Raw genomic sequence first — 64,066 nt, 5'->3', positions numbered from 1 at the left:
GTGCAAGCTCCGAATCCACGGACTCCTTCTTTCTTTGGATTCCACCAGCTACAAGCACCCCCGCTTGTGTATTCTTTAAGCTTTCATAGCAGCAACTGTTTTGATCATCAAGGTTTAGAGAATATCTCATCCTTGAAAACCCTAAGTTTGTGTAAAGGAAAGCTCCTCTAGATCTCACAAGAGATTTACACAAACTGCAATATGAGCAACACTAAAACGTGGCTAGGGTTTGCCTTTTATACTTAGAATAAATAAGAAACCCTAAAAACGTTTTAAACACATAGGGCTGAGTTGGACGAATCTGCAGAAAAGCAATCTGCCCGACATTCGATCGGTTGAGCCTAAGCTTCGATCGATCGAGCCAGGCCGAAAGCCACACTGCTTTCTGCTTTACACTGGATTCCAACTTTACATTGACATACAACTTTGAGCTAGCTTTAAACACTTCTAAACACATTGTTTTGATCATGGTTTGCCAACATTACACATTAGAGTTCTAAAATACATAAAGTCCTAAACTTTAGAACCTAACAAACTCCCCCTTTGGCAATCCGTGACAAAACACAACATATAAGCTCAAAGTTTACAACATGAAAAAGCCCTTTACAAAATAATGCTCATAAACAAAAATTCAATCCTAACTACTATCCATCAGTTGCAAGTGTAGACAGCAGCTCAATTGAATCAACCTATATATTTCCTGAAACACTAAACAAAATGCATAACCGCATGTGTGGAAATAATACAAGTAAACAAAATAACTTCTTGAATTCAAACAACACACAAATAAAGACATATATCAATGAATAACTCATGAATATAAATCAATAAGCAGTTTGAAATAAGAAACAAATAAAGTACCAACAAAAACATAAAACTCCCCCTAACATGAATATCCATCAAAAAAATAAGGAAAGAGCTAAAAATGTTAAGTACACAGTGAAGCACCTAGATACAATCTAAAAACTCCACAAGCTCCAACCAAAAACAAAAATCTCCCCCTGAAAGCACAAACCCTACAAGTACTCCCCCTTTTTGTGACGGAATGCCAAAGGGCACACAAGAAATCCATCATCAAAAGGGAGGTGGTCTAAACTGCGCCAACTCCGCACACAAGGCACATATCTCATCAAGCACGTCCACCAAAATCTGTCCTTGAGCCGCCTGAACGGTCAAGAGATGATCCAACGTGCGACGAATGTCTGAATCATCCGTAGCAGTCGGTGGAGGAACAGCAGCATCAATATCAGCAGCAGCACCTGAAGGCTCAGCAGCATCTGTACCTGTAGAAGAGGGTGGAAGGGGAACACTACTAGATGACGCACCTCTAGGACGAGAAGGAGGACCCTTCAACTGAGCAGCCCTCTGACGAAGAAAGGTGGCACTTATAGGAGCTATCACATGAACAGGCTCACCTGACAGAAAACCATCTAAACCCAAATAGAGCAGAATCCTATGAATGAAAATAGGATGAATCAGCGCATGCCCTACGGCAGAACTCCTATGAACCTCGTTCAAAGAACGAAGGAATAAGTGAGGAAAATTAATAGACGCTCCAGAAGCTAAGGCGAACAAAAACACACATTGCTCTAAAGGGATGGTGTGGAAGTGAGAGATAGGCCACACAGAATGACACGCAATCTTAAAAAGGAGATAGGCAGTCTCGGTAAGCTCAGCGGACGTGATCTGAGGATCAGAACCCCACTGGATAGATGACCCAGTGATGTAAGACATGACTACATCTAAAGAAGGTGACTCATCATAGGGATAGACAGCATCCCTAACTACCGGCACCCCTAGAGCATCAGCCACCACCCAAGGGGTAATGGTGAACTCTACACCTCGTATCCAACTCCTAACAAGGGTGTTGGAATCATAGATGTGGCAAGAGAGATTCGCATAGAACTCTTTAATCAGGGCGGTCGGAGGTGGATGATCTATTTGTACAAGAGGCAACCAACCCCTAGACTCAAAATTAGCCCTAATGGCCGGATCAAGCGCATCTAACACAACAGCTCGCTCAGACCAGATCTTACGCCTACAGATCAAGGTGTCATAGGCTTCTCTACACTTATCATTCTTAAACAGCTCTACTCTAGGTGGAGACTCAGAGGAAGTGGAAGTGGTCCTATTAGCTCTAGTTTTCCTAGGCATGGTGCTAAGATAAGGATCAAAACATAGAGCGAAAGAACAAAACCACAAAACAAAAACCAAGGGCAGACTGTAAGTTAGCACAAAAACAACAAAAAAATCAAAATCTATATGATGCATGAACAAGTTAAAATGTCATGATGCATGTGCTAATGCAATGAATTGAGTCAAAAAGATTCAAATTACAAAAATGGCTTGCACATAAAGGTTTTTAACACAAAAACCCCAAATTAAAGAAACCACTTGATCAATTTTTAAAAATATTGACGAATTGATCATTGCACATGATAGAATAACAATAATAATGACCAATTACATCAATTGGAGAAGCCAATTTCATCAATATAAACCTAATTTGACAAAATCCCCAATTTGGATCAAATTCAAAACCCTAGAATTTTCAATTTTTCAAAAACCACCAAATTGATCAAATTAAATCATAGGGAACATCAATATAACATCATGGCATAAAAACCCATTGATCAATTACACAAGAATTGGCTTGAATCATCAAAAACCCCAATAATTTTGAAAGTGCCGAAAATAGACATGAGAATGCATGAAATCAAGAAATAAACTTGAAAAAGATGGGCAAAAGGGTCTTACCGGCTTCTAAAGACAAAAACCTAGCAAGAATCTTGAAGGAAAACGACAAAAATTGATGGTGGAGCCAAGTGCCAACGCGGAGAGAGAGAGGAACTTTGAAAAAGTTTGAATAGTGACTTTGAAAAAGTCCTATTCTGCCTTTTTTAAAAACCAAAAACACGAGTTTCGATCGGTCGAAAATCAGCCTCGACCGGTCGAAACAGACAGAGGCTCCCTTTCTTAAAAAAATTAAAATTTTTAAAATTTCAATCGGTCGAAAAACAGGATGGACCAATCGAATCAGGCAGAGGCTCACCAAATTTTCTGGAAAAACACAATTTTTGAAAAACAAAAAGATTTGACTTAAAACATTAAAATTTAAGACAAAAAAATGCATGAGTATGAGATGATATGTTTTTCCAAACAAGAATTTTAAACCCAATATCCCCAAAAACAAAATTTTGCATTCTCCACAAATTTTTAAGCAACAAATTTAGTTTGCAAATAATTCAAAGTGATTGCAAAAACTTGGTTGGTCAGACCATAAACACACACAATAACATGTACAATGTTTAGCAACGAGTAACTCGTGTAGTGTGTGCGACTAGCAAAGACATGAGATACATGTGAGGTGATATGTGAATGGCAATCAATCACAAAGTCTACAAAATTCATCACAAAGAATTTAAAAGAGACTATCACCTAAAGAGTTACATCATATAACTCCCACATCTCCTAGATCATAAGCTTGCAATCATGTAATTTTCTTGTATTTATGCCTCATAATATACATTCCAATTTTAAGTTTATGTGAGTTTGACATCAAGCCTAATAGTACACACCAATTAGATTTCAAGTATTAAGCACTTTTACCGGGGCTTCACCTTATGTTCTTTTTGTGCATGTGCTACACTTTCTCGAGCACAAAATCTTATGATATGCACTAAGGTGTTCAAGATTGGCTAGTGAGCAGTGGTGAGATGGTTATTTATGCCTTTCTCTAAAAGTTCAAGTCCAACATTTAAAAACATGTGACTTCAAGATTAAGACATAGTAATCAAAAACCATACACATCTTTCCCACATAACATGCACTACAAATCTTCAACTAGTAGAGTGCAATAAATAAGCTCATCAAAGCTAAACAAGGTACAAACAACATGTTATGTGAAAATATTTTGACCAACCTTGTTCTCAAAAACCAAGAAAAATAGTGCAAAAACAAAATGTGCTTCCTTTTCCCTTTTTATTTTTTTAAAATTTTTTTTTTTATTTTTATTACAAATAAAAACACCTAGAATGAAATGCATGAATGTTATGCAGTGCAAATCCTAAAGACAACAAAAAAAACCAAATAACAATGGTCACAAAGGGTATAGCAATGAAGCACAAGGACCATGTCAGAAAGACTCAGTTAGATCGAGTCTTTTGCATCCAAAACTTTTTAGATGCACCACGAGCATTGGAGTTCTTATTCACTTGAGAATGATTTCCAACTCCAGGATTAGAATAAAGGTTTAAAGCCTTTACCAAATCACCAATAAGTACCATAGGATCAAGTGCTTGAGGCACAGGTACTTTTGGTTTGTTTGCTCTCTTTGCAGCTTGCAGCTTGTAGCAATTTGGACGTATGTGTCCAGTCTTTCCACAAAAATGACATACCCGTGCAGGTTTATCATGTGTCTTGTCCTTAGATAGGGTAGGCTTCTTAGGCTTAGATTCTTTCAGATCAACCCTAATCTTCCTAGATAATGAACCTTCTAAGGGTTTAGCAACCTCACTCATAGGGGGTTTGACAGTTTCACTCACTATCTCACTCGTAGAAGGTTCAGAGGAAGAAGATGAAGGAACAAACTTAGTGGAATGGGGAGCGGACACACAGATGCTATCAACATAACCTAAACCAGTTTTGTCAGAAGAAGACTTTTGAACACTTAGCATTTGATCAAGTTTAGAACTAGCAAATCTTGCAACAGATAAATTAAGTTCTAAAGATTTAACTTTATTAAGCAAAAGCATGTTTTTAGTTTTCACATTGTTCAAAAGGTCATTAGCATCAAATAATTTAACAAGCAAATTTTTCTTTTCAAGCTCAAGAGATTCAATTTTCTTTAAGCCAAGTTCAACATTCATAGCATCCTTTGCAGCAACTTTGCAAAGTTTGTTATAGGCCTCTTGAAGATCTGCATCTTCAAAGAGTTCCCCATCAGAAGGGTTCTCTTCAACAGATATGCTCTCATCAACTACAGCAGTAGCAGTGAAAGCAATAAAGTTTCCATCCTCATCACAATCAGAATCATGATCAGAAACTTCACCATCACTAAGGGTTACAGCCATAGCCTTACCCATAGACTTCAAATAGGTTGGACATTTAGATTTCAAGTGTCCATACCCTTGACATCCAAAACATTGAGAGCCCAAAGAATTATTGGAAGTTTGACCTACTCTTTCTCTAGGTTTATCATTGTTGTTAACCTTAGTGGGATCATACTTCCTAAAATTTCTAGGTTCAGCAGTGTTTGTGCCTCTTGCCTTTCTATTGTTATTCCTGAGGAAATTTCTAAAATTCTTGGCAAGATAGGCAATCTCTGTAGTAGAGAGCTCATCATCAAATCCACCACCTTCAACATCATCAACTGACTTAAGAGTCATTGATTTGGATTTGGAAGTTTTAGGTAGATCCAACTCATAGGATTGAAGAGATCCTACAAACTCATCAACAGGGATGGAGTCCACATCCTTGCTTTCAGTAATGGCAGTCACTTTGGGTCTAAAGTCTTCAGTCAAAGATCTAAGAATCTTCCTAACAATTTTAGGTTGATCATAGATTTCACTCAAGTTAAAAGCATAATTAACAATATCATTCAGTTTAGCATAGAATTCATCAAAAGATTTATCATCAGACATCCTAATGCATTCAAATTTAGAAGTCAATTGCTGCAGTTTATTTATTTTGACAGCCTTTGTACCTTCATGCACAGTCTGGAGGATATTCCAAACAGTATGAGTGATCTCAACATTCGAGATTCTCTTAAATTCCTCCATAGAAACAGCATTAAAAATCGCATTCATAGCCTTGCTATTAAACGAAGCTGCTTCTTTCTGAGAAGTTTGCCACTCACTAACAGGAGTAGTGAGCTTCTCCCATCTGTATTCAACGGAATTTCACACCCTCTCATCAATGGATTTCAGGAAGGCTTTCATCCTTACTTTCCAGTAAGTATAATTATTCCCATCAAAGTGAGGAGGAATAACTAGCGAGTGTCCATGTTCCATGACAATAGGGGTCAAGGATCAGCTCAAAGATCAAAAGATCAACAACCAAAGAGCTACCCGCTCTGATACCACTTAACAGTTTTTAGACCCCTTAAACAATTGATTAAACCTAGTTAATTAGCCAAGTTGTTACTTAGTTAGATTAACAAGTCTAGGTTATCACAATAATAAAGATCAAATCATGCAAAGCAGTGGAAAATAAATAACACATGATATGATCACCCAGGAAACCAAACCGGTAAAAACCTGGGGAGGATTTGACCTAGCTATCCTCAAGGTAAACTTGAATCCACTATCAGAAAGAATCGAAGTTCATACAAAAGGACTTACAAGCACCCGCGCTCGACTTCCTAATGCTACCAACCAGTAGAACTTACTGACACGACCACGCGCAAACTCCGAATCCACGGACTCCTTCTTTATTTGGATTTCACTAGCTACAAGCACCCCCGTTTGTGTATTCTTTAAGCTTTCATGGCAGCAACTGTTTTGATCATCAAGGTTTAGAGAATATCTCCTCCTTGAAAACCCTAAGTTTGTGTAAAGGAAAGCTCCTCTAGATCTCACAAGAGATTTACACAAACCGCAATATGAGCAACACTAAAACGTGGCTAGGGTTTGCCTTTTATACTTAGGACAAATAAGAAACCCTAAAAACGTTTTAAACACATAAGGCTGAGTTGGACGAATCTGCAGAAAAGCAATTTGTCCGACGTTCGAACGGTCGAGCCTAAGCTTCGATCGATCGAGCCAGGCCGAAAGCCACACTGCTTTTTGCTTTACACTCGATTCCAACTTTACATTGACATACAACTTTGAGCTAGTTTTAAACACTTCTAAACACATTGTTTTGATCATGGTTTGCCAACATTACACATTAGAGTTCTAAAATACATAAAGTCCTAAACTTTAGAACCTAACAAAGAAAATCAAGTAGCCCAATGATATCTAACTATCTAATATATAATATTATCTAATCTACCAAATCCCTACTCTCATGTTGTAACTGTCAAAAAATTATCGAAAAAAAGAAGATATAATTACATAAGCTCAGCCAATCCCACATTTGTTAATTTTGGTGCTCCCAATACGTGACACTTAGCATTTATTTGGACAAACAAGTGAATCAACACCACATGGCAAACAATCATTTTTACATTCATATCATTTTTATTGCATATCTATTTTTCATGTGTATATAAATGTTTGAGGAGTAGTTGTATGGGTACTTTAAATTTTACTACATTATGCTTACAAAATAATTGTCATAAATCACAGATAGACAATTCAAATATTCATTTTATCACATGTACAAAATTGTCTAACGAATAGTGCTATGGGTACTACATATATTGTACTACACTATACTTACAAACGTTTTGATTGTCACAAATCACAAACAAAAAAAATTCAAATATTGTAGTGATGATGGTTTATATATTCATTTATGACGAGTAGTGATGGTTTATTATTTACAATTGTCCACTTCAGCAATTTGTGACATCTTTAGAGCTTGTAGCCTGTAAGAATTAGTGTTTGAGGGAAAAAAATTTAAAAAAAAAAAAAAAAAACTTGAAAGTAGTGGGAAACTTTAAAATTAATGGAGGCTTCAACGTGATAATTTGGCACAAACCTAACCTGATTTTAAATTCTAATAATAATAATATAAATAAATAAAGGACGAGAGCATGATCTACTAATGGTAGTATCTGCAATAAGAAAGGCAGAGTATCTCCTGTGTTATTTATGATAAAAATTGCATTATTAGGGTTTACTATATATCTATCCAAATTATTTTAGTTGTGCGTAGAATGATATCTCAGTATGGTACATCTAGCCCAATTTTATCTTAGAAAAACAAATTTAGGAAAAGAACAAAACACAGAAGAAGACCAGAAAGTTGTTGGGCTAATATAATTGATCCTACGTACCCTCGTGACATTGACATCGTCCTTATCTGAGATAATTTACTTTATTTTGAAGTGTAATACTAAGAACACATAAAATGACACTATTTTTATCAGAACGTGGTAAAAGTGTGATAATGAGTTCATATAAAAACATATTTTTGCCATTTACAACTCAATGATATGAGCAAATTGTAACATCATATAAGGTATTGTGATACAAATTATGTCATTTTATGTGTTTATGTTACTCAAAAGTTTGAAGTTTGAACCGAAGGTGAACTCCTAAAAATAACTAATATCTACTGTGGCTTGCATGTGGAGGTCACACTTCGAGAGAGTTTGGATTCGGATTATCTCAAGTCTGTGTTTCTAATGTTGCGTTTTTTTTTTTTTTTTTTTTTTGGTTCAGCCTACAATGGTTGACCGGTCTTTTGTGAACAGTGTTCTTGTGCACTGTTTACGGGTTCCACAAACTCCACTTTTTATCAACTTTTTCATTAAAAATAGGTCCCATAGCATTATTCACACATTTAAAAATTATTTTGCTACAGTGTTTTCAGTTTTCAGTTTTCAGTTTCAGCAAAATAAATTCATGTATGTTCACTAATATATTTTATGTTTTGTTTGTACAATTATATTGTAAGCTGCCGCCCAAACTGGGTCAATTCCGAATAGGTAACAATCAGCCTGACGGGTCTATCAAAACAAAACAAAGCGTTTACTTGTTTAAAATATATAAAAAAATAATAATAAATAAAAAAATAAAAAAATTAATGTTAACAGTGGATTCAATAAAAATTAATAATTTAATTATTATGAAAAAAATATTTTGAAAATATTGTACCTATAACATTATTCATTCCAACGCAAAGATAAATTTAAAAATGAGATACATTATTATTGAATTGGAAATTAATGATTAAGCATAAGACTGGTTTTATTTTACATAGGTCATAAATATTAAGTTATACTTAAAAAAATAACTTATTTTTAGTGTTTGTAACCCTGGATAACATTTTATTGGATTAATATCTTAAAATTTATATGGTTGGATTACACTTTTTTTTGAACTATCATAACAGCTAGATATCAATTAACAAATGGTTCTAATAAATCAAAATTAGATCCGACTCAATATAGTTTGAGGACTATGTCAAAAACTTTAAGTGGATTTTTTTCTTAATATTTAAATATTAATTAAATAATATTTACTTAACTATCTATATTTCTAATTTTTTATTTGAAAACCGTTCTTATTTTTTGAGCTGCAAAATTACTAAGTTTTTGTATGTAAGTTTCTCATACGTTTTTCTATTGATAATAGCTAGTTTGCTTAATCTTTCTGTAACAAAATTGATCTTAAGTAGAATTTTATTTTTATTTTGGAATTTACTTTTTAGAAAAACTATAACTAAGTATTGTGAATAAATTTTGTAAGTGATGCATGCAATTTTATCTTAGGTCCACACAACAAAAAATTTTGGGTGAAAATATAACAACTGAACAAAAAATCTATTAAAAATATTTAGAAGATAATAATGAAAATAGTCTTAATCAAATAAATATTAATTAATTAATTAATTTTAAAATTTAATAAATAAAATAACACTTAAAGTTTTCACCTTAGGTCTCAAATTCATTGAGATGAACCTTACATAAACTTTTATGTACACTTTCTCTTTTATGCTTCCACTCATTATATTCAATCACCACACACACAATCAGATGCAACTTTATCAGTTAAGAGTCCTACTCCACTATGTCCATTTGAGTTAACTTGAAGCATCCTGAATCTTAGCATATTTCTATATATTCTTTGATTCAAGCGTGGACATAAAACTAAAAAATTTGGTTCCATTCCATGATATACAAGTAGCTAGTAATAAAATGGTATTGAATATGGAGGAGTGTGAAAGACACACGCCTCAGGGTTTTCTATTAATTATAGGAAGGAATGATGTATTATATAGGGATGTGGTGAAGGTCACTTGGACAGGTAGAAAGATTGGTGTCGTTGGAAACTTGGAATCTAATGCAATTCACACCTACAGTTCAAACTCAAGATGCTTTTTTTTTTTTTTTTTTTTTTTAATTTCCAAGTTAAATTTCGTACTTATTTTATAAATACATTTATCGATTTTTCTACAAGCTATTACCCATCGAAAGTCATTGATATTGAGGTTAGGTCATAGGTGTAAATAGTACAGTCATCGAAAGTATGTAGATAAAGTTAAAAGTTAGCTGAAATAATACAATGAGACGCATGTATAGTACCAAAAACTGCAATAAGACATATGAATAGTAGCAAAAATAAGCTAAATAGTAAAAGAAGCTGCCCAATATAAGCTATCTCAAATGCAACTAACATATAATAAGAAGAAACTTAAAAAAAAAAAAAAAAAATAGAAGAAACTTAACAAAAAGGAAAAAAGAACAATGCAAGCACAGAGATGATCACATTTTAACTTTTTGATTCTTCATAAAGACTATGTTTATTTTATGAAACAAATATATTTGTTAGAGTTGAAAAAAAGGGTAAGATATTCTAGATAATAGGGCCAAAATGGGCTTTTACCCATTTCTCATAAAGTTTCTAGCAAAATGTTTCATATCTGAAACTAATTAGGGAAATGTCCCTGTTTTGAAACTTGATTTTCTAAAAATTGAGTTTCAAATGTAAAACTTGATTTTTGCAACATCGAGTTATAGCGAACGTGAACTTAGAATTTTTTTTTTAATTTTAATTTTCAATTCCCTATAACTCGATTGTCCAAAAATCGAGTTTTAAATTGAAATTTGATTTTTAGAAAACCGAGTTTCAAAACAAGGACATTTCCCTAAATAGTTTCAGATATGGGGCATTTTTCTGAAAAGTTTTGGTGAAAGAGTCAAAAGCCCATTTTCTCCTAAGTATTACCCATGTTTTGATAGACAGCAATATATAGTAATATGTACGATGCAAACAAGAACAACTTTATATCCGACATGTAGATCAAATATCTCATTGGAAACCTTTGATCTTTTAAAAAAAAAAAAAAAAAAAAATTTTAATCCTATAGTTATATAGATTTATTGTTGTGAGCTTTGACAATTCTTTTTAACTAGTCGGAAACCCGTGCAACGCACGGGAACTTACCTATTTATAATAGACTAAAATAATTTTATAAAATTTTAAATTGATTATGAAACTATACTATTGCATGAATTGCTCCTATTTTTTTGAGTTACAATTTGATGAATAAGCCAAATTTAGATATTGAAAAAAAAAATAACTAAAAAGTTCTGATGTTAAAACGTTCGAAAGGGGAAAAAAAAATCAGAAAATTTACTGGCACTGCCTAGAAATTATTAAAACAAAACAAAATATATATGACTACCAAATAGAGAAATATAAGAGAAATATATGTTACCTTCAAGAGAATAATCCATAGTTATAACAGTTAAAATTTGCTAAACTGTTTCAAATATTGCAAAAAATTGAACCCAAAAATTTAGATGGTCAAACTTTCAAAAGACAATAAAATTAAAAATCAAAACATTCAGAACCTACAAATTATAAAAAAAAAAAAAAAAAAAAAAAAAAAGTCATTGCGAGACAATTTCAGTAAGGATGGAAAGCTTTTCTAAGTTTTTTTTATCCAATTCTTCCTAATTGATGAAAAATTTGGTTCAAACATTGTCGAACACTTTGAAGGTGCAAATAATATAGGCTTCCAACATAATCTTTAATTAATAAACAAAGAAGCATGACACCATAAGAGAAAACATAAGATAACATATAGTGCATATACCTTACTCCACAGCTGTGAGAAAATATCCACACAAAAGGAATTGAAAACTTGTACATACGTCTCCATAAGGTAAAGCTTAAGGTTATATAATCTAAAATAATATAGAATATAGCATCTTTGAACCAAACAAAAAGTTAGCAAACTTACTACAATACTTGTAGTTATACTATATATTGTAAAATACTACTCCATACAAAACAAAAGCAAAAAAAACTAATTCACAAAAAAGAGAAAAAGCAATAGCAAGCGTACCAAAGAAATTGAAGTTTAGGGTTTTCTCTCTTAGGGGAGACGGACAGAGGAGATTGCTTTAGGGTTTTCAAAGATTTTGTCTCTTATATATATGTTTAAAAGAGACTCCTGTTAGGACTCTCTCACTATTTAGTTTTAAAAATTAAAATTTTTTTTAAATTAAAATAATGATGTGGAAAATTGTGGGAATTAAAATTTTTTAAAATTAAAATGATGATGTGGAAAATTGTGGGAATTTCAAAGGCTTCGGTTTTATATATATATATATATATATAGACTAGTCGCTAACCCGTGCGATGCACGGGAAATGTATTGAGTACAATATATAATTTAATCTTTGTTTATTTTACTACAACACCAAAATTGAATTTGTAAAATAAAATCATATAGCTAAAATATTTGTTAACAGCTATACGTTTCAAACATTTATTAAACTATATTATTATTATTATTATTATTATCATCAACTTAACAGTATTTTAATATATGATACCAACATGCTTCAAGAAAATGCCCAACACTGAAAACAATTTTGAAAACAAACTCAACTAAACAGTTTGATGAATAAATATATTACAATCTATAATATAAGCCAAGAAATAAACTTTGAAACCAGTATGAACAAAATCCACGTCAAACAAAACCATTTCGATCATTAAGAATATGACTCACTAAAGTCATGAAAAACATAAGATTCATTACAAAAAAAAGAAAAAAAAGAAGAAGCATCTTTAGTCTTTATAGATTTTGCCTAAGTACCCAGATACGATGACACATACTCACACAAAAATCATTAAAGAAAGAATCAAAGAACATACACAACATGTACATACGCTATGAAAGTAAAAATAAGATAAACAAAAGAGACATAAACACGGACAATTAAAGAAAAAATATAGGAAAAAAAAGTTAGGAATAGAAATATAAGATAAAGATGGGTTACCCTCAAAAAGAATAATCTATGGATATTCATTGAAATCTTCTAGATAATTTCTGATAATAGAAAAAATAAAACCCAAAAGTTATGATGTTAAAACTTCCAAAATGCCAAAAAAAAAAATTTAAAAAAAAAAATCAGAAGATTCAAAGCTTCAAAAGTATTGAAATAAAACAATATATATATATATATATATATATATAAAATTACGCAATAAAGAAATACAATAGAAAGAAGGGAATTCATGATTATAGCTTTTCTACTATTGAAATTGGCCAGACAATTAAATGTATTACAAAAAATGAACTTAAAAATTCATATGTAAACCAAACAATTAGAAGATTTTGAGCTAAGAATTTATTAAAACAAAAAAAAAAAAAAAATTATGTGACTACATAATGGAGAAATATAATAAACAAAAAAAAATATGTCTACACAACATAAAAATATTAGAGAAATATGAGTTACCTTTTAAATGTTAAAATTCAAAATATTAAAACTTTTAAAAGGTTAAAAAAATTTGCAGATTTAATTAAAAGATTCAGGCCCAGCAATTAAATAAACAAAACAACAATTGACAAACTTATAAGAAAAAGCAACAAATCTATAATTTTTATTGAATAAATCAAATAACCCTAACCTTGATGCATTGACCGAAGAAGGAGAGGAGTCCAATACATAAGTGGAATATGTGAATTGTGAAGCATAAGCCGCCCTAAAAAAAATCTTGAAGAAAAATAAGTTTTAAGGAGAAAATTGTGTTGCGGCAAAAATAAGTTTTTGGGGTTTAGGTTTTCTACGCAAGCAATTCTTAAATAGGAGAGAGTAGAGGCGGTGTGAGAGTGTCCTTATTTGGCTAGAAGTCTAATTTGCATTGGAAAAAGAAAACAGTGATAAGGTGGAAAATTTAATTTAATTTAAATATTGTGCTGATGTGGAAAATTGTGGGAGCTTCAAAAGTTTCGGTTTTATATATATATATATATATATATATATAGATTAGAAGCTTTCCAAGAAAATAGGTTGCTCAATATGTGAATTTTAATATTCCATTGAGCAGATCAATAAATATATTTTAAGAGAAAAAAAAAAAGAAGAATAAAAATAGTTATCCCTCGCTCGCAATCCAAAGCAAAAACAACAACGCCATATCCCTACCCTACATGTGGATCGAATATCTCATTTTGATCTCTTGTATTTTCTTTTCATAAGTCAACAACAAAGCAAAGTAACGTCAAGCCTTATTTAAGGAAAAAAAAAGAAAAAGCTTCCGAATTATAAATATGAATATATATAACCTCAAGTGTGAACACACATTGGATTCCGTTAAGACCACCATTTTCCACACCTCCGTTAATAAAATCTCTAATCTTGATTTTCCCTTATAAATAACCTCCTGATAGTGTGTCCTCCACACTCCTCTCCATATACTCATTATCATAATCTTCCTCATTATAGTAGCTTTACTTGCCTTTTTTTTTTACTACCTTTCTTCTATGGCAGCCAACCAAGTTCACGACCAACCATCACCCTTAAATGAAGTTAAATCATTCGATGTTGAGCAACAAACTAAAAACGATGAATTAGACTACACCAAAAGGGGACAATGGCTTAGAGCTGCCATCTTGAGTGCAAATGATGGGTTGCTTTCCACTGCATCCCTTATGATTGGAGTTGGAGCTGTCCGAACAGATATTAAAACCGTGATCCTTTCTGGGGTTGCTGGGTTGGTTGCCGGAGCATGTAGTATGGCCATCGGAAAGCTCGTCTCTGTTTACTCACAATATGACATTGAAATGGCACAAATGAAGAGAGATGGTAGCACTGATAACGTGGGAGTGGAGGAACTAAATGCTGAGAAAGAGAAATTGCCAAACCCTTGGCATGCAGCTGGAGCATCAGCACTTTCATTTGCCGTGGGAGCATTAGTACCGCTATTGGGGGCAGCGTTTATAAAGGACTATGCAGTGAGGGTGGGAGTGGTAATTGGGGTTGTGAGTTTTGCCTTGTTAGGGTTTGGAGGGCTAGGTGCTTTTCTAGGGAAGGCACCTATTGTGAAGTCCTCCTTAAGGGTTTTAATCGGAGATTGGTTTGCTATGGGAGTTACTTATGGCTTAACCAAATTTGTTGGTAAGTCTGGACTGTAATCATATGCTAGTTTTTGAAGCCTTTTTCTTTTCAAGATCTCTTGGATCTTGTAGTATAGTCTTGTAGTGTTACAAGCACAAATAAACTTGCCTTTTTCTTTTCATTGTAGTACCTATCTTGTAGTGTTACAAGCACAAATAAACTGAGAAGTCTCATATTTCTATTTGTCTGTCTATTTCTACAATATTTGTATGTTTGGCAAAGGAATTTAGATGAAAATATCGGTTGAAACAAACTGCATGTACATGTTAATTTCTTTTCCTTGATATTTTGTCCATTTCATTTTTATTTCTAGTACCTTACATAATTTTTGGGTAACAAGCTAATTAAATAATAAACAAAAAATGATCAAACATTGTCAAAGTGTATTATGTCGCTCACTCACCTTAATAAGATTATCTCATCATCACTACTATTAAATATTTGGCAAAACTACAATATTGGTCCCTCAAGTTTATCCTCTGTACGTAATTGGTCCTTCAAATTTGAACCAAGCACAATTAGTCGCTTAAGTTTTAAAACTGAGTTGTATTAGTCTTTTTTACTAACTGCCGTTAGTAGTATTACGTACGTGGCTAACGGAACAATGACTTGACATTTTTTTTAATGACGTGGCATGTTTTTCATTAAAAAAAAATTACAAAATCAATTTACACAAACAATATTTACAACCCAGTACCAAATTTAAAAAAGTATTTTCTACCGATTGTACAAAGCCCTAACTGCCACTGTCGGTGGAGAGCCAAGCCCTAGCTGCCGCTAGCGACAGCCCAAGCCTTAGCCACTGCCGGTTCCTTATTTCTTCAAGTTTGATATGCTTGGTGTTTGTGTGCCAACAATTATCATCTCCCCTTTCGGGATCAAGAAAGTGACTGGTAAGTTTTAGCATTGGTTTGTGGGCCAAAATGGCTCATTAGCATTAATTTTTGAAATATTTAGCAACAGAGCACTGTTTCGGAAATAATTAGGGAAATATCACTTTTTCTGGTACTCGAGCATGGTGAGCTCGAGTATCATCTTTTCATTGGTCAAACATCTTCAAAAAAAAAAAAAAAACGCCGCTATAGGGCCCGAAAACGTCACTATAGGGCTTAAAAACGCCATTATAGGGCCCCTTGAACCTGTTATGGGGACTCATAAAAAAATTTTGTAGGAAAACGCCGCAATAGGGCCCAAAAACGTCACTATAGGGCTTAAAAACGCCACTATAGGGCCCCTTAACCTGTTATGGGGATTTATAAAAAAATTTTTGCAGGAAAACGCTGCTATAGGGCCCGAAATCGTCACTATAGGGCCCCTTAACCTGGTATGGGGGCTTAAAAACGCCGCTATAGGGCCCGAAAACGTCACTATAGGGATTAAAAACGCCACTATAGGGCTCCTTGAATATGAGGCGACATTGGATTAAAAAAACATGGTACTCGAGCTCACCAAGCTCGAGTACCAGAAAAAGTGGTATTTCCCTAATTATTTCCGAAACAGTGCTCTGTTGCTAAATATTTCAAAAATGAATGCTAATGGGCCATTTTGGCCTTGGTTTGTGAGCACAATTGGTCGCTTAAGTTTTAAAATTGAGTTGTATTAGTCTTTTTTACTAACTGCCGTTAGTAGTATTACGTACGTGACTAACGGAACAATGACTTGACATTTTTTTTAATGACGTGACATGTTTCTCATTAAAAAAAAATTACTAAATCAATTTACACAAACAATATTTACAACCCAGTACCAAATTTAAAAAAGTATTTTCTACCGATTGTACAAAGCCCTAGCTGCCACTGCCGGTGGAGAGCCAAGCCCTAGCTACCGCCAGCGACAGCCCAAGCCCTAGCCACTGCCGATTCCTTATTTCTTCAAGTTTGATATGCTTGGTGTTTGTGTGCCAACAATTATCATCTCCCCTTTCGGGATCAAGAAAGTGACTGGTAAGGTTTAGCATTGGTTTGTGAATCAGTATGGTCTTTCTATATAGATTTGTTGTTCTTTGTGCTGCATGATCTTTGTTTATAAATAAATAAAGCCTTTTTATTAGTGTATATGTGATTAAAATATAGCTTAAAAGGTGGTGTAGTCCTCCTTTCTCACTAGTCCCAATTCGGTTACAAAAAGTTAACCTTTTCTTTGTTGGGGGGCGTTGTAGATTGACAGCTTTGAGCATTGAATTTTGGTTTTGCTTCTTGTTTAATTCTGTTTTTCAAGATTTGGAGCCGGCGGCAGCTAGGATTTGGAATTTTAGTTTTCAAAAGCTTTGAGAATTGAATTCTGTTTTTTTATTTTGTAATTTTTTAATAAAAAAATAACACATCATTAAAAAAAATGTCAAGTCATTGTTCCATTAGTCACGTAAGTAACACCATTAATGACAGTTAATAAAAGGACTAATATAACTCAGTTTTAAAACTTGAGAGACCAATTATGCTTGCTTCAAATTTGAGAAACCAATTGCGTACACAGGGTAAACTTGAGGAACCAACATTGTAGTTTCGCCTAAATATTTTCATGCAAAAATATGGGTTACAACCTAGTATATTATATTAAAATCGAAGAATAATCATAATCTAAATTAGTTTATGATTATTATCTAATTTTGCATCATATCTAAATTAGTTTAACCTGGCATTCTGTAAAGGTCAGAATCAGCTTGACGGTCTACCAAAATAAAACAAGAGTTTTCTTGTTCCAAAAAAAAAAAAATATATATATATATATATATGTTAATGGTGGATCCAATAAAAACTAATAAAAAATTGTCAAATCAACTATTGTAAAAAATATATATATATATATATATATATTATGAAAATATTGTGCCTCTAACATTATTCATTCTTTTACGACGTGAAGATGAATTAAGAAATGAGAGACAAAATTATTGAATTGGAATTTAAAGTTTAAGCATAAAATTGATTATACATATGTCATAAATATTAAGTTATACCTAATGTGGGGGTCAAAAACACAAAGCACGCCAAACTTGCTATGAATTTCAGATCAACACTACTAACTTTTTAAGAAAAAATGGCAAAATCCCACAATGGGAAGATCGGACAAATGATTGGAGATGAAAATGATTGAATTAGACTCTTGTATTGATGAAAATCTATTTCCCAAGGTATACATAGAATTTCTAGGGAAAAATACAAGCTCAGACTCTTCTCTCTTTCTCTCTCTTGTTCTTCTTTAGATTTTTCCGAATCCCCTTTCTGATCTACCTCCTTCCCTTTTATATTCACTCTTTCTCCTCCTCTAACTGTATCCTTCTTAGCTAGATTTAGGGGATACTTGTCCCATCATCCCCTCTGCCTACCATTTCTTAATCATCAAGATGGACTTTAGGGGTGTTGTTATTGTTCAAGCCAGTCATTCAACATTTAATGTGGATGACATTAGATAGATAGAGAGAGAGAGAGCTCATTAATGCAGAAGTGATTGTTACATTGAGCTCTGCATCTTCTTCTACGTGTTCCTTGGAGAAGATAAGCGAAAAGATATCCTTAGTAAAGCATATGACCGCTTCTAGGTCGAGCTATGTTTCTTTGGGAAGGTTGATTCCTTGGAGTACCTTGATAATGGTTCCAAATGGTCTCTTTTTTACGTGGCTTTGGTTATCCTATAATTACATATGGGTCGAGTCCATATCGTGAATGGGATTTTCAGGAATATTCTCTTTGGATTGGTATCTTTGGGGTAGACTCAGTCTAATCCCCCACACCTAATATAACTTATTTTTAATGTTGTAAACCTTAATAAAATTTTATTGGATTAATATTTTAAAATTGATGGGCCAAGAATATATTAACCCCTTTGGTAACTTAATCAAATTAATTAGCCAAGTGAAATTAATTAGATTCAATTACATGCAATAAGCGTGGTAGCACAAACAAATTACCAACTAAGTTAAATGCAGCAGAAAATAAATTTGACATAGGTGATTTGTTTATGAATAGGGAAAATCACCGAGGCAAAATCTCATCGGATGAATTTAAGGTCACCACTCCCGAGAATCCACTATTATTAAAACAAGAGGTTACAAGTAAATAAATCCTAGTACCTAATAACAACTTACAGTTAAACCCTTACCCTAATACCCAATTGGACTTGCAATGTAGAGGTAATCTCTCTTTTCAATACACGGCTTTCAGTACATAACTAATCAATGATACACGGATCCCAGTACATGACTAACACACCAACTTGAGGAAGATGTTGGCTATAAAGTTCTTCAGTTCATCCAACAATGAAGATGAAGAAGCTCCCTGGTTACAAAACCCTTGACGCAAAAAGATGCAATAGCTTTTACAGAGAGGAAGATGAATTAGGGCAAATTTTGTCTCCGGTCACAATTTGCATGCACAATGACTTTTGCAATAAGTTGCATCACCTTTGACGGCTCTTAAAATAATCCTTATATATGTTTAGGGTTATGAGAAAAAAAACCCTACACAAATACATATATGCATGAAATTAGATCTGAAAATCTGAATTTCGCAATTCTCAATAGATACAATTTCTGTCGAGCATCAGCATTAAATCTCGATAGATATGTTTCTGTCGAGCTTTAATGAGCATCACTTTCTTCAATTGTTTTTTGGACAGATTTGCATGGCTTCAATATTAAAATTGAACTCTTGTTCCTTGAAGTACTAAACCCATTCTAAATCTACCCAATTACAAGTAAAGTACGTTTTGTCAAAGGATTAGCCAATTTACATAACATATGTCTCTAACAAGTTCCACACATGTCCTAACAAAAATTTATATTGTTGGATTACACATTCTTTTTATTTTGAACCCTCACAACAACTAAATATCAATTAACAAATGGATTTGATAAATCAAAACCAAATCCAACTCGATACAGTTTGAGGACTGTGTCAATAACTTTAAGTGGATTTTTTTTTCTTGATATTTAAATATTAATTAAATAATATGTACTTAACTTTCTATATGTCTAATTTTTTATTTGAAAACCATTCTTATTTTTTGAGTTGCAAAATTACTAACTAAGCTTTTGTATGTAAGTTTCTTATACGTATTTCAATTGATAATAGCTAGCTTGCTTAATCTTTTTGTAACATAATTGATCTTGAGTATAATTTTATTTTTATTTTGGAATTTATTTTTAAAAAAATAACTATAACAAGTATTGTGAATAAATTTTGTAAGTGATCATGCATGCATTTTAATCTAAATTTTATGTTATTATATTTTTTTAATTTATATTATCAATAATAAAATTATTTAAGAGATTCTATTTGAGATTTTGTTAATTTTTATTCTTCTACCTTTTTTCCCTCTCTCTTTCTATTTTAAGTTTTTCATATCTGTTTCTCAAAAAAAAAAAAAAAAAAAAAAGTTTTTCATATCTAGCTTAATATTTTCAACTCGATATTTTTAATTAGAAAATATTTACAAATAGAAAAAGTATTGTCCTTAATATAGACGCATGATAAAAATATGACAGCAAGGATACAATAAATTTCAAGGTGTAGAACAATACTAATTCTAATTTTTATAGGTATTACTGCAACTTTACTTAATAATAAAATTTAATTCTAAGAAACTAATTAATTTTTATAAAAGCCAAATGATGTTAAGGTAATTGTTCATCAATGATGATTCGGCACACCAACAACAATTTGTATTTCATGAAACAATATAGACTTTCGATAGGATTAAATTTCTATTAGTCTAATTTTTTGGAGACTTTAATTCTTAGAGTTGACGGGAAGAGTGCACACCTCACCTATGTGTGTGTTCTTAGCACCAATTATTATTTATAATGGGTTGGGGGGGGGGGGGGGGGGGGGGTGGGGTGGTGTGGAGGGTTATACCTAAATCTGGCCCTCATCAAAACCTCAGTTTTGTAGAGGACCTCCAAGGTCCATACTATTTTTATTATTATTATTATTATTTGTAAGAGAGCATGCCCTTCCACATCCATGTTGCATTTTCTTTTTGTTTGCCTTCCCAAATTTGGTCTTTATTGTGAAAATAATTACTTTTAAGAGTTGCTGCTAATAATGATTTCAGGTTTGGATAATCCTCTCAAATCATTCATGTTAGAAATATTATGGTTTAAGTGACCTAAATTAATTGTAAGTTCATGTACTTATAAAATAATTAACTTAACATTGTGTTAGTCTATGGTTATTCAAGTATTCTCTAGTATAAATTCTACATTGGGTTCTTTGTAACATAAATGCTTAATAGAATATTTAACTCTCAAAGACTTTCACACCATGAATATAGGTCGTTAAATCGAATCGTGTAAAGTACTAGGGCCGGCTGTAGCATATAGGCGACTAACGTAGTCACCTAAGGCCCCCAAATAAAAGAATACCACATCTTATATTATATTATATTTTCATTAAGTGTTATTTATCCTTTTACTTATGTTATAAAAAAATTAAGGCCCCTTTTATTAGCTAATAGAATGCATAGTATATCAAAAAGACCTCCACGGTAATTCAAAATACAAAAAACTAGTCTACTTTTTTTTTTTTTTTTTTTTTTTTTTTTAATAACAATGGATAAAGAGTCTATAGACTCTAGCCATCATCACGTGGGTTGATGTGATATCACCTCAACCCATTTGCGACTTTATTAAAGTTTTTTATATTTTAATTAGTTTGATTTTTCCCATTTACATTGTTACCAATTTTTTAAAAAAAATATTTAAAGTAATTTATATAATTTGTATTGTTTAAGTATATTTTCATTAGTTCTCCTTTAAGAATAATCTATTTTTTGTATTAGTACTAATTTATTCAGTTAAATGATAAATAAATTTTTATTTGTGCAAGTTTTGAATATAAAGTGACCACATCATTTAGTAAAGCTACAATTTTACTTTTGATAAATTAAGTTTATTGTTTTATACTTAAAAATTTTATTTTAGTTAAACTATAATTTTCTATTATAAATCATGTTTATTTATTTATAAATATTTTTTAAAATTATAAATGATTACTAGAAAATATCCATTTAGATATGAAAATATTTGAAAAGAATAGAAAAATAGAAAAACAAATTGAATCTCAAAAGGAATCTATAGATAAATTTGTTATTAATATTAAACAATACACAACAAAATTTTTGGGTGAAATTATAACAAATGAACAAGAAATCCATTAAAAAATTTTAGAAGATAATAATGAAAATAGTTTTAATTTAATAAATATTATTTAATTAATTAATATTTAAATATAATAAATAAAATAAAAAGCCGACTTAAAGTTTTCACCTTAGACTTCAGAATTTGTTGAGTAGGCTTGACTTAAACTTTTGTGTGTATTTTCTCTTTTATGCTTCCACTCATCATTTAATCATCACACACAATTACATAACAATTTTAAGTCGGCTCTACTTGGAGCCTAGGGGGTTCAAATGAACTCCTAAACTGGCCCCAAAAAAATAATAATATGTTTTACTTTTTTTTTTTTTCGTTTTAACCCTCTAAAATAAAATTTTGAACACCCTGACTCTAGATATTTTTTAAGCCCAGCCAAAATAAGTTTGAATATAATCTTGTTAACAATTTCTTAGTCTTTTTAAACACAAAAAATGCTCAATAACAAACCAATTTGATCTAAAATTTGGAAAAAATAATAATAATAAGCCCAACAACAAAAGTAGAAAATTGTTTATCTTAAACCTTAGAAAAAACCCATTTATATCTTAATAAATTTGAAATAAACCAATCAAATAGAAGATTAATGGATGAATGATTGCTTAACTGCGTGCATTGAAAGAGATGTAACTCATAGGATTGATATTAATGAAGATATCATGCAAAGATTTCATAATATGAAATATTGTAGAAAGCAATTGTAAAACTTTACGTATTTCAGTTTTAGTTTTTAGTTTTTATTTTATTTTTTCTAATGTATTCAAGTTCTCTTTTGTTTTAAATTTTGTATAATTTATGTTTCTTATTGACCCCTCTAAAAAATAACCCTAGAGCGGCCACTAATTTTAACAATTCAGAGTCCTACTCCACTAGGTCCATTTGAGTTAACTTGAAGCATCTTGAATCTTAGCATATTTCTATTCTTTGATTCAAGCGTGGACATAAAACTAAAAAAAAAAAAAATGGTTCCATTCCATGTTATATACAAGTAGTAATAAAATGGTATTGAATATGAAGGAGTCTGAAAGACACACGCCTCAGGGTTTTCTATTTATAGGAAGGAATGTGGTGAAGTTCACTTGGACATGTACAGAAAGATGGTGTCGTTGGAATCTAATGCATTTACACCTACAGTTCAAACTTCAAACTCAAGATGCTGTTTTCTCCTTCTTCTTTTTTATTTTTTTTAAATTTTTTAAAATTTTAAAATTTTTTTTTATAATTGCAAAGTTAAATTTCGTACTTATTTTATAAATACAATTATCGATTTTTTTACAAGCTATTACCCAAAGAAAGTCATGATACTAAGGTTAGATGTAAATAACAATCAAAATATTAAAATGTTCGCTAAAAACAGAAATTTACATCTAACTTTTTTTAATTTGTAATTTGGAGACGACATATAATAAGAAGAAGAAACCTTTTTTTTTTTTTTTTTTTTTTTTTTTTTAAATCAGAAGAAACTTAACAAAAAGGAAAAACGAACAACGCAAGCACAAAGATGATCACATTCATCTTATTCCATTTTGTATCTTCAATTTAACTTTTTGATTCTTCATAAAAACTATGTTTATTTTATGCAACAAATATATTTGTTAGAGTTGGAAAAAAAAGGGTTAGAGATATTCCAGGTATTAGACATGTTTTAACAGGCAGTAATATATAGTAATATGTACGACGCAAACAAGAACAACAACTTCATATCCAACATGTAGATCGAATATCTCATTAGAAAGCTTTAATTTTTTTTTTTTAATCTCTTAATCCTATAGTTATACAGATTTATCGTTGTGAGCTTTGACCATTCTTTTTAATTAGAAGTTTTCCAAGAAAATAGGTTGCTCACTCAATATGTACATTTTTTAATACTACATTGAGCAGATCAATAAGTAACGTAGATGAGCAGATCAATAAATTAAATATATTTTAAGAGAAAAATGAGGAAGAATAAAAATAGATATCCCTCGCTCGCAATCCAAAGCAAAAACAACTTCTTCATATCCCTTCCCTACAATGTGGATAGAATATCTCATTAGGGAACGCTTTTGATCTTTTGTATTTTTAAGTCAATAACAACTTACGACGTAATCACAAAACATTAACTAAAGCTAAGTAAGTGAAGCCTTATTTAAAAATAAATAAATAAATAAGCTTCCGAATTATATATATATATATATATATTTATATATATAACCTCGAGTGTGAACACACATTAGATTCCACTAAGACCACCACAACTCCCTTAATAAAATATCTAATCTTAATTTCTCATTATCCCTGAGAGTGTGCCCTCCACAGTACACACTCCTCTGCACATAACCATTATTATAATCTTCTTCATTATCGTAGCCTTACTTGCTTTGTTTTTTTACTACCTTTCTTCCATGGCAGCCAATCAAGTTCACGACCAATTATCACCCTTAAACGAAGTCAAATCGTTCCAAGTTGAGCTACAAACTAAAAACGATGAATTAGACTACACCAAAAGGGGAAAATGGAATAGAACTGCCATCTTGGGTGCAAATGATTTGTTGCTTTCCACAGCATCCCTTATGATTGGAGTTGGAGCTGTCCAAACGGATTTTAAATCCATGATCCTTTCTGAGGTTGCTGGGTTGGATGCCGGAGCATGTAGTATGGCCATCAGAGAGCTCGTAGGTTTTCTCACCAAGGGTGGAGCTAGGATTTTTTGTCTGGAGGGCCAAATTTTATTACTAATATATTAGTATCAAGTCAAGATAAACTATCACATACAAACGTAAATACACAAATATAAGAATTAATATTTTGATACTAGAGTATGTCATAATTTATAAATACATTGTATATAAAATTAACAACTTTCACATATGTATATTCGCAAGATAATTTTTTAGGGGAGCTTATCATCTTTTAAAATCCAATATTATACAAAAGCAGTCTAGTTTGATATTAAATATGTACAAAAAAACAAATTAAAGAAAATAAAAATTATCTTGTCTCTATAACTACTAGACTAATTGACAAATTAATTATATTAGTTTTTAAGAGTATCATTGGACTAATTCAAACATTTGGGGGATAACTTCTATTTTTATAGCTAAATATTTAAAATATTTAATATCTATACATAATATAAAATAATTTTTTAAAATTTTGGGGGGCCATGCCCCCAAGCCGTGCTATAACTCCGCCCCTGTTACTCACAATATATTAGACGTTGAAATGGCACAAATGAAGAGAGATGGTAGCAATGATAACATGGGAGTGGAGGAACGTAATGCTGAGAAAGAGAAATTGCCAAACCCTTGGCATGCAATTGGAGCATCAGCTCTTTCATTTGCAGTGTGAGCATTAGTACCGCTACTGGGGGTAGTGTTTAAAAAGGACTATGCAGTGAGGGTGGGAGTGGTAATTGGGGTTGTGAATTTTGCCTAGTTAGGGTTTGGAGGGCTAGGTGCTTTTCTAGGGAAGACATCTATTGAAGTCCTCCTTAAGGTTTTTGATTGGAGGTTGGATTGCTATGGGAACCAAACTTGGTAAGTCTGCGCTGTAATCATATGTTAGTTTTTCAAGCCTTTTTCTTGTAGTACCTATATTGTAGTATTACAAGCACAAATAAATAAATTGAGAATTCCCATCACTACCAAAAAAAAAAAAAAAAAAAAAAAAAAAAAAAAAAAAAAACTTGTTTTTTTAGCAACAATTGTAACCACTACTAAAACTATTAGAAACTGTTGCTGAAAGTCAAATAGGTCTATACCAACAATTTTCTAAGCCGCTACTACAACTTGAATAACCGCTGTTAAGTTTCCGTTACTATAGGTTATAGCAACGGTTTTAAGAATCACTAGTATAGAAAATATCTATAGCAGCAGTTATGAGAATTAAAAACCGCTAGTACACACAATCATTTCTTTTGAAATTAATTATTTATATTAGTGGTTATGTAACTGCAGCTATAGATTCTTTAGCAGCAGTTCATAGAATTGCTATGGGAAACTTATTATTAATTTTATCCAATACTTCAATAATTTTAGCCATGAATCTTGTAGGTTAACTAGTTGACACTTTTTCAACAGAGACATCCAATGTTGAAATCTCTCACCCCAACAATCGATGTATAAAAAAAATTATTTTAATAATTTTTCCTGTAAAAAAAATTTAATATTTAGTTATTGTATAGACAAATTAAAATATAAAGATAGTAAAAATATTGTAGCGATTTATACTATATATATGTGTTTATAAATTGAAAATTGCATGATATAGTAGCCAATATAGACAGACATGTTTCATGCCTACTAAAAAAATGCAAATATCCTTCAATTATTATTATTATTATTATTATTATTATTATTATTATCATTATTATTATTATTTACATTCTTGATTGTGTGTAACTAAATTTATTTATTTTTTCCTTTTGTTGGACATTGTTTCAATTGTTGCAAAAAGAATTTAATTTGAGCAAGAATATGAGAAAATTCAATTGTTTCTTGTATAAATCTTGGAAAATGATATTAAATTTCATTTAAAATAATTAAAATAACAAAATAAACATATTTATTCTATTAATAATCTTTCTAATCACATAGAATAAATGCTAGATTGCTGAGGATAAACATCTTCACAGTTTAAAATTTAAGATTTTAGGGATTTATTTTTTGTTCATTTTAATCATTCCTAAGGTATTTTGTAATTTTGGAGGTCTAGGGGTATATTGTTCTTTTTGAAAATTTCAAAAATATTTCTCTAGTTATGGACATTAATTCTTGGGATATTTTGGTCATTTTAATTTAGTTCTAGGGGTATTTGTGTCATTATGAGTATTTTAGGGGTATATATTTTGGTCATTAGGGTGTTAGTTATCTACATTGAAGTATAAAAAAACAAAAAGGACTAAACTTTGTGGTTTTGTATTTAGAAAGCAGCAATAGAAGTGCAAAAAAAAAGAAAAAAAAGAAGATTATATTGTAGCAATTGAGAAACTACCACCAATATATATATATATATATATATATATTGTAGCGGTTACAAAAAAACTACTGCTACAAAGAGATTTATAGTAGCATTTGAAAACCCACTACAATAAACCCTCTCTAGTCGCATTTTTTGTAAGCACTACAAAAAGGACCACTATTATAATTCATATTTTTTGTAGTGCTTATTTCTATTTGTTTGTCTATTTCTACAATATTTATATCTTAGGAAAAGGAATTTAAATGAAAATATTTGCCAAAACAAACTGTATATATATACATATCAATTTATTTTTCTTATTTTGTACATTTCATTTTGTTTCTAGTACCTTACATAATTTTTGGGTAACAAGCTAATTAAATAATAAACAAAAAATGATCAAACACTGTCAAAGTCGAAAAGTAATCATAATCCAAATTAGTTGAAGAGTAATCTCACTCACCTTAGTAAGATTATCTTATCTTTACTACTATTAAATATTTTCGTGCATAAACATGGATTACAACCTAGTATATTAATATATTAAAGTCGAAGAGTAATCATAATCCAAATTAGTTTCTGATTATTATCTAATGTTGCATCATATGTCCAATTTAATTTTCTAGTTGTAGTACTTAGTGCCAAGGTTTTGAAACCCGGACCGGACCGTATGGTCCAACTGGGAAAACTATGAACTTCTCACAATCACGATTCTTTTAAGTTTAAGAACCGGTCTATGCCAAAAAAGCAGGGAACCGTTCGAACCGCAGTTCAACTGCACGGTTCTGAGAACCGTGATCAGACCACTTCTCACGGTTCCCTTTGAATCTGAACCTTAAAAAAAAAAAAAAAAAAAAAAAAAAAAAAAAAAAAAAAAAAAAAACACACAGAAAAACAAAAGAAAAAGAAACACAACTGATGGGATCAAAAAACGTCTCTTTGCTTCAGTGTTTCAATCTCTTTGCTTCACTCTCAAAAAACGTCTCACATAATCCAAACACAAAATACAAAACAAAATCCAATTCTTACAATAAAGTTGAATCAGAACAAGCAAATATGAAAAAAAAAAAAAAGAAAAAAAAAAAGGAACAAGCCAATCTGACCCAGTCTGGTGGTAGGGAGGAGGACGAACGGCGGTGGGGCAGCAGTAGATATGGTGAACGCCGATCTCCACAGGTTTTTCCTTTTGGCGATTTGATTTAGTCTGGTGGTGGGGAGGAGGACGAACGGCGGTGGGGCAGCAGTGGACATGGTGAACGCCGATCTCCACCAGCTTTGTCCTTTCGACGATCTGACCCAGCTTTTTTTCTCTCCTCTCTCTCTCTCTCTCTCTTCTCTGATGTGAAGAAAATGAGGTTGCTGGAATGTTCTAAGGTTCTTGAGGAGAAAAAGAAAATAAAAGAAGGGGGATAGAGATCACTGGACAGTGGACACATGTGTGGAGGAGAATGAAATGAAAGAAAGAGAAATAATATAAAGAATAAAAAATCTTAATTAAGAAATAATATTACAATATTTTCACAATAAATTTTAAGTAATAGATTGTTATTAGCTAATATTGGTGAGTAAAAAATTATTAGCTAATATTGGTGGGTTCAAATTAGAACTAGTAACAACTTTCCACATAAGATTTTGATGTGATTCTTGTAAAAATATTGCGAAAAATATTGTGGATATAACATCACAATTCTTTCTTCATCTGCTTTTGTTTGTATTGCTTTTTTTATCTCTTCCTTTAATTTCATTCACTTTTGTTTCTAGTGCTTTTTTGGTTTGTGAATGTGAACTAGACAACTGGACACGTGAGCATTGGAAAGTGGAACTTGAAAAGACAATATGATGCTTTTAATTTTCTTTTTTATAAAAAATTATTATTATTATTATTGGATAGATATTTCATATTTGGGCTATAGATAGATATATTAGACATAGTTAAAATGTGGATTTATAGTTTTAATTGGACTATTTTAGTTAATTTTTCTATTTTTTACTAATTTAATATTTTTATATATATTTAAAATAATTATTAAATTAATTATAACGTCATTACGGTTCGACCCCGATTCAACTTCGGTTCGACCTTAAAAACCTTGAACCTCTCCCTTTTGCGGTTCAATAAATAGTCTGGGTCTAAAAACCTTGCTTAGTGCGAAAGTTGAGATAACCACCTCATAACTCACCTATGTAAGACCACATTATTATAACTATTGATAAGGATAAAAGAGTGGTCAAATAAGAGATATGGGTGACGGTAACTACTAGGCCGTCAGCCTTTGTTTAATGACTGATAGCGGGATGAAGTGAAGAGTTCCACAGGTCGACCGGATAATAAAGCTGAAGGTTATCCTGAAGCTGACGGTATGAAGACCAAAGGCACAATATAGACTGACGACACTAGTCAAAGAATACTTGCTAACCACGTTTGCGTGTATAAGTAAATGACTTGCTCTCCACATTTCGTGAAACCTAAAAGGGATTCCAATATGGAAAGGATTCCGCAAAATACGCCCAAGGAGACTTCTATAAGGAAAAAACTTCTACTCCAAGGAAAAGGGGTCAAGCCCTACTACTATAAAAATCAAGCACCCTCATGAATCAAGGTACGCATAATTTACCCTCTCTAGTACTCTAGAGCAGTGAGAATAGTTCTGATTTGACCTTCGGAGGGTATTTGGCTGTACCACACCGGTACTCTCTGCTAGGTCCTTTCTTTTTGCTGTGCAAGTGCCATTTGGAGCGCACGAGGACCGTGTGGCTTACTGGTGGTATTTTCGGCATCATCAACTATTATTAGATGTTTCTTTGTGTAAGCACGGTCCAAAAAAATTAGAACCCTAAGTGATTGACAATGTTGAAATAAATAAATTAACAATTAATCACAATAAATAAAATTATATAATCCAAGATTGGTCATGAAATGGAAAATCAAAGAAAAATATGTCCTATTGAAAAACCACTATATGGGTACAAATAATCCATATAAAATCCTCTATACTTGGAACAATTACAATAGTTAGCGGCTTACAAACTTTTTACTAGCCTTGACTCTATGTAACTTCTACAAATGCCCTGCTTACCTTCTTACTTTGGTAGTCCCAGAACTTCTGAATCCTTAAATAGTGATTTCTACCAAAGTAGAACCTTTGACACTACAGTGAAGCTCCTTGACGATTAGGTTATATGGTTTCAATCTCACATACACTCCCTATGAGATTGAAAGATAAGTGTGCAAATAAAAGGGGTATTTTATCAGGCTCTTGGCACGGGCTCATTTATGATCTTGGCTTATCATGGGAATGCAAAAGCAAAGGCAGAAGATCAAAAACAAAGTAAGAGAGGGATAAGGAAACGACTTACTGATCAACTAAGCTCTCAATGTAATCTTTTCGTTCGGTTTGGAATCGAATTTAAAATGCTATCTAATTGATCTTCGGCTCAAGGACATGGGAGCACAACTCTTTCCTCTACTTTTGCCAGCCAAACGAAATGCTCTTAATGAGGACTTCTCACTTCAGCTCAAGAAGAAAAGGCGCACCCAAACCTCTCTCTGTGCGTTCAACCAAAATGGCAGAGTACAACCCCCTCGGTTGCGGGAAAAAAAAAAAAATCTTCTTCTTCTAATCTTTCTCTTTTGCCCAACTCAAACAAGAAAACACTATTTTTAAGTTCAATGACATTGGAGAGGTCTTTGCACTTTGATTTTCATTTATAAAAAGCCACATTGAGCCCCTCTTCAAAACAAAAGCAAGCTTCAAGAAATACTTACGAAAATCACAATTGAAAGTGATTTTTGAGAGAAAATGGCTTTTCTTATTTTATTTTATTTACAACTCCTTTGAGTTTGAGTTTTTTTTTTGGACAAGGGATCTCCTAAATCATTGGCCATTTAGTTTAAAAGTTGCCATTCAATCTGTTTGTGCGGTAGATTAGCCGCACAAGTCAATTGGGGAACAATTGATTCCCCTTTGTTTTAAGCTTTTTGTATTTTAGTAGATTTATAGGGTTTCTACCTCAAGGTGCCTACCCAAGCTCGACTCTGCATACGCATCCCAAGGACAAAGCTAGAAATATTTCCTTATGGGGGGTGAGAATTCTAGGACCAAAATAAAAATGTATGAAGCTCAAATCACAAATAAATATACACACGCTCATACATCGTTATGCATGCGTTGCTATTTGCTTGAAAATGTGAGTAAATTTTTCATATTTTGTAGTGATAACTAAACTAAAATATAGAACAACCACGACCTGTATCCAATTTGATTATGTAACACACGGTAGGCTGCTTGTTATAACGAGGCTTCCTAGGTTTTCCATGAACTGAATGGGTTTTTTAATAGAACAACTCAAGTCAGGGCCTAGTCACAATTAAATATAGTAGCATACACAATTTGCAATGCACCATATTTTTTTTTGCAATGCACTATAAGATCAAGAAGACATGTATCGATAAATCATTAATTCTTCCCAGAGTGAATTTTAATATTACAAAGAGGTTTAAAGGTGATCATATGTAAATGAGTAACTATTTAAATTTAAAAATTAAAAAAATATATATAAAAAATAAAAATAAAAAAAAATAAAAAAATAAAATAAAAATAAAAACCTTAACACTCCCAATCCAAAGCAAAATAAAATCCATGAAGCCTAATAATTATATATATACAAGAATATAACCTCGAGTGTGGACACACATTAGATTCCATATTAAATATCTTGTGACAAGTACATTAGTCTAAACCGGTGCTTATTGTACCCGATGCTGCTTATTGTACCAAATGCAATAGCAATATATAGTAATACGTACATAGCAAGATCAACAACGTCATCCTAGATGGAATATCTCCTTAAAAACCTTTAATCTTTTTTTAATCTTATATTTATATAGGTTTATCGCGTTGAAGCTTTGCAAGAGAATGGTTGCTCAATATTTTAAAGAATTAAAAAAATACTATCCCTCGCAATCCAAAGCAAAATAGAAACAATATACCTATTAGAGTGTGAAAACGCATTAGATTCCGTTTAACAGGTACAACTCCATTTTCCACCCCTTCCAAATGGTCACCACTCGAGAGTTCTCGTTATAAATAACCTCCCTCAGTCCTGAGAGCTTGTGCATCTCCATATACCTATTATCATAATCTTCTTCGTTATCATTACTTTCTTTGCTTTTGTGTTTTTTTACTACATTTCTTCCATGGCAGCCAATCAAGCTAACGACCAACCATCCTTCAACGTAGCCAAATCACTTGATGTTGAGCAACAAACTCAAAATGATGAATTAGACTACACCAAAAGGGGACAATGGCTTAGAGCAGCCATCTTGGGTGCCAATGATGGGTTACTTTCCACGGCATCCCTAATGATTGGAGTTGGAGCTGTCCGAAAAGATGTTAAGACTATGATCCTTTCTGGGGTTGCAGGGTTGGTTGCCGGAGCCTGTAGTATGGCTATCGGAGAGTTCGTCTCAGTTTACTCACAATATGACATAGAAATGGCGCAACTGAAGAGAGAAGGTAACACTGAGAACATGGGAGTTGAGCAGTTACACGCTGAGAAGGAGAAATTGCCAAACCCTTGGCATGCAGCTGGAGCATCAGCAATTTCATTTGCTGTGGGGGCTTTGATACCGCTACTAGGGGCAGCATTTGTAAAGGATTATGCAGTGAGGCTTGGGTTGATAATAGCAGTTGTAAGCTTTTCCTTGTTAATGTTTGGAGGGTTAGGTGCTTTTCTTGGGAAGGCACCAATTGCCAAGTCCGCGCTAAGGGTGTTGATTGGGGGTTGGATGGCCATGGGAGCTACTTATGGCTTAACCAAACTTGTTGGTTCTTCTGGACTCTGATTGATCATATCCTACTTTTTCAACCCTGTTTCTCTTCGTTTCTTTCTTTTCAAGATCTGTTAGATCTTGTAGTTCTACAAGCACTAAATAAACTGAAATGTATCATATTTTTCTATATTTTTCTAAATCTATAATATATGTATCCTAATAAAGTAATATAAATGAAAACTTTGGCCCAAAAAAATTCTTCATGTCATTTTGTTTCGAGTACGTTACATTTTTTTTTAATTTTTTTTTATGAACAAATAATGGGTAGGAGGGGCGACCTAAGTTGGCGTCTTCTACCTAAGCGTGACTATAGTGATACCCCAACAGGCCTACGGGAATAGGAAATCCGAATGAGTCATATGTGCATGTAGGGAATTTAACCGAAATCCCAACCTGTGAGAAACAAAAACAAAAAAAAAAAAAAATTAGAGAAAGCACAGGCTAAAGAAAAACAATCACACACACAAGACAATATTTACATGGTTCGGAAATTTGCCTACATCTACAGAGTTGCAGGGATTTAACTATTATCAGGGAAGAGTATAAAAGTTCGGTTACAATATTTTTCACTCTGTCAAAAACACGGCAACAACCCTATAAAACCCTAATCACCAAAGTTGGTTCCACAATGGGCTAAACGGGCCAAAAAAAATTTCGGCCCAAGCCGGAGCGCTCATGGACTAAGCCTCAGTAAATCTTCAAAACCACGCAATATTATTTGGGTCGAGTCATGTTGTCGAACCGGATCAAACAAAATTAGGCTCCACAAAGCCCAACAATGCATCCAATCCCATTAAGGACACTAGTGAACATGAGCCGAGACTATAAAGTTATTTCACAGGTGCTTCCCATTACGGAATTCGAACTTGAAACCTCCACCTCCTGAACAAATTTTGAATACGTTACATTAATTGTGCATAACAGGCTAATAAAATAAAGTAAAAGCTCTTTATCCAATTCAAACATAAGAATCATGATTAAAATGACATTACCAATAATTTTTTTAGTAGCTCTATGTAAAAATTATTTTAGGATGGAAAATGCTGAAGTTATAAATTATTTTTACAAATTGTTGATATAGTGAGTGGTTATTGGTAAGTAAAAAAGTTATATTAATTGTGGAGGATGAAAAAGTGAGAGGAAATCAACAGTTTGTAATAATATTGTAAAATAATTTGTAGGTACACCATTACTCATTTAGGATAGAAAAAGAATAATATTGTAAAATAATTTGTAACTATACCATTACTCTTTTAGGATAGAGAAAGAATAACTAAATTTTGAGAGACTATTTTCTTCTAAAAAAAATTTGAGAGTCTAAGGGTCTGTTTGGTTGGAGACAGGAAAAGTGAAAGGAAGGAAAAGATTTTAGTTTCCTTATTTGTCTTTGGTTGGAGGTAGAAAAGTGGATCAATGGAAAAATATTTTTTTGGTTGAGAAGAAAAATAAGAAAATAGAAAATAGAAAATAGAGTTTATATAAATTTATTCATATGCCCTTATTAAAAAATGATGCTCAATTTAAATAAAAAAAAAAAAGAGAGAGAGAAATCACCCAAGTTTATTAAAAAAGAAAAATCATTCCCAATAAAAAAAAAGAAAAAAATTAATTATGGTTAGTTAAATCCAAAAAAAAAAAAAAAAACCCTAAAATGGACCAAACACCAAACCAAAAAAGTCAAAAAAAGAAAAAAAAAGAAACAAGAAGAAAAGTGTTGTATCACACCTAGGAAAAGAAAGTGAAAGGTGGGGTAGTTCCATCATTTGACTATAACTACTCTTCTCCCCTCTATTTTCTCCCCAAGTTGGGGAGAAAACATTTTGCTGGACCTCAGAAAAAAACACTTAGGCCCCACCAGTTTTTCCTCTTTAAAATCCACCCAACCAAATACCCCAAAAAGCATTTTCTCTCCCCTTTTTTCTCATCTCTTTTCCATTCTCCATAAAATTCCCCTAACTAAACAGACCCTAAGAGATGAGGTGGGAGAGAACTTGTAAGTCAATCATCTAAGAAAATTATATGCGGAACTCATCTCAAAAGGCCATTGCAAAAATATTTCTTCCTAAATATTTCTCACCCAAGTCAAATGAGTCAAGAGTCTTATGTGTGGAAATTTAGTCTGGAATTTATCTTGAAAGACCACAAGACTTCATAAGCAACTCGTATAATGTAAAGTTTGGAACAATCTTTGCATTGTTATTCCAAGTGAGATTATTTCCTTCAAGAAAAGATTCCTCGATCGACCCTTTTATATTTAACAACCAGTATGGAATTTCTAGAATAAGCAAGTTGTTATTTTCCAATTTCGTCAATTTCTTTATGGATGATGGGCTTGCACTATAGTGACCTTATTGTCTCTCAAGTCCAAACTGATTATCTTAGATTTTCCAATAGCAATAGGAATTTTACATTGACAATGATTGGTAGCCGTTGGGGGAGATAAAAACCTTAAGGAGGCTTATGAGGTTGGGAACAACTATGTTATATTAATTAATCACTTCCTCTTGACATTCTTATTCAATGTAGGACTTCACTCAATAATCTCTAGCTCCCTCACATGTGAGTCCCTACCTCTTTGTAGTCTTTGATCAAGTCCTACTCACTCCCCCTTACCTATGGGCTTTTAGCATCACCAGTGCGTCATCCATGGACCCCTTGAATGCCATCTATGGGAACCACATGTCAACCTTACACGCTCATCCATGATAATAGGCTTGCACATTCATATCCATTGGAACCGCGCACTTTACTGTGATCTAGCATACTCGTTTGTGTAGTTAATAAAACATATAGGGGCATTATCTAACCTAAAAGAGTTAAGCATATGAGTTTGGGCCCAACTATGTTATATTAACCACTTATCTTTCTTGTTACTATTCAATGTGAAAATTCACTCACATGTGTATATCCAACAATCTCTTCATCAAGTGTGAGTCTCTGCCTCTTTGTAGGCTTTGACCAAGTCCTCTCGCTCTTCTTTGCCAATGGGCTTTTACGGTTTTACCATCACCTGCATGTCATCCATGGAAATCACATGTCAATACCACATGCTCATCTATGAGAATCGGCCTGCATATTACTATCCATTGGAACTGCACACTTCACTGTGATCTAGCACCATTAGTAATACTACTTCGTTAGTCCTTACACTAGGATAATCTGTGTGGGCCCTTTAGGCTTGCGTCAACCCCTCCACGCTCATCCATGCATGGGAACTAGCTTGCACATTCCTATCCATTGGAACCATGCACTTCTCCATGATCTAGCACCATTGGCAATACTACTTTGTTGGACCTATTTCCAAGATCATTTGTGCGGATCCTTTAGGCTTGCTTTGTCCCTGCTTAAAAAAAAAAAAAACTGAACACCTCGCTACCTTCATTGCACACCATCCTAAAGTCCAAATTAGTTATGAAGAAAGCAGCTAACTGCTTCAGCATATGTATGAAGAATGTCAGATAGATTTCCAATGCCACAAGCACTAATAAACTAATAAGTCTCATATTTCTCTTTATTTGTCTATTTTTATAATATATGTATCTTAATAAAGCAATTTAAATGAAAATTTTGTCGAAATAAAATTGCTCATGCCATTTTCTTATGTTACATTAATTGTGTACAACAGGCTAATAAAATAATAAAGTAAAAACTGTATCCAAAATAATAAGCATCATGATTTGATATGTTTTTCAGCAATTCTCTGTAAAAGTTATTATTTTAGGACAGGGAAAGAACAATAAAATTTCAAGAGTCTAAGAGATGAGGTGGGAGAGAACTTGTAAGTCTATTAAGTCGAGTCTTACAAGTGGAAATATTCCTTGTAACTGGTTCTCAACCAAGACCAGTACGTCAAGAGTCTTATCACTTATGTGTGGAAATTAGTATGGAAATTATCTTGCAAGACCACAAGACATCATACACAACTCGTACAATGTAGACTTTGGAACAATATTTGCATTGTTATTCCAAGTGAGATCATTTCCTCTAAGAAAAAATTATTCAGCCCCTTGTACCCGTAACTTTGTTATCTCCCAAATCCAAACTGGTTATCTTAGATTGCTAGTAACAATAGGAATCTCCATTGACTACTTGTGGCTGAAGTCCAAATCGGATATGTTAGATAGATTGCTAATATTAATAGGAATTCCCATTAACAATGAATTTTCGTTCAAGTATAAAGTTTTCAGTGACTTCAAATTCGTAATTGAAAAATGGAGTTCCTGCACCTTTATCATATTCCCCATCTCCTTAAGGATATTTTCCATGGATGGAATATTATAAATTTATAACCCATATAAAAATTGATAAAGTTTGGCTACAAACTATGTTGTAACTAATGGCTGCAACTCCACTCAATATCTTTTTATCGGATGTGAATTCTGCCAAGTCCACCATTAGATTATATTTTCTTCTTATATTCTCCATACTTACAAAATTTCTAGAAAATCAAAAATTAATAAATATGTTATCAATCAGATATTTAAATTTTAAGTTTTTGAAACCTAAAATTATGCATAAAAATTAAGTTTATGAATTGAATAGTAAATAACATCCAATTAACATGAAATTTGATACCTTTGTTAAGAACATAAAGAATATATAATCCAACTATTAAATTTTAAAAATATGTAGTTATATTAATTTTTGTAGGAGGGACTGTAGCTAAACTTTAAATTGTAAAAATAGTGAAGATTTCTCAAGTGAACAAGTTGAGAGAGAATGGAGTCATTGAAGCAATTGCAACTTATATCAAGAAAAACTAAACTAATGTACTCAAATTAGTAGAGCGTTAACCTAACAATTCTCGGTGATTTTGACTATAATGCATGCTAAGATGCATGAAGCTTCTAATGTGAAAGGGCAATGTCATCATGATGGTGGAAAGTGGAAAACCAACGTGTCGTGCTCCCGCAGCTGCCAATCAAACAGGTAGCCAAGTATTCTTTTTTTGTTTGGTTTTTTCTTTTTCTTTTTTTCCTTTTTTCTTTTTTTTTTTTTTTTTTTTTTTTTTGGAGAAACTTCTTCTTTTTCACTTGAAAGGTAGAGAATTTATTTATTAAATAATATTTTATTTCTTAAATTTTACCGTGTATGAAGTGTCATGTCATTAAAATTTTAAACAATGTGACGGTACATACATGGCCAAAATGGCAAAATACCCTTTTCTCACAAACTTTCCAGTAAGATGTCCACTATCTGAAACTATTTAGAGATATGTCCCTGTTTTGAAACTCAATTTTTTAAAAATCGAGTTTCAAATGTAAAACTCGATTTTTGGACAATTGAGTTATAGCGAAATGAAACTTTAAAAAAAAATAAAAATTGGAACTCGAGTTCCATGAAAATATTCAAGTAGAACTCGAGTTCCTTGAACTTGAGTTCTTTGAATGAAACTCAAGTTCCACATTTTTTTTTTTTTAAGTTTCATTTTGCTATAACTCGATTGTTCAAAAATAGAGTTTTAAATTGAAACTCAATTTTCTAAAAATTTAGTTTCAAAACAGAGGCATATTCTTAAATAATTTCAAACGGGGGCATTTTGCCAGAAAGTTTGTAAGAAATGGGGTAAAACCCCATTTTGGCCATATATCCTTTAATTTGTCTTCTTCATATGAATCATCAACAAAGTGGATAGAATCTAGGATGTGTTAACTTTGTACAAATGCATTATGAGTATTAGAGACAATCTCTACCAAAATTTCATTTAATTTGATTTCAAAAGCTTTCACCATAATTTTATGCACACAGCCATAGGACTCTTATGGCCTGTTTGGATGGAGTAAAGTGAAGTAGAGTATTGTTCGCTAAAAATAAGCTAATTTTGGGCTAAATCTACTCTACTCTACTCTACTCTACTCTCCCTCCCTCTCTCTCGATCCAAATGGACCATTAGGTTTGAAGTTTTTTGCTTCAAGTTCTATTACAATTTTAGGCTTTGATTCCAAAAATTGAATAAGTTTTTCCACAAATATAGCATCAGTACCTTTTTTTTTTTTTTTAACAAACATAAGTTTGTCATGGAAATCAATGAAAAAAACAGATAAATCTAGGATTCTTCTTCTTTGAATCAACGAAAATATTCCAATTTTCCAAATGAATCCTTTTTCGATGATTAGAGTTTATTTGCCTACATAACTTGCAGAGCCATGATAGTTATAGTTCCTCCACCGAGTTCTTACTTTTTTCCGCAAAATCCTCACTTCTCAAGAAATGGAAAATGATCTATGACGGGTCAAAGAAGCAATTATAGAAAAATTCTTCCTACTAAAGCAATTCAAGAAATGTACTAAACCTAGACATTGAATGAAAATTATAACTGTTTTTCCCCAGCTCAAAAGTCTCAAGTTCATTGTAAGCTCATGTACTTATAGGCTTAAGACTTAAGAGGCCCAAATTCATTTTAGGCCCATATACTTTAAACAATTGAACCCCTCAAATATATGGCCAAACATAATGTCATTACTATCAATTGAACCCATCCAATATAGAATTTGCATCTAGATAAAGCAACTCTCAAAAAAATATGCAGCTCTCCATATTGTTTTTGAAACATACAAATAGCAAAAGATTCAAAAACTGTCACTCTTACAGTTTTTTTTTTTTTTTTTTTTTCTTTGTGGGTAATTTACTTTCTTCGTTTCTTTCTTTCTTCACAATTAACCCTCAAAGAAAATTTGTTCACTAATACAGAACAGAAGATTGGGATTTCACACAGCATTCAAGAGTTACCAGCTTTTGTATGTTGTGAGTTGTGTGATATTAAACCCGGGTTCCCACTCCCTGTGTGTGAGTGTTCAGTTCATGTCTTTCTCAAAAAAAAAAAAAAAAAAAAAAAAAAAAAAAAAAAAAAAAAAGGAAGAAGAAGATTGAGATTTCATAACGTTTGCTTCTAAAAGGAAAACTCAGAAGCACACGCAAATTAACCTTTGACTAAGTTCACTGTGAACAAATTTCAGTAATAATATTTGCTACCCTTCTCCCTCATTATGTTTTGGAATATCAACATAGCAGTCCATAAATATGTCAGGTGATTTAGCTTATAAGGCATCATAGCACCAGACATATTTATTCGAGATTCCCAGTCCTCAAAGAATGTAACAGCATGGAATCAATGTAATTAAGAAACATAACAACGCTAATTTAATGCAAGTGCTAGACTTAAGTATTTTGTAAGCATATAGGTAAAAGGTTGAATTGTAAAAGGCAGTTTCTCTGCATCTAATCTGATAAAGCTGAGTGTTCTGCTACAACAAAGAAAAATTCCAAGTTGCAAAGTTCTAAATGCGCCACATATTTCACTTGTGCAAAGCACAAAGACAATTTTCTTTAACTACATCTGATGCAATACAAGGAGGTTGAAGCTTCCCATCTTGAAACCATGCAGCACGTTTCTGAACAAGCTCATTCAAGAAATCATCAAGCTTATCTATGGTGATGTTGGGCATTACCACAACATGAGCAATATTGCCCTGGCATGTAAGCTGCCACTTTCTAATAAATTCCTCATCTTGTGGGCGCTCAAATACGACCGTGCTACCCAGTTCATTCAGTATTGCACCAATCCCTGCAGATATTAAACGATCTTTCAAGTAGTGTGCGTTTCTAAGGCATTTCTGAACTTCTTTTTGGAACCCTCTGTATCCTTTCCGGTTCAAGGTGTACCAGAGAAAGATGGGTGCATGACCATTTCGGCTACCCATAATCGTTGCATCCCTAGAAGCAAGGTACTCCACATCCCTGGAGAGATGTACACCGCATGGCATTGGGCATCCTACAAACTTGTGACCCGAAACACTCACACTTCCAATAGGCTTCTTGAAAGTAACTTTTGGCGCCTGGTCATCACCAATATATTTTAGCACAGCAGAACATGCAGAAGTTATTTCGAAATTTCATTCATGAAAATAAAGATTGGTAACCACAAGAAAAAGAAAGAAAAATAAAACAGAACTAAAGAAACTTTTGGTGCAAACAAGCATATTGTCATAAATGGTGTCTAGTCTAAGACAAGAATACAGAAAACATGCAGATGTTTCAAGGCATCTCTTTCTAATTATATCCTTGCACTGCATTTGGGAACATACCCATGCTTCTGGAAACTATCAACTTCTGAGAAGGGAAAACAAAAAAGTCTTCCATGAAGGGTCTTTTTTTTTTTTTTTTTTTTTTTTTTTTTCCTTTTTTTTTCAATTTATATAGGCAAATAGAACATGGCTCCAGTTGCGTAGGTCATACCTTAGAGTTCCTAATCCCTAAAAATTATTTAAATAAAATCTTTTCTGACAACTCAAACAAGACAACACATTGTGCATGAAAGTCATATATTAAGACAGCAAAGCAAAAGATTTTGTCCTTATACTTTCCATATTAAAACCTAAACTACTGATTCCAGCAAAAATCCAATATGTGCACAACATACGCACCATTTTTAAGAGAATGTTCACTTCCCATTCTCTAATATGAAAGGCTGCAGTGGTTAGAAAACCATGGAATACTCACACGTTTAACAAAAGGCATCATGAGACCAAACAGAGCCCCATCACAGTGGATGTAGAACCTGTCATGTGTAAATCCTGCTTCTTCCAATTTCTGTATAACCTGATCAAGATCATCAACAGCTCCTTTAACAGTAGTTCCTGCAAAATTATAAAGAGTGAACCATAAAACATGAGTGAGCTATAAAACAGTTAAAGAGTAGAGAGAGAGAGCACTACCTATGTTAACATTAATTATGGCTGGTTTTGTCCTGTGACAAAGAAGCTTGGATTTAAAATCCTCACAATCAATCTCACCAGAGACTAGAGTTTCCACCTCAGCATTCCATCCTGTACATCCGTGCTGCTTTGAAGACCGAATAATGTGATACACGTTAGGCATACAAAATCCCATCTGCAAACACTTCCCTTCTGCAAAATGAATCTATATGTTTAGATTCTTTGCAAGGGCAACAATTAGTTTCTACAATCTCGAACTAAAAGCTCAGAAAGCTGAGGTTTATCGTTACTAACCCAACTAAGATACCATGAAGATTCCCTTCTGTGCCACAATTTGTAATGTAGCCCCAATATTCATTCTTCTCCAGTTCCCATAGCCGGGCAAACAAATCCAAAACACCCACTTCAAATTGTCTGGAATGGACACCATAGTTGCTCTCTATAAATGGATCCCCAAGGTTGTTGATGGAAAAGTGTTGAAGTTGTGCCAGAGCACCATAATCGAAGTCCAAGTTATACGGGTAACCTATCAGAGATATTTGTAAGTGAAGACTGTCAAAATTTCTTGCCTATATAAAACAAAGAGATTTCTGTTTTCCAATTGCAAATGCAATTCCTGCGAATAGATAATATTGAATGCATGTACATTGTACAATTTCATGCTATAATCACAGCACTGAGAGAGAGAGAGAGAGATTGCCATACTTTCCTCTCTCTATGCCAGTTCCACATACTTTCATGCTTTAATGTAAATTTGTTAATGATAAAGAAATTAATGCATCTTCTTATGCAACACAAATGCATAGTGTTCTCAGGAGATGGAAAATACCAAAAAGATAGTATGAATCAACATAAAGACAAATCTATGACATAATGAACTTTTAATGACAATTTTTTTTTATATGCAAATTTTAATAACAAAAATTCCAAATCCAAATATATTTCCCTTGATTCATTAAAGGTTCTAAGCACAAACATGAGAAACAGGAAATGAAGGTGCACCATAATTTAAAGTTATTATCTTTTACAGCAAAAGAATCTTCGATACATTATAATTGTTTCTGCTCCCCTTCACCCAAAGTATTGAATATTGAATGTCAACGTAAATTCAAGATAAACCAGATCTTGAGGGAGAAAGGAAACAACCTTTTCCAACATACCAAAAAAAAAAAAAAAAAAAAATCTTAAACAGACATGTATCTATGATCCACGGTGATGACAGTTTAAAGCTTTGTATGATGCAACAGCTTGAAAGTCAATTTCTGCATTGAATAAATTCTTCGCAACTATTAAAAAAATTTTGAATTTTAACGAGGAAAAAAAAAAGAGATACAAGAAATTTTATAATGTGTTCTGTACGGCACCGAGCTTCCAAAGCCCATACTGGCCTTGGGCCCAGACCCATCTAGGCCCCGGGCCCAAGCCCATACCGGCCTTGGGCGCAGGCCCAGCAGAAAGTTCCCGTTACCTTATGCCCTTCTTGAAACTGCCTTAGAGTAAAAACAAGTTTTGGGTATTAAGTTCCCGGGGTTGAGCGGTTAATCTTTCCCGGTAGAGCGCATGAGTCATATCCGGGAAGGTCATGATATGCACGGAAACGTGAGTTGCCGAACATAATCGGTGAAAATGGAACCAAGTTCCAAGATCATAAATGCTGCACCGCCCTTTCACCTAAACAACCACTTTAACTAGATAATACTGGACCTTCAGTAGCACTAACGGTGACTGTAATCATGATCTCCCCACTAACCTTGGCTATAAATAGAAGAAAGTTGGGAGAAGAAGGGGTTCAGAAAAATTGAGGGAAAACAGTCAAGTAGAGGGTACTAACTGGGTGCTACTTGGAGTCTCTCTGCCGAGAACGACCCATTGTAGGAAATACTTAAGCCCACTACAAATAAATTGTGAGCCCAAGTGACCTAAGGTCCAGAAGTCTTGCACTTGGTTCTTACAATTGACGCCCACCGTGGGGCTCTCCTACGAAGCTGTGGTTTGAGAGAGACTCAAGCAAGGGAGATGTCTGAGCAGCGTTCAGGAGGGCACGTTCCGAGCAATTCCGCAGGATCTTCTCGGGGATCGACGTGGAGGGAGAGAAGGCAGAAACGGCTGGAGGATAGGGAGCATCCAAGAGGAGAGGAAAGGTCCGGATTGGGAGAAGGATCGGCCCAGACACACCGGACGATTTCAAGCGTCTCAGCACATCGGCAACATGATGATAGAGACCGGGAGCTGGAGTGGTTACGCAGATTGGTAATGGACTTGGAGCTGGAAGCAAGGGGTCGGCGCCACGAAAGGAACCACAACCCCCAACCCAGGAGGAACCGTGGCGAGGAAGGTTCCAGCCGATCTGTTACGCAACAACACCGAGACCGATCACGTTCTCAAGAGTCACGTCGTCACTCCCAGGAGATGCGTCTTAGACGGGACCGTTCCTGGTCGCATGGATATGATAACCAAGGGTCAGAGTCGCCAGAGGAGCGGCGGCACCACAACGCCGCGATGGACGCCATGAGCAGGGCCTTGCGGATGGCAGCCCGGTCTCCATTCTCTGATGAGATTGAACGGGCACCCATGCCGAACAGATTCACGCGTCCACCATTCAATTCCTATGAGGGGAGGACAGACCCCGTGGAGCATGTCAGTCATTACATCCACATGATGTCTTTGCATGCGCACAACGATGCATTGATGTGTAAAGTATTCCCCTCTAGTCTCGGTTCTACCGCGCTGAGATGGTTCAATGGGTTGCGGAAAGGTTCTATACACAGCTTCGCCGAGCTGATTCAGGAGTTCGGCAGCAGGTTCGTAACATGCAGCCGAGTGCAACAACCGGTCGACGCGTTGCATTCCATGAAAATGAGGGTCGGGGAAACCCTTCGGAGTTATGCCAGCCGATACTGGGAACTCTACAATGAGATTGGTGGGGGAAACTAGAAAATTGCGGCTAGCACCTTCAAGATGGGGCTCCCCGAGGATTCTGAACTGCGGGAGTCACTGACAAGAAGACCCCCGGAGGATATGAGGCAACTGATGAGACGCATAGAGGAGTACAAACGCTTGGAGGATGACCGGCTGCAAAGCAGGGGGAAAGCCCCTTTTACGGGGAGATCTCGGCAAAGCATCTTGCCGCCAAAGCCGAAAAGGGACTTCAGAATGCAGGAACCAGAGGTGTAGATCGAAGGGGTTAATGTGTTGTTTAAAGAGCCCGTGCACAAGATACTGGAACGGATAAGGAACGAGCCATTCTTCAGATGGCCGAACAAAATGGGGGGCGACTCATCTCGGAGGAACCAAAGCCTATACTGCACCTATCACAGGGACAAGGGGCACACCACCGAGCAGTGTAGGGTATTGAAAGATCATCTCGGGCAGTTAGTGAAGGCAGGGCACCTGAAAGAGTTTGTAGCAGATTCCACTGACCGGGAGACCGAGCAGGGCGCCCAACAGAAAAGGAATCCCCTTCCACCACCCCTGGGGGTAATCAACGTCATTCATGCCACACCGAGAGAGGCAGCAGCGGCAAGGATGGTAATGACAGTGGCTTGCGCGGACGGAGAATCATCCAAGAGGCAAAAGAAAGTTGGATGGCTAGACATCTCGTTCGGAGAAGATGATTTCGAAGGAACCATCCAACCTCACGACGACGCTTTGGTGGTGACAGCCCGGATAGGCGGATTCTTGGTGAAGAGGGTGATGATTGATCAGGGCAGTGGGGCTGACGTTATGTACCCGGACCTCTTCGAAGGGCTCGGGTTAAAAACCCAGGATTTGGCGAAGTATAACACGCCATTGGTCTCGTTTGACGGGAGAATTGTGATTCCCGAGGGGCAAATCTCTCTCCCAGTGGACATGGAGGGCAAGGAAGTTGTAGTTACATTCATAGTAGTCCGATCATTCGCACCTTACACCGCAATCCTGGGGAGACCGTGGATTCACGCCATGGGGGCTGTTCCGTCCACCCTTCACGTGAAAGTGAAATTTCCTACTGAGTACGGAGTTGTGGAGGTAAGGGGGAATCAACAGGTGGCGAAGCAATGCCTCGTAGCCGCGGTCCAGTGGGAAAAGGAACAGCTCGGCCAAGCTGAGCACGCCGAGAAAGAGACTGCATAGCAATTACAGATACCCTAGGAAAATGGGGCGGACGTTGCCGAGGAAGTGCTAAAGGTAAGAATTCTCCCAGATAGTGACAAATACTTCCAGATAGGTACAAGCATGAATGACCGGGAAAGGGTAGAGATGTTGTTGTTCCTATTGCAGAACATAGATGTCTTCGCGTGGAACCCGTATGAAGTGCCCGGTGTAGACCCCAAGTTCATTGTTCACAAACTCAATGTGGACCCATCGTTTCCCCCGAAAAAGCAGAAGCCGAGAAGAGCATCAAAGGAACACGTCGATGCAGTAAACCTGAAGGTCCAGCGACTGAAGGAGGCCGGGGTCATAAAAGAAATATTCTTCCCGAGATGACTAGCAAACACTGTCGTAGTAAAGAAGAAGAGCGGTAAATGGAGAGTTTGCGTGGACTTCACCGATTTAAACAGAGCGTGTCCCAAGGATCCATTCCCGATGCCCAAGATTGATCAGCTAGTGGATGCCACGTACGGGCACCCGAGAATGAGTTTCCTGGACGCCTTCCAAGGATACCACCAGATTGCCTTGGCGCCCGAGGACCGAGAGAAGACAGCATTTATATCCCCGAACGCAAACTATCACTACGAGGTCATGCCGTTTGGATTGAAGAATGCCGGGGCCACCTACCAGCGCATGATGACAAGGATGTTCCGGGAAAAAATTGGGTGCACGGTTGAAGTTTATATCGACGACATGGCAGTAAAAAGCAGAAAAGAGTCGTTGCATACTGAAGACCTTCGGGGAGTATTCGAAATACTACGGCGACACAGGCTGCGCCTCAATGCCGAAAAGTGCACTTTCGGAGTGGGGGCTGGCAAGTTCCTGGGTTATCTGATCTCCACTCGGGGAATAGAGGCTAACCCCGACCAAATAGAGGCCGTCAATCGCCTCAAACCACCGAGCAATCCTAAGGAGGTGCAAGTGCTCACCGGGATGTTGGCCGCCCTGAACCGATTCATCTCCAAGTTTGCCGATCGCTGCCGGCCATTCTATCAACTTCTGAAGAAGTGGAAGGGGTTTCAGTGGGACGAGAGCTGCGATGAAGCTTTTCGAGAACTAAAGGAATATTTGGCAAAGGCACCGAGGTTGACGGCCCCGGAGCCCGGGGAGGATTTGTTTATGTACCTTGCAGTCACCAATCATGCCGTAAGTGCTGTGTTACTAAGGGACCGGGGAGTGCAAATGCCGGTGTATTACGTGAGCAAGACCTTGGTCGATGCCGAGACAAGGTACCTGCCTCTTGAAAAGTTGGTTTTGGCCTTGGTACACGCCACGAGGAAGTTACCACACTACTTCCAGGCACACACAGTGTTCGTCCTCACCGAGTATCCATTGCAGTCACTGTTGAAGAGATCCGATTTCACAGGACGGATTGCTAAATGGGGGACTCGGTTGGGATCGTTTGACATAAGATACCGACCTAGAAGCTCGGTGAAAGGGCAGGTTCTCGCTGATTTCATCGCGGAATTTACACCTAAGAATGAAGGCAAGGTAATCTGTAGTGCGGAGATTCGCCCGTGGAAGTTATTTGTGGACGGCGCATCAAATGCTATGGGGGCTGGGGCTGGTATTGTCATAGTCACCCCTGAAGGTATGCGACTGGAACACTCCTTCAGATTGGGGTTCAAAGCCTCGAACAACGAAGTCGAATATGAAGCCCTGTTGGCCGGACTGAGGGCAGTATTGCATCTGGGCGCCAAGGACGTGGAAATCTACTCGGACTCTCGGCTAGTTGTTTATCAGGTCACTGGGGACTTCGAGGCTCGGGATCCCCGAATGAAAGCTTATCTAAGTACGGCAAAGCAAATTATCGGTCAGTTTGGAACGGTAAAGATATCCCAGGTAGCCCGGTCACAAAACAGGCATGCTGACTCTCTTGCCACGTTAGCCTCATCGGCTACCGAGGACACCCCGAGGCTTATCACAATTGAACTTGTAAGGGAGCCAAGCATCTGTGTGAAGACTGCTCTCGACCAGGCCGGAGTAGAGGTTGCGCAGGTGGCGGTGGCCGGACCATGCTGGATGAACCCGATCATAGACTTTCTTTCCGAAGATAAAGTTCCAGAGGATGAGGCCGAGGCCAACAAGATTCGACGAATGGCTCCCAGGTACTGGTTGTCTTCGGACCGAAAGTTGTACAGAAGGTCCTTAGCGGGCCCTTACCTCTTGTGCCTGCATCCTGAAAGAGTCAAGGAGCTTCTAACCGAGCTGCATGAAGGAGTATACGGTGGGCATGCTGGGGGACGATCTTTAGCACACAGAGCAATGACGCAAGGGTTTTGGTGACCACAGATGTAGAAGGACGCCGCCGAACACATTCGGAGTTGCGAACAATGTCAAAAGCACGCCCCAATAATCCATCAGCCGGCAAGACATCTAAATCCTGTCAGCAGCCCGTGGCCATTTGCACAATGGGGGCTTGACATCCTCGGGCCATTCCCCCGAGCAACGGGGAACCGCCGTTTTGTACTGGTGGCTGTGGATTACTTTACAAAGTGGGCTGAAGCTGAAGCCTTGGCCAATATCCGGGATACTGACGTGAAAAAATTTGTGTGGAAAAACATAGTTACAAGGTTTGGGGTGCCGAATTCACTAGTGACAGACAACGGGCTACAGTTCGACAGCAACGCTTTTCGGACTTTTTGCAGCGAGCTCGGCATCAAGAACAAGTATTCAACCCCAGCATACCCCCAGAGCAACGGCCAAGCTGAAGCAGTAAACAAGACTATTTTGAACGGGCTCAAGAGAAGGTTGGATGGAGCGAAAGGAAGATGGGCAGAAGAACTACCCAGTGTATTATGGGCCTACCGCACGACCCCCAGGAGATCCACGGGGGAAACCCCATTTTCTCTGGCATACGGAGCAGAAGCAGTGATACCAACCGAGGTGAGCTTATGCAGTGCACGGGTCGCCGGGTTTGACCCCGTACAGAACGCCGACCTTATGATGGAGCATTTGGATTGGCTAGAAGAATGCAGGGAGGCCGCGACCGTACGTCTTGCCGAGTATCAGCAGAAGCTGGCGCAAAGGTACAACCGAAATGTGAAGACCAGGGAATTCAGTGCCGGAGAATTAGTGTTAAGAAGGGTAGTGGGGAACATGCGGGACATGGCTGCAGGAAAGCTTGCTCAGAGTTGGGAGGGACCATACAGAGTCACAGTCGTCGCAGGTGCAGGGGCCTACTACTTGGAGGACCTGGACGAGAGGCCGCTCCCCCGACCATGGAACGCCAACAACCTGAAGAAATTCTACGCGTAACCATCAATGTAAGCCAAAACTTGTATTCTATTAAGATTAAGAGCATGATGAACTTTTTTGTCTGTGCTGTTTTTTGACCCTGTAACCACGCCAAGAGAATCGCCAAGAAAGCCTAAGGACGGAAACCTGACCCTCGGCTCGATCAATATCGCCGAGCAGGTGAAAACCTTACGAATAAATCCTAAGGACAGAAACCTGACCCTCGGCTCGATCAATATTGCCGAGCAGGTGAAAACCTTACGAATAAATCCTAAGGACAGAAACCTGACCCTCGGCTCGATCAATATCGCCGAGCAGGTGAAAACCTTACAAATAAATCCTAAGGACAGAAACCTGGCCCTCGGCTCGATCAATATCGCCGAGCAGGTGAAAACCTTACGAATAAATCCTAAGGACAGAAACCTGACCCTCGGCTCAATCAATATCGCCGAGCAGGTGAAAACCTTACGAATAAATCCTAAGGACAGAAACCTGACCCTCGGCTCGATCAATGTCACCGAGCAGGTGAAAACCTTACGAGTAAATCTTAGGGACAGAAAACTGATCCTCGGCTCGATCAATATCGCCGAACAGGTGAGAACCTTACAATCAAATCTATAAGGACGAAAGCACAATTCTCGGTTAAACCAAATCCTGATAAAAACCTAACCCTTTTTGCAAAAACTAAGTCCAATAGCACTCTCAAATTTCCCATAGCGCCGCACAACAGGTTTTCGGGGGTACCATTCTATTAAGCGGCCATAGCACTGGTATAATTCAAGCAAAATACAAAACAAAGATAATTTCATTCAACAAATTGGAACGGAAGAAGAAAACGGACTACTAATTAAACAGGTAAAAGCAATTGTTCAATCACCACATCCCGGTGACATGGGAAAATAAAACCGACAAACTAAAGCAATTGTTCAATCACCACATCCCGGTGACATAGGCAAATAAAAACAAAATAAAAATAAGCTAACAAGTAAAAATAAAATCATCTGGGAGGTTGAGTCGGTGTTGGCACTTCCTGCTGGACGGTCAGGGGAAAAGGCTGGCCCTCACCAAGAAGCTCCTGCACGGTAGGTATGCTCGTGGCCTCCATATCCTCGGGCTCGGCATGAGAGTCGATTTGCTCAACCAACTCCCTCATACTGGCCGTCTCCTCCTCGTCAAAAGCAGCCGGGGCGTTCTGGACGGCAGGTACAGGGTTCGGAAATGGAATCTGGCCGGGGTCTCTCAGCGGCGAGTCTTCAGGAACTCCCATTGCCTGAAGAGCAGCAAACCATCCGGCCTCGAAACCCATATACCGAGCCCGAGCCACCACCGGCTCTGCGGAGTTCTCGGCGTCGGCAAAGCCTACGTCATACCACTTTTGCTCCGCGGCCGCCAAGCCTGCCCTGAGATCGGCTATCTCGTCGGCATGGGAAGTGTTGAGGCTGAGGGCTTCGGCTAGTTTGAGTTCCGTCTCATTTTGCCTGGCCAGGAGGTCTGCACACCTTTTTTCAGCCGATGCTCGGAACTTCTCCGCGGCAGCAACCTTCTTCTCGGCAGCCTCAGCAATCTTTGCCTTTTCCTTAGCCGTTTTTACTGCTGACTCCCGCGCCCCCTTCTCGCGCTCATTTTCCTCATCAAGCTCCCGTGCCCGAGCAGCCACAATGTGAGCCAGTTGGGCGGCCTAGCAAGCACAAAGGTTAGCAAAGTGACAAAAGGAAATCTACATGGAGTAAATAGACAAAAGAATTACCGCAATGGCGTGCCACTCTAACCGGCGCCCCACGGACTCCTCGGACCCATCATCAAAGGCGTGCACGTCCTCGGGAAGTTGGAGAGCTCCGGCCAAGGTTTGGGCAATACGGCCGCCCTCGCCCTTATCCCACATCCGAACAGAGGCCGTCGATGGCAATGGCTTGCCGTCCAGAAGGAACTTTGGCTCCCACGCTGGAGCCACTTGGGAGGAGGACGCGCCCCCCGTGCCGGCTTCGGTTGGCGGCTCGCGGATAACAATTCCCCCAGCTGGTCGGGGAGGAGTCTGGACAGCGGCATCCCCCGGGCCCGTGGAATGTTGCTCAGTTACCTTCTGCTTCTTATGGGCCCGTCCGGACTGCGGAGGGGGAGGAGGCCGAGACACTGGACCCCGACCCTGAGTAGGCGGGGGCTGGTTGGTCGGCCGGGCGCCAGGCACGAACCGATCAAGGGTCATGACTCTCCTTACCACCATTCTTGCACCGGGCTGGATCCCTTCAGCTAGCAAGTTAGCCACGTCTGTCACTTGCTGTTGAGGCTCGGCGGGTGGATCCTCGAGATGGGGCTGCTCTTGGGCTTGGTCCCTTTGTTGTATGGCTTCGTGAGCTCTCTCTCTAAGGCGCCGAGATACTTGTTCCGCGGAATCGTCTCGCAGGGGAACTAGTTTGTCCGCGGAAGTGAACCGCCGACCAAATTCCCTCGCTTCTCCAGTTGTAAGCTTCGGCGGTAAGAAATTCACGTACCGGACGTCTATGTACGATAGCAGGGGGCTGTCAACTATCAACGCCTGCTTGAAAGGCTGCCAAGTAGAGTAAACCGATTCCACGCCGAGGATCAGGTGTGAGGCCCGGAGTTGCCCGTCCCAATGTACGTAGATCTCGGAACGGAGGACGAAGTTTAAGTCCCTGATGTGGACGGCTCTGAGGTCCTGGACAAACACTTTGCCGTCTGCAAAAGAACAGATAACGCATTAGCTTTTAACAATAAGAAATTTTTTTTTACTTAAACAATTATAAGAAGGGGATGGTACGAACCCACTTCACGCCGTGTGAGGGGGCAAGGGATCTCCCCGGCAAACCAATTGCCGTGCACCCTGACGAACTCCCCGGCGGAGTTCCTGTTCGAATCGGGTAGGCACGATATCAGCCGTACCCGAGCATCCCTCGTCTTTAAGTAATAATTTGTGGATTTGCTTCCACAGAGGCTGTACATTTGGTTAATATCATGGTGGTCTAATTGTAAGTCAAAGGTATGGTTCAACTGGCTGACACAACTAACTACCCGGTAAAAATTGGGGGGAAGTTGGTCGGGGCATAGCCCATAGTAGGTGAGTGTGCTTATCAGGAGGGGATTTACCGGGAACCTAACCCCACCTTCTAAAATAGACATCAAAGGAAAGAAGGCTGTACCCTGCCCTCGGTGGAGTTCCATATCACTCTCATGGCAGTAAGCCACGTCCACGTCATTGGGAATACTAAATTTACTCCTAAAGGTGGCCAAAGCAGCCGGGGTATCTAGAAGGTAAGAATAACCCATCTATAAAGCCTAAAACTACAAGAATGAACTCAAAGAAACAAAGCTGAAGGAACAGGAAGGGGAAGAAAGACTTACTTTGGGTTCTAAGGAGGAAAAGAACGCTGGGCAAGCAAGCGCACAGAAATGTGGTCGGCAGAGAGTAGGCACTAAAGATCAGAGGCGAAGGAAAAATGGAATGATGTTTGGAGAAGGACTATTTATAGAGCCAGAAGAAATGGGGAAAGAAGAAACGCTTAATCAAGCAATAAATGGGCACAGCCTACGAGCGACCCAACAAATGCCAAGCGTAACCGATTTGCGCGCCGCCTCGGTTCACGAACCGTCAGGCAATAATGACGACTGCGCCTAGCGCCGCGAAACGGCGTGTCTTTTGAGATGAATATTAATGAGAAGTGACAGCCAGCAGTCCCAGACTAGAAGATTCCCGAGGTCAAAAGGCCCAGGCAGCTCCTTGATTCTCCTCGGCGACCGAGTATGAATCAAGGGGGGGCTATTGTACCGCACCGAGCTTCCAAAGCCCATACTGGCCTTGGGCCCAGACCCATCTAAGCCCCGGGCCCAAGCCCATACCGGCCTTGGGTGCAGGCCCAGCAGAAAGTTCCCGTTACCTTATGCCCTTCTTGAAACTGCCTTAGAGTAAAAACAAGTTTTGGGTATTAAGTTCCCGGGGTTGAGCGGTTAATCTTTCCCGGTAAAGCGCATGAGTCATATCCGGGAAGGTCATGATATGCACGGGAACGTGAGTTGCCGAACATAATCGGTGAAAATGGAACCAAGTTCCAAGATCATAAATTCTGCACCGCCCTTTCACCTAAACAACCACTTTAACCAGATAATACTGGACCTTCAGTAGCACTAACGGTGACTGTAATCATGATCTCCCCACTAACCTTGGCTATAAATAGAAGAAAGTTGGGAGAAGAAGGGGTTCAGAAAAATTGAGGGAAAACAGTCAAGTAGAGGGTACTAACTGGGTGTTACTTGGAGTCTCTCTGCCGAGAACGACCCATTGTAGGAAATACTTAAGCCCACTACAAATAAATTGTGAGCCCAAGTGACCTAAGGTCCAGAAGTCTTGCACTTGGTTCTTACATGTTCTTATGTTGAGCTGAAGACCTGTATTTCTACGTGCTACAAACCATTTTTTTTTTCTGGCCTCTAGTACAGACCCATCTTAAAAAAGCTTTTGGTAAGCCTCATGTAATATAATACATACATACATACATACATATAATTGATAGGTTAATACAGACATGCATATAAAAGTAAAATTTTACAGAGAATACCAAAATCATGTCACAAATCCTGGACAAAATGGGCTTCTGCCATTTTCCACAAAACTAATTAGCCTTTTGCCCTTCTTCCCAAACTAAATAGGGAAATGCCCCTCTTTTGAAACTCGACTTTTTCAAAATCGAGTTAAATCCTATAGTGACGTTTTTAAGGACCTATAGTGACGTTTTTAAGGACCTATAGTGGCGTTTCGTAACTTGATATCCAGAAAATCGAGTTATAGGCAATTTTATTGCCTATAACTCGATTTTGTGAATATCAAGTTGTAAAACGTCACTATAGGTTCTTAAAACGTCACTATAGGTCCTTAAAAACGTCACTATAGGGCTTTAGAATTTTTTTTAACTCGATTTTGAGAAAGTCGAGTTTCAAAAGAGGGGCATTTCCCTATTTAGTTTGGGAAGAAGGGCAAAATGCTAATTAGTTTTGTGGAAAATGGCAAAAGCCCATTTTGTCCCACAAATCCTATTGTAAAGTACAGATAAAAAGAAGAAGAAAAAAAAAAGAGGTATATGTAACATGTGCATGTAAATTATACGTAAATACTCATTATCAAATTATACGTAAGCACAGATACATAGCATTCATATTCTCTCCAGAACCAAATACTGCTACAACAAAAACTGATTAGTGTCTTGGTTTAATGATAAAGAACAAAAATATCGGAATTAGACGTTATAAGATAAAACTCTATAAAATAAAATAAAATAATTCCTTCTAGAACCAAATACTACCTAAGTTAATTAAATCCATTTCCCATACAATGTAATCCCAATTTGAAAAAAACAATGTAGACATTGTGAGAAAAGCAATATGGAATGAAAAGAAAAAGGGAAATGGGGTAAGTGAAAAAAAGAAGAGATACATTACCCAGATGGTGTTTGGTCCTCTCAAGGAGGGATTTCCTATAGCGAGCCAAGACAGAAGCCATATGAGCCTCTCTGTCCCCAGTGAGCTCATCTTCAGTATCGGGCTCTGTCACGGCCAAGCATGTCCTGTGCACATTTCTCCCAACCACAATGTCTCTCTTACAACCATTACCTTCTTCCACAACTGGTTCGTTCAGCACAGCCGTTGGGTCGAAGTAGTATTCGGGCAACGGCTTGATCTTCTCGGTGTCAACATCCTCAACGCTTCCAACCATTGATACAAACAGAAACAAACTGAGTGAGAATCATGTGAAAGTTGCAGCTGATCTGAATAGTTTGGTTATTTTATTTTATTTTTTAAAAAAATGAATAGTTTGGTTATTAGTTGTAAAACTCAACAATATTTTTTTTTAGGCGAAAACACCATTTTAGTCCCTACATTTTGGGGTTACAGTCAATTTGGTCCCTACATTTTAGTAGCAGTCAATTTGGTCCCTGTTATTTTCAATTTGTAGTCAATTTAGTCCCTATCGTTAACTCACTAACAGAAAATACTTACGTGGCAAACAGTCTGCCTCGTTGGCACACATGTGGCTAATATAATAATATAAAATCAATTAATTAAATCTTATAAAAGCCACATCAGCATTTTAATAATAAAAGAAATCCATGTCAGACAAAAAAATTCTGAAAAGATTAATTAAAAGAAAAAAAATAAAGAAATTTTTTTTTTAAAAGAATCGTCACTTTCTTTTATTTTCTTTTGAATTCTTGCACTTTCTTATTTTCCAAACACAATATACCCAGCAGCACCCAACACCCAGCAACACCACAATATGAAATCAAATCCCAATACCGAGTGTTTAGCCAAAAACAAAATTGGATTTTCACAGAGACTAATCATCAAACAATTTGAATGCAATTGCAAGCCTTAATATATTCCTAATACAAACACATTACCTCTGCTATGGATTCAGCTACGCTTAAGCCAGCCAATTCCTAAACATCATAAACAAAATTAAATTGAAAATGTGAAAACGACAAAAAGGCAAAGAAGAATTGGGTTATGAATGAGTGAGTGATTGCGCTTGACCATAAGCTGATCGACGCTAAACCCAAGAGGACCCATGAGGATCTCATCGATCTTGGCGGCTTCTCGTTGCATGAGATAAGATATAGAGTTTGGGTTTTGAATTTGAATCGCTCTGTCTGCCATTGTTTCATTGGGCTTTGTACAAAATGCACGAATTGAGAGACTCGGAATTGGGATTTGATTTCATATTGTGGTGTTGCTGGGTGTTGGGTGTTGCTGGATATATTGTGTTTGGAAAATAAGAAAGTGCAAGAATTCAAAAGAAAATAAAAGAAAGTGAGGATTCTTTAAAAAAAAAAATATTCTTTATTTTTGTTCTTTTAATTAATCTTTTCAAAAAAATTTTGTCTGACATGGATTTCTTTTATTATTAAAATGCTGATGTGGCTTTTATAAGATTTAATTAATTGATTTTATATTATTATGTTAGCCACATGTGCGCCAACAAGGCAGATCGTTTGCCACGTAAGCATTTTCCGTTAGTGAGTTAACGGTAGGGACTAAATTGACTACAAGTTGAAAATAACAGGGACCAAATTGACTGCTACTAAAATGTAGGGACCAAATTGACTGTAACCCCAAAATGTAGGGACTAAAATGGTGTTTTCACCTTTTTTTTATTAGGTATCTACGGATCTACCGTTGGACTAAATTTTATGGATAGTATTTCATAAATCAAATTTTAAAATTTTAAGTTTTTTTAATCAAAAATTATATATAAAATAATTTTATGGATTAGATAGTAATTAATATTTAATTAATATGAAATTTGACATGTGTATTAAGAATATAAAATATAATGGTTCAACATACGTAAACATTAATTTTTTAGCAAAAGTTTTAGTTTTTTGCTACAACCAAGTATATGGTCAAACTTTGTCCACAAATGAAATAATGAAAAATGGCTAAAGCTATTACAAATTTTATAAATACTAAATATATTATAAATTTTACTATAAAAGTTACAAATTAATGTTACAATGGATATAATTGGTGGTTGAATAAATGAACATTTGAACTATTCTTTATTGATTCGTGACATATCAATTTATAAAATTTATATAGTAATATTTGTAGTAACTTTACATTTTCCTTTATTAATTTGTAATTTCCCCAAAATCACTCAATTTTTATTACATAAAACTTACAAATATTTTTTTTAAAAATTGATGGAGCTGTATTAAAAAATGAAAACAAATGTGGGATTGGAGTGGTCATCCAGAATTACCAGGGCCTCATCATCGCTTCTCTTTCCCAACAGCTTCCTTAAGCCTTTCAAGCTCTGGAGATTGAAGCTATAGCTTATGTTGATCCTCTCATTAAGGATGCAATTCACTTTTCTAGATATTTTTACTCAATTACTTTATTCTCACACAAGGAGAGAAGGTAATAAACTTGCTCATAATTTGGCTAGGCATTCTATCAATGTTACAGACCATGCTATGTGGATGGGAGATGTTCTGCCACCTTCTTTTTTTGTTATTTAGGCTGATATAGCCAAACTTTCTTCTTTATAAAAGTCTTTTGGTTTTCTTTCTAAAAAAAACTACTTAATTAAAGGCTCCCTAAGGAATTATCTCTTGAACAAATAGTCAAAACTCAAATGGTGTGTGTGCGGCGAATGTGGCGAGGTGTTCAAGGTCCCTTTCTCTACAGGGATGGAGTTGGCTCCCAAAGGTGTAATCTCCCTAACAAGTGCTATTATAGCTCAAGCGATGTGGAGTGAAGATGATGAGGTGTTCATGGTCCATTTCCCTACCGAAACAGAGCAAGCGTAAAGGACTCACACAAACAAACTTGGGAATAGACCCAAAACAAAGAAGTGTTATCAATGATGCTAGATCACATTTAAGCGTGTAGTTCCAATGGATAATAATGTACTTAGTTTCGATGGATGAGCATGTGGGGTTGACATGTGCTTCCCATGAATGATGGTGTACGAAAGGCTCATAGATGACATGCTAGTGATGGAAAAAGCTCATAGAAAGTAGGATTTGGTCAAATCCTATAGAGAGGTAGAGACTCACATGTGAGAAGGAGATTGTTGGGAATACACGTGAGGGTAAAGTCCCATAGTGAATAAGAATGTCAAGAGGGAGTGGTTAATGTAACATAGTTGGTTGTTATCTCCCTAGCACATGGTTCTTCACCATAATGCTTACAAACTGTTATGTCAATAAATGTGATTCACATGCTTCAACCACAAAAATGAATGTTTGAATTGTTTTTTGGTAAGTGGTGACACATCAATATTAAAACTATATCTATGTAGTGAATTTGTAATATCTCTAATATCACTCCTAAATAATTGTAGGCCAAAGCCCATTACTTGTGCATCTTTATTGTTTCTTGTATATCGCTCATAGAGTGCCCTTGCATATATAAGCTTATACTTGTACAATTAAGCATACAAAAAATATAGAAATTTTTCCATTCTTTATTTCTCCTTTAACATGGTATAACAACATGTGCTTCTGAGTTTGAATCCTATCTACACTTTACCTACCATTAAAAGTTAAAATTTTCATGTGTTAGCCCCTTATTCAATAGAGTTTAGGCCCAATTATGAATGTGAATGTTAGAAAAATGGTTATATGGAGAAAATGGGCAAATGCTCCTTTCAAAAAAAAAAAATCCAGCATTTTACCCCATTTTCCAAACTAATTAAGGAAATGCCCCTCTTTTGAAACTCGATTTTCTCAAAATTGAGTTATAAAATAAAATAAAATAATTCTGGAGCCCTATAGTGGCGTTTTAAGGAGCCTATAGTGACGTTTGAAGGACCTATAGTGACATTTTGTAACTCGATTTCCATGAAGTCGAGTTACATGCAATTTTTTTTTTCTTTTTTTTGCATATAACTCGATTTCAAGGAGCTCGAGTTTCAAAACGCCACTATATGTCCTTAAAACGTCATTATAGGCTCCTTAAAAACGTCACTATATGGCTTAACTCGATTTTGAGAAAATCAAGTTTCAAAATATGGGTATTTCCCTAATTAGTTTGGGAAATGGGAAAAAATGCTAGATTTTTTTTTTTTTTTTTTAAAAGGGCAAAGGCCAATTTTTTCCGTGGTTAAATATTAAATTCACAATCTCCTACTAGTTTAAGCTAAAAGATCTGAGTGGTCTTAGCTACTTCCTTAGACTTGAACTCTCATCTAACCCTAAGAGGTTGTTTTTCTCTTTAGCCAAGTACACATTTGATTTATGTCTCACATTGGCCTCACTAATTGCAAGATAATGACAATCCACTAAAAGCCAAGTTTGAACTTCCTGCCATACATAGTGAACCACTCCAAATGCCACTCTTTATTGATATATACTTGGTTAGGAGTCTAATCTAGCTCACTATTTGGTTAGTCAATTAATGAATGCACCTCACTCAATGCCCCATGTACATTGTCCTTTGGATCCTGCATTATGTGAAGGGAACTCTCTTTCATAGTCTTTTTGTCTCATCCTACTCTTCTTTAGATCTTCAAGTTTTCTCTAATTTAGATTAAACGAGAGATCTTACTAAATGGTAATTTACTACCAGATAATGTTTTCTTCTTAGCGATTGTCTCAATTTTTTTTTTTTTTTTTTTGGGTGTAGTAAAATACAATATTTTGTAGCTCATCCTATCATTGAGGCTAAGTAACGTGCACTTGCAAATATCGCCTCTAAACCTCTATGGTTAGGTTGGATATTGCAAGACCTTAATACACCTTTAGCATACTTTATAGCCTATCTATTGTGACAACCGAAATACCATTCAAATTGCTCACGATGATATGTTTCACAAGCACAACAAACATATTAAAATTGATTATCACTTTATGCCTCATTATTTTGCAGTAGGGACACACTTCATCTTTGCCTTATTCCTTCTTTCTTTTTATTTTTATTTTCTAGTTATTAATATAAAAGTGTAAATATGGTAATAAAAATTAATTTTGTGATTATGTTCCTTCTTAGTAAAGTATTCTTTAGATATGACCCAATAACATGAGTAAAAGTCTGTCTTTGGCTGGGTAGGCTTGAGTGCTTAACACTTTCCCAAAACTTATAACCCAACTCTGGATTTAGTATAAGCCAATTAGACCTTTGCAAATGAGGTTCAAAATTGTTCTCGATCCACATAAAACTAGGTGATGACTTCTTTCTCTTCCATAACCTTGAGGGAATGCCATTCTTTTGAGCCCATGTAGAGGATGGGCCTACACCTGGCAACTCAATCCTGATCCCACTTCACTGCAATCCTTTACTAGAGAACATTATTAAGTGCCCGTTTGTTTCAACTTTTTCAGCCCAAAAGTCACGTTTTGAAAAAAGCCAGCCCTTTAACTGCGTTTGGTTAGTATAAAACGCAACTTTTTTGGGAAAAGTTGCGTTTTACACTTGTGAAGAGAACGCGCAATACCAAAAAGGAGGTATTCAGGTCCATTTTGCCAAAAATCCTTGCGCGTTTTGATATATCCGTTGGGTGAGTTGGGCAATTACCAAATTAACCTGAAGAATAAAGGATGCTCATGTCTTCGTCTCACGCACAGTTTCTCATTCCTCTCTATTAGGTTCTAAAGACTTAGGATTTTATGTATTTAGAACTCTAATGTGTATTGTTGGCAAACCATGATCAAAACAATGTGTTTTGAAGTGTTTTAGTCTTGCTCAAAGTTGTGCATTTATGTAAAGTTGGAATCGAGTTGATGCAGGAAAGCATTATGCATTTCGGCCTGGCTCGATCGATTGAAGCTTAGGCTCGATCGATCGAAGCTCGGGCAAAATGTTTTTTCTGCAGAATTTCCAACTCAGCCCTAGTTGTTTTAAAACGTTTTTAGGGTTTCTAATTTGTACTAAGTATAAAAGGCAAACCCTAGCCACGTTTTAGTGTTGCTCATATTGCGGTTTGTGTAAATCTCTTGTGAGATCTAGAGGAGCTTTCCTTTACACAAACTTAGGGTTTTCAAGGAGAAGATTTATCTACACCTTGATGATCAACTCAGTTGCTGCCATTGAAGGTTAAAGAAAACACAAGCGGGTGTGCTTGTATCTGGTGGTGAATCCAAGAAAGAAGGAGTCCGTGGATTCGGAGCTTGTACATGGTCGTGTCAGTAAGTTCTACTGGTTGGTAGCAATAAGAAGTCAAGCGTGGGGGCTTGTAAGTCTTATTGTATGAATTTCGATTCTTTCAAGATAGTGGATTCAAGTTTACCTTGAGGATAGTTAGGTCAAATCCTCCCCAGGTTTTTACAGGTTTGGTTTCCTAGGTGATCATATCTTGTGTTATTTATTTTTCCGCTACTTTGCATGTTATGATCTTTGTTATTGTGATAACCTAGACTTGTTAAATTGGACTAAGTAACAACTTGGCTAATTACCTAGGTTAAATCAATTGTTTTAAGGGGTCTAAAAACTATCACTCTCAATAACAAATTTCCAAATCCAAACGCAAAAAAATCTATAACAAATTCCCAAATCAGCTAAGGAAAAAAAAAAAAAAAAAAAAACAATCCCTTGCAAATTAGGATTCCTCAAAATGCAAAACAAAAAAAAATATCAGAATATTCCTCTCAATAAAAAATTTCCAAATCCAAACACACAAAAATCTATAACAAATTCCCAAATCAGCTAAGGAAAAAAAATCAATCCCTTGCAAATTAGGATTCCTCAAAATGCAAAACAAAAAAACATCAGAATATAGCAAAATCTTTCAAATGGAGTTTGTACCCATCTACATTTGCTCTGCTCTGATCCAATCTTCCTGATTTGAATCATCCGGTTTGTAAGTGGTTGAATTTAGAGGAAAAAAAAAATCAAGAAGATTAGGGTGAAGAATTGCATGGGTGTTACAGACGAATTGCTTAGAAAAAAAAAATGCAGTAGTGTGTGGAGGATAAAAAAGAGGGAAAAAAAGGGGAAAAAAAAAAAAAAAAAAGGAAATGGTATCACAATATTTTTACAATACTTTCACAATAAATTTTAAGTGGTAGGTTATTATTAGCTAATATTGGTAAGAAAAAAATAATTTTTTTAGAAAGAGAAAAAAATAATTTTTTAGAAAGAGAAAAAAATAATTTTAATAGTATGTTCAAATTAAAATCTGTATCAATTTTTATCACAATATTTTCACAATAAATCTTAAGTGATAGGTTATTATTAGCTAATATTGGTGAGAAAATAATAATTTTAATAGTACGTTCAAATTAAAATCAGTATAAATTATCACAATACTTTCACAATAAATCTTAAATGGTAGGTTATTATTAGCTAATATTGGTGAGAAAAAAATAATTTCACAATATTGATTTAAGTATGAAATAAACTTCCTTATATATAAATTGTCATTTTTGGTAATTTACCCCTTAAACTGTCACTTTTATAAGTGTTAGCCAAACATTCAGCTTTTTCAAAAAACACTTTTTAACAGTTTTTACCAAACACTCAACTTTTTGAAAAAACTCTTTTTCATTATGCACTTTTTAAAAACTCAACTTTTTCAAAAAGCTCAACTTCAAAAAACTGAACCAAACTCACCCTAAAACCTATAAGGGCCTAAATTGGAGCACTCACAATGACCAATCATATCATAGAATCATAATTATTAGTGGTACAAATTTACCATGATCCATCAACTGAGACCTTATATTTGCTTGGATTAGATATCCAAAAAAAAAAAACACACACACACACACACACATGTTGCTAGACAAGAGGGGGTTGGGTCTGAAATCCAACGGCAACATCATCGGCTCTCTCTCTCTCTCTCTCTCTCTCTCTCTCTCTCTCTCTCTCTCTCTCTCTCTCTCTCTCTCTCTCTCATAAAGATCCAAAACTCAAACATAAATAATTCCCCTATCATGATGTTAATCACTACCCATCACCCTTAAACCCAATTTGACTAAAAACCCCTACAATTAAGCCAAATAAATCATTGTCATAACCAAATCATCAAATCAAAAAGCTTCCCCACAACCAAATCATCTTTTGTTGAGCAACAAAACAAATCATACATTAATGTAGCAATCTAGTATGAGGAGCAAGAAAGTTTGTTACTTCATTTCGAAATAAAAAGAGATATATATAGTGGGAGAAAATTGATGACAAGAAAAATATGAAAAACTTATGATGATAGAGTTGATTTTTCTTATTCTCATGAAAGTATAAGCTAGTGACCTTTCCTTTTTCTCTATCAATCCACATCCCTGCCTCTCTTGTCTTGATAATGTTCAAATCCTATTGTATATTTGTCTTGCAACCTAGTTTGAAGGTTTGCAAAACAAAGAAAATTTTTACCACTTATTGAATACTACCCTTCCTTTGAAAGAAAAAGAAAACTCAATTATTTAATTTACAAATAAAAAATTTCTAAAATGAGAGAAAACAAAATGCTTAGAAATTGCATGGAAAATGATCGGAGAGAGGAAAGTGCAAGGTCATTAACTTGCATTTCAAAGAGGATAAGGATAACCACTTCCATAATTACTAGTCGCTAACCCGTGCGATGCACGGGATAATTAAACAAAATTTATACACATTTACTTTTATTGGTACAATCATTTGAAAATAATTCTAACTAATACCCAAATGTAAGAGACACATTGACTTACTATTTAAAGTAGCCTTCTGAAGAATTTACACATATTGTGCAACTGAGCCTTAATTTCTCATCAACAATAAAAACATGGAAATTCAAAACATGGAAAAAAAATAAAAATTACAACAATTAATTCCATTATCTTTCATGCTATACTTTGTAATTGTACGGAATTAAGTCAACTCAATTTAAGTAGTTGTAATAAAATTGGCTTCTACTATTCTCTATTCTATAGAGATATGAACATATTGGATTTTTCAAACAATTACCGGTATTGCAATAAAATGATTTATTATTGAAAATAAGAAACAAAGAAAATCTGTCTATAGCTTAAGAAACACAATATACTAAAATTAAAGAGATAAAATTTTCGGAGGACAAAATATTATAGATAATTTTAGAAACAGATTATACACTTAAAAGGGTTAGTAATTTATAACACTTACTTCCCACTATTAGTATATAGACACCAAGTGCGATCGTCGTAACCCTTTGAAAGAACCTTCCCCAATTGGACCCTATCAAAAAAAAAAAAAAAAACACCCAATTAACAAAATTGATCCAAAAGGGTCTAAAAAACACACAAAATCAATTCAAAAAACAAAAATATGAGACAAAGTAATTACTTTCCGCTGCCAATGAAATCGTCTTTTGTATTGATGTTCCAAATTGCAACATTTATCTCTCTAAGGCCTTCAATTAACAAAAACACAAACTTCTTTTGGAATACCGGAATATTATGACCATCTATACACACACACAAAAAACAAAATCAGCATAACTCACTGTAACTTTATAGAAGTCTCAAAAATATAAAGAGAAATTAAAGGGGTTGAATTTGATATTTACGTTTGGAGAGAGAGAGTTTGCAGAAATTGTGGCTTTATATTTTTTAACTTGAGAGAGGGGTAAGGTT

The 64,066-nt window shown here is 35.6% G+C and overlaps 2 protein-coding genes and 2 pseudogenes across 2 annotated transcripts; 3 read left to right on the top strand and 1 right to left on the bottom strand.

The window, feature by feature from the left end:
* The first annotated feature begins 14,326 nt into the window (after positions 1-14,326).
* LOC126706049 (vacuolar iron transporter homolog 1-like) lies at positions 14,327-15,177 on the top strand. Its single transcript, XM_050405309.1, has one exon. The coding sequence runs from the start codon at positions 14,398-14,400 to the stop codon at positions 15,046-15,048; it is 651 nt and encodes a 216-aa protein (XP_050261266.1). The 5' UTR covers positions 14,327-14,397; the 3' UTR covers positions 15,049-15,177.
* Positions 15,178-24,565: 9,388 nt separating this feature from the next.
* On the top strand, positions 24,566-25,716 carry LOC126704803 (vacuolar iron transporter homolog 1-like; annotated as a pseudogene).
* Positions 25,717-32,226: 6,510 nt separating this feature from the next.
* On the top strand, positions 32,227-33,163 carry LOC126705894 (vacuolar iron transporter homolog 1-like). Its single transcript, XM_050405116.1, has one exon. It carries the CDS (start codon positions 32,320-32,322, stop codon positions 32,965-32,967), a length of 648 nt encoding a protein of 215 aa, XP_050261073.1. The 5' UTR covers positions 32,227-32,319; the 3' UTR covers positions 32,968-33,163.
* Positions 33,164-40,072: 6,909 nt separating this feature from the next.
* On the bottom strand, positions 40,073-54,810 carry LOC126707295 (serine decarboxylase 1-like; annotated as a pseudogene).
* Between the last annotated feature and the right edge of the window lie 9,256 nt (positions 54,811-64,066).

Source organism: Quercus robur, chromosome 11, assembly GCF_932294415.1.
Source record: "Quercus robur chromosome 11, dhQueRobu3.1, whole genome shotgun sequence".
Classification (NCBI taxonomy): Eukaryota; Viridiplantae; Streptophyta; class Magnoliopsida; order Fagales; family Fagaceae; genus Quercus; species Quercus robur.
Note: the sequence above shows the minus strand (reverse complement) of the source record. Positions and strands in the feature narration are given on the sequence as shown.

What these genes read in the sequence shown, in the direction of transcription:
- LOC126705894 (XM_050405116.1), top strand. Translation starts at nt 32,320, where the DNA reads ATGGCAGCCAATCAAGCTAACGACCAACCATCCTTCAACGTAGCCAAA.
- LOC126706049 (XM_050405309.1), top strand. Translation starts at nt 14,398, where the DNA reads ATGGCAGCCAACCAAGTTCACGACCAACCATCACCCTTAAATGAAGTT.